The sequence below is a fragment of the Salvelinus namaycush genome, chromosome 41 (genome assembly GCF_016432855.1).
Source record: "Salvelinus namaycush isolate Seneca chromosome 41, SaNama_1.0, whole genome shotgun sequence".
NCBI lineage: Eukaryota > Metazoa > Chordata > Actinopteri > Salmoniformes > Salmonidae > Salvelinus > Salvelinus namaycush.
In genome coordinates, this window is record NC_052347.1 from 1,074,932 (window position 1) to 1,147,020 (window position 72,089).

Here is a 72,089-nt window from a genome sequence, read left to right on the forward strand (position 1 = left end):
CAGCAGTCCAATCCCTGTACCTTTTGCAGAATATTAGTCTGTCCCTGATGTTTTTCCTGGAGAGAAGCGGCTTCTTTGCTGCCCTTCTTGACACCAGGCCATCCTCCAAAAGTCTTCGCCTCACTGTGCGTGCAGATGCACTCACACCTGCCTGCTGCCATTCCTGAGCAAGCTCTGTACTGGTGGTGCCCCGATCCCGCAGCTGAATCAACTTTAGGAGACGGTCCCAGCGCTCGCTGGACTTTCTTGGACGCCCTGAAGCCTTCTTCACAACAATTGAACCACTCTCCTTGCCTGTGAAGCCCTTTTTGTGCAAAGCAATGATGACGGCACGTGTTTCCTTGCAGGTAACCATGGTTGACAGAGGAAGAACAATGATTCCAAGCACCACCCTCCTTTTGAAGCTTCCAGTCTGTTATTCGAACTCAATCAGCATGACAGAGTGATCTCCAGCCTTGTCCTCGTCAACACTCACACCTGTGTTAATGAGAATCACTGACATGATGTCAGCTGGTCCTTTTGTGGCAGGGCTGAAATGCAATGGAAATGTTTTTTGGGGATTCAGTTAATTTGCATGGCATAGAGGGACTTTGCAATTAATTGCAATTCATCTGTTCACTCTTCATAACATTCTGGAGTATATGCAAATTGCCATCATACAAACTGAGGCAGCAGACTTTGTGAAAATTAATATTTGTGTCATTCTCAAAACTTTTTGGCCACGAGTGTATTATGATCATACTGTATATTCCCAGAGTTTGCTAAATGAATTGCACAAAACCAAATGGATTTTACTTTTTAATAGATAATGAAAGGTTTACAATTAGATACGATTCAGACAACAGTAAAAATACATATGAATAATAGGATTCAAAACCTATTTAAGACTACATGCTTCTACAGAAATAGACATGTCTTGATAAGAATAAACAATGACACAGACTACAGAAGATCAGACTAATTACACAAGTCAATATACTGTTCGGAAAATACTTAAGGTTTTTATACAAGAGATCAGGGACTACATCAAACTCAAGCTACAAGAACAGTTTCTTTAAACTCAAAGGAGGAGACAGGCAGGAAGGTCAATAGAACTTGGGCTTTGGGAGTCTCAATACATGCATTTAAAAAGCATTATAGATAGTAGGATACTTGGTGGGTTACACTACGGTTAGAGGTCTCTGAGTCCCTTCTTGCTCGTCGCTTGGCGCACCTCCTCCATGAGGTCCTTGAGATACTGGATCCCATTGGCGATGGAGTCTGCTTTCTCCGCCAGCTTGTGGTTCCTTTGCTCCAGCTTGTCGCACTCCGCGCTCAGGTCCTCCTGCGCAGTCTTCTTCTTCTGGCGGTAGCGCGTGGCCGCCGTCTTGTTCTGCGCCATCTTCTTGAGCTTCTTCTCCTTCGGGGGTCCTCCAGTGGATGTGGTGGTGGGAGATGGCTGGTCTGGATGTTGTGGCCTAGACTTGGGGGTTGTTGGGTACGGGTTTCTCCTGTTTTGGAACCTTGACTGAGTTGTGGCGATGGAGGGCCAGTTGAGCTGACCGGAGGAGCTTAAGCTGCCATCACTGTCAGAGGAGAGGATCTCTGGGATGGTGACGGTGGGGGTTGTCACGCCAACCTCGTGTTTAGGGGCCAGGAGGACAACGATGCGGGTCGGGGAGAGAGACAGCACGATGCTGGGGACCGGCTGGGGAACCTCCAGGTGAAGCAGCTTCTCGCTGACACTCGCCGAGGCATCCACCTCACTACCCAACTTTAAGGTGAAGGTGGGAGATGGAAGAAGAGAGGGGGCTGGGGACTGGGGCTCTGATTTGATCTCCAGCTCCTCCTGGGCATCGGGGACGCAGGGGGGAGGTGAATGGACCTCCTCCTGAGGGTCTTCCTGGGGCTGTGAGACGGTCGGGGGGAGGAGTGGATCAGTGGTGGTGGGGAGGTCCGTGGGAGTAGGGAGAGTTGGGAGGGGCAGTGAGTCCAGCTCCATGGGACACTCAAAGGAAGGAATGAGGTCTTCAGGGGAGCTGGGGGAACCGTCTGGGCTGCAGGAACATATAAGTGAGTCCAGGTCAAACTCACTCAGGTCGACCTTCTTAGCCATCCAGTCCATGCCAGAAAACGCATCTTCTGTGGAGGACAAAGAAAGCGGGTTAATAGCTAAAGTAATATTAAAATACAAATATTCACATTACAAGTGGTGATCATAAATGTCAAAGTGGAAGTCTAAGTTTTTATATTTGTGATAAAAGCATTTCACTGTAAGGTCTACTACACCTGTTGTATTTGGCGCATGTGACAAATAAAATTGGATTTGAAAACCTATGACCTTTTCTATACTGCAAAAAAACAGATCATGGGAATAAAATATAAATTGCTATGGATTTCTACATACTGTCGACCAGTATGAACATACGTGTGGAGGACTTAGGATGTGGTGGTCCTCACCTTTCCCATTATCTGCACCAATGTGATGGGTGTGGCCTAGCACATCAGCAGATAGCCAAGGGAAGGACAGCAAGTATGCCTCAGCCTTCTCTTCCTGGAGGAGCAGCGAAGGCGGAGAGGGAGGGGATAGAAGGAGAATTGGAGAAGATGACGAGAGGGGTGACGCCCCCCCCTCTATCAAGGTAACTTCATCATGGTAGAGCAGCGACCCCATGGGGTCAGCCATGAGAGAGGAAGGCCCCCTGAGTAGGGCCTCCATATCGTCCAGGCCAAACTGTGAGCTCATCATGGTCATAGCTCTGTTGTTGTTGTACAGTCACTAGGATCTGAGACGGTAGGTACTGCAGTAGGAGGTCGAGCGGTTCTTTTATGCTGTCAACTACAGCAGTGCTAAGGGTTTCCACAAGGGACCTGGGAAAGAGATCGGAGAAGACATGGTGAGTTCATGTAATAATGTAAACCGAAGCTCATAATGTAGCCTAAAGAAATGGCCTTTTCTCCTTTATGTTAATTCTATATTTTGTCATGGTCAGTCATGTTATGTTGTGATTGAGTAATGTAATATGTCTGCGCACATTTTTAATTGGGTGGCAAAAAAAGTGTAAGTCTGAACTTATGTTTATATCTGTAATGCGTTTTGTGCACAACACTGCCCCTACTATTTTACAACGCACCTCCTTGCACTGGCACTGAATACCCTCCCTGTCTTTGTCTTGTGACTCGCACACGCGCCAAATGAGGTCAGTCAGTTTCCACAGCAACCATCGTCAGAATGGAAGCAAAGATTTGTATAACTAAACATTGTTCGATCTGTGATGGAAGTGTGTCTAGCGAATGAGATGGCTGCTTCTGCCTCCCTAACAGCCACGCTTGTGTTCACCCTCCCGCCTTAAACACTGATTATATCGCCATTTTGTTCGGAAAAAGAACACGAACCATTTTGTTCCAGGTTGGCATTCCTGGAATAAAATCGTATCACCCATATTATTATTATTATTTTATTTTTTACCAATTTGGTGACAATGTCGCGGGCTGTTATATTAACAGTTCACTGACCATTTTGCCCGAAAGAGATACAATGTAACATTCTCTGATCTGACTTGTGACATCTGCATCCAATGTCATTCCAAGGATTTGTCTGGCGAATGGCAACCTTACGGCAAGATATACTATATGCATTTATAAAAATACTTCGCTACACAACATAAGCAGGCTAATAGCTTCACAAATTGAGGTTAGAGCTCATTGTCGTCATTGACCTGTCACAGATTCACGTTAGCTAGCCACTTGCCTACAAATATATACTTACGTCATTTTGACAAATATGAAGTTGAAGCAGTGCACTGGATTGATGCACTGTTGGATTTGCTGCTGCTAGGACCGCCGCGAACCGTTAAACTGCCATTTCGCCCAAGAAAGCGGTGTCACTTGAATGTTGCTGTGTGCTGGTTGAAAATGACGCATGCTGAGGGCGCAGCGTAATAAACAACTCTCAAAAAGACCAACGAGATATATATACACACTAGATGACTTATAGGAGGCTTTGTGTTGAAGCCACCGTGCTTCCATCTTGCCCCCCCATTGTAAAACACATTTTGGAAGTTATGGAAAAGCATTTAATGTCTACATTCATTTTTGTCACGTTTATACTATTACAGACACCTTACTGCATACTTTGAAATTATATTATGTGAGATAAACATAAAGTGAAAAAATAGTCAGATTCTTTGAGGCTTCTGATGTTACTGTCCCCACTACCGCAACAAATACTTAAATACATGTAATTTTGTCCTTGAAACATTTAAGTGAAATGTATGGAGGACTGCGCCTACTGGGGAGTGCCAATATGTCCGACCAGTGGCTTCAAAGCCTCTAAATGGCCAATACATAGCATTCAAGGGTTTATATACATCGCTGACGCAGACCTAGGATATCCTTCCACAGGTCCTCACTAGCTTCTATAGCCACAGTCATAAACCCCACCCATTTCTACAAATTCTCTTCTTAAAATGTGATATTAACCCTAACCACACTGCTAACATGCCTAACCCCTAAATTTAAATTAAGACCAAAACAAAAAAAATCTGTGGAATCTGACTTTGTGGCTATAGAAGCTAGTGGAAACCGTATCATTCCGCACATTGGGGGTTAACAGGGGCCAGTTTTAGAAATCATCCTGTGATGTCTTATACTATTCACATAATTTATGAGAGCAAACAACTTTTCAATAAATTTAATTGCATGTCCTTTTTAGTATTCAGATAATTCACAAATAGGATATAGATAAAAATGTCTTGTGGATATTCTCAGCAGTACACACTGCGTAGTAAAACATTTCACATTCACACTCGTATATTTTAAATACTTTATTTGAATCCACAAATCACATTACAGTTGAGAGGATTCAAACATTTAAAAGTTCATGGATATATGGAGACTTATGGATACAGAAAGCACCAAGGCTGCCCAAACAGCTGACACAGAGCAGTACCGCTGCTTTGCCTTTGTCCTATTCAGGCCTGCAATCTGAAAGCCACATACTGTCAGCCTATGTACATGGCTGAGTCTCCCAAATATTAGCACTGCAAGTTTGAACCAAGGCTGTTCACCGGGGCTGAAATTGCAGTAACTTGTCAGCAAAGGCTGGCTTCATGTGGGCTTCATTAGGGCAACCCACTTCAAAAATGAGCACCTCCCTCCGGCCTCCCCCCCAAAAAACAATATCTTGTATGTGTCCAAAACATTACCAGACCTTTACTGCATTAACGACGACACACACACACACCTCAAAATCTACTGGCTGCTAGAGAGAGTCTGCCACACTTGGTACAGTTCATTGAGCTCCTCCTGTAGCTCTTGGGTCACACCACAAATCCTGGTTGCAAACTTAGTCTCAGAGCCCTTTTCAGCCTCTGGCCATCCTTGTCGGTATAATACAGGTCCATGTCTCTGGCAAACCCTTTAGGATCATCTCAGACTTCATGCCCAACTGTTGGGACTTATTACACCCAGGATGCACTGCCTCCAGCCCCCTGGCCATCCGCAGGGCCTCAGGATCAGCATGATGGAGCCTGCGGAAATTGTACCGCCTCGCTCAGCCATGCCACTGTGAATGAAACAAAGACACAACTCCAAATCTGCTCTCGCGGCTTTGTACTTCTGCACCACCTCCTCCAGCCTCTTCCGGTCCACAGATTTGATTTTGTTGTTGCCCATGGCCAGTTTACAATTGGCTCATTCATCCCCCTCCTCTCCCCTGTAACTATTCCCCAGGTCGTTGCTGCAAATGAGAACGTGTTCTCAGTCAACTTACCTGGTAAAATAACGGTAAAATAAATAAATAAAATAAATGGCCGCTTTGATGCCTATCCCACTACCCGACGCCACAATGCCCGCCAAATTGCTGTGGCTATGAGGGAGGAACCCATGGTCATGTGCCCACAACGGCCACCGTCCCTCCCATGGCGTCCCTGGTGCCCTCTGCGATAGCCATGGTTTTGTTTTTCTTTTGCACGTTGTCCAGCTTCTCGGCGAGGTCGTTGAGCTCTGTGAAGTGGCCTCGCAGGGTATCATTACGCTTCATTAGCAGGCAGTTGAACAGACAGAAGCCATTTTTCACATAGAGGCACCTCTGGCTGAACTCCCTGGTGGGATAGAAAGACAGATTTAATAAAAGACAGAGGGCTGATTAAATTGTATGCCTGCCTGTATTAGATGTAAGATCAAAGCTCTATCCTTGAAATTGTGTATTAACCACATGTGTACAGGAAGAGGTTAGCCAGGTCTCACCTGGTTTCATCCTCTAGAGTCTAGACTGAGGCCATAAAATGAAGGAGGCATGTTTTCCCAGCCTGAAAGACACATACACAATTACAAACCAAATGTATTATCCCTCAGTAATCTATGGTCATATATTGAATCCTAACAGCTGAGAACAGTATTTTTATTATTATTATTTTTTTACAGAATACTTTTTTACAGAAGACTCTTTCATCCTTAAAAATGAATTAAATACAATGTAATGTAGTGTCAAATAATGCGATACACAGTACCAGTCAACCGTTTGGACACACCTACTCATTTTAAGGTTTTTCTTTATTTTTACTATTTTCTACATTGTAAAATAATAGTGAAGACATTGACATAACACATATGGTGAAGACTATGAAATAACACATACAGAATCGTGTAGTAACAAAAAGCGTTAAATCAAAATATATTTTAGATTCTTCAAAGTAGCCACCCTTTGCCTTGATGACAGCTTTGCACACTCTGGGTATTCTCTCAACCAGCTTCACCTGGAATGTTTTCCCATGAGTCTTTTCCTAGCCACCATGCTTCTACATCTGCGTTGCTTGCCGTTTCTGGTTTTAGGCTGGGTTTCTGTATAGCACTTTGTGACATCTGCGGATGTAAAAATGTCTTCATAAATACATTTGATTGATTGGAGTTCCCACATATGCTGAGCACTTTTTGTCTGCTTTTCCTTCACTCTGCAATCCAACTCATCCCAAACCATCTCATTTGAGTTGAGGTGAGGTGATTGTGCAGGCCAGCTCATCTGATGCAGCACTCCATCACTCTCGTTTTTGCTCAAATAGCCCTTACACACCCTGGAGGTGTGTTCGATCATTGTCCTGTTGAAAAACAAATGATAGTCCCACTAAGTGCAAACCAGATGGGATGTCGTCTCTTTTTATTATCGGTGTCCTTTAGCAATGGTTTCTTTGCAGCAATTCGACCATGAAGGCCTGATTCACGTATTCTCCTCTGAACAGTTGATGTTGTCCGTTACTTGAACTCTGTAAAGCATTTATTTGGGCTGCAATTTCTGAGGGTGGTAACTGTAACGAACTTATCCTCTACAGCAGAGGTGACTCTGGGTCTTCCTTTCCTGTGGCGGTCCTCATGAGAGCCAGTTTCATCATAGCGCTTGATGGTTTTTGCGACTGCACTTGAAGAAACTTTCAAATGACTGACCTTCATGTCTTAAAGTAATGATGGACTGTCGTTTCTCTTCGCTTATTTGAGATGTTCTTGCCATAATATGGACTTTTACCAAATAGGGCCATCTTCTGTATACCATCCGTACCTTGTCACAACACAACTGATTGGCTCAAACGCATTAAGAAAGAAATTCCACAAATTAACTTTTTTCAAGGGACACCTGTTAAGTGAAATGCATTCCAGGTGACTACCTCATGAAGCTGGTTGAGAGAATGCCAAGAGTGTGCAAAGCTGTCATCAAGGCAAAGGGTGGCTACTTCGAAGAATCTAAAATATAATATATTTAGATTTTTTAAACACTTTTTTTGGTTACTACATGATTCCATATGTGTCATTTCATAGTTATGATGTCTTCACTATTATTCTACAATGTAGTAAATAGTAAAAGTAAAGAAAAACCCTGAAATGAGTAGGTGTGTCCTAACTTTTGACTGGTACTGTAGATCTGTGGTAATGTTTAACTCACATCCCACTGTCTTCATCCATCTCATTCGATTTTCAAATTCCTGCTGAAAAACAAAAATAGGTACACACAGGTTTTTAGATCAAATTGAAATGATGCATAATCTAATAATGCAGGTGAACAGCATCAGAAAGGGGAAACCTCATGTGAAGCCTGGTTTTGGCTTAGGCACTGAGAATAGAACGTACTACATACATCAGTACAAAAGAAGGAAACAAAATTCCCCCAATCATTACAATACAAATCCATCAGATCAGACATCACTCTGCTTCCTCATTGAATCCACAGTTCTGATAATGGTTACCAGGTTGGAACTGTGGTGCTGCCTGTGTTTTGTAGACGCTGCTAGATGGGTTGAACTGAAATGATAGAGATTCAAAAACCATTGTTACATTTTTTTTTAAATCGAACACAATGTAGGTATAGACTATATCACTTATTGTCAGGTACGGTGTGGCATGCGAGTGTGTGCATGCATTTGTGTGTGTGTGTCCGTGAATGTGAGAAATTGTGTGTGTGTGTGTGTATCTCACCTGGAATGTGTTCTCATCAGGCAGTACTTCTAGAGAAGGTAATTGGTCCTGAACCTCGCTGATCTCGCTGTAGACTGACGCTGAGTGGAAGATGGTGGTAGGTTGATACGACAGAGATGGTCTATTTACAGGTGGTGGTGGTGGTGGTGGTGGGGTAGGGAGTTGAGGACGAGCATGCAGAGAGCCTCCTTTTGCGTTGGTGGGCTATGTAATGAATTTAGTTTTGTTTTACAGACACTAGCAACTATTGCTGCAACTTCAATATCTGACATAGTATCTGTGATAGAAAAATGACATATTTACCTGATTTGTTGGCTATGACGATTATATACTTCACTAAACAGTAAGACATTTCTGTTCTATTAAATGTCTGTGTGAACTGAGAGCCTAAAAAGCACAGTCAGATTTCACCTGCATTACTACATTTTGGATTTCAAAGTAAATCTCATCTTTGTATAATACACTCAATAAAAACTATTATATTTATCATAGTGATTTCAGAGTAACATTAAAACACAATAATATGCCCCACCAACATTAGACAACAGTAAAACCTCAAATTGTTGAGATAAGTCAGATTAACTGATGACTAAAATAGCAGTGCAGAAGGCACTCTTTTGCTAAGTGCAGAGACTTATTGTAGGTAATGAATGTGAAGGGCAATGCTACATACTTTGTGGTGCAGCAGAAAGATCAGTGCAGATCAGACTTCAAATCCCAGGTGGGGTCATGTTTCAGCTGAACAGCGTACCACTTACTTTAAAACCACCATACCATTACTTTAAAACCACCATACCATTACTTTATTAATAATGGTTTGGGATCATCTGGGACCATCATGTGACGTCCTGACAACTGGTAAAACAAATGTCTTGAGAACATTTCACAAACATCCTAACATGGTCCTCACCCCATTACGGAAAACCACATGAATTTCACCTGATCACGTGTTTAAGCTAAGTTAATGTGACAACATGTAAAGTGTGAGTGGACCAAGTAATTTTAGGTTGCTCGAAAGCGGAAAGGTGGAATAAACGAGTCGGGAGCAGGTTTTCTTACATTGAACAAAGTTCTCTATTTTTCTCTATTTTCTTTCTTCTCAAACAATCCCACACAATCAAGGATCTCACAAGGATAACACACATCTTCTTCTTTACAAGGATAAGGAACACCAGGTGAGTAACTTTGAACTATAACACAAATCACGGGTGTGTCACTGCCTCAACTATCCATTCGTGGAGAGCTCCTTTCGGGGTGGTGGTGCGGATCGGTGGTTGCCATTCCCAAGAGGTAGTTTGTCCTCTTCTTCTCCCTTTCATCAGGTAAATCCTCTCCTTCGGAGAATCAATCACCATTTATTTTTCTCCAGACTGCTGGTTCCCTCCTCTCTCTTGTAGGGGGATAGAAATAGGTGATTAGTACAGTCAGCTGTGCTTAACTGCCTTTGATCACCTTTACTCACCGGGCTGGGCTACTATCCGTGGGACCAGGCTGCCGCCTGCTGGTCCTTCCACAAAAGCAACATGTATTAACATGAAACTAAACACGCGACAACATGTGAAAACATGGTCTCGTGAAATGTTCCTAAAACATGTTTGCAAAATGATTTCACTTGCACATGTGAAGTGTCCCAAAAACACATGTTTTCACATGTGAACAATAACAACAAATCAACAAGACACAAGTACATTTAATAACCATGAGGGGACTTTTTGAGTTTCAGGAAGGAAGGAACATAAATAGAGGTGGTTATATTTCACTGTGAACACTTCCCTGTCTCTGTCACACACATACAGTATCTGTTTCACCTCAGATGAAAGCAATGAAAGCATATCACAATAAATAAATGTTGTACTATATCCTTTGAACGGCACCATGTGTGTATGTATAGTCAGTCGTGAGCTGTGTTTGTGCTTCTGTCAGCACCAGCTGGAGACAGGGGCATGTACGGCTCTCATGGAGCCGTACAAGCACCAGTTGGAGCTGGGGGTCGAACAGGGCAAGGGGACTGACTGTGCTTTCGTTCTATGGAATCCTATACCAATACAAAGAAAGCAAAGATGTCTTATTGACAGAAAGTAAAGTTACACTGATAAAACAGTGAACGTTGATGTCTTTTCTTCTTTGCAATGAATATGAAGTACTCTCTCTCACCTGAGGTTGTAGTAGGTGCATTTCTGGTAGCGTCCTCTCATACTCTGAAGAGGCTGAAGAGGAGCGGGACATCATGGGGGACCGAGGGGGTCTCACAGGCCATGGGAGAGGAGGAGGGGAAGGCTTATTTTTGCTATACCCGTCGAAGGCCTGTGTTAAACCTCAGCGAAGAGTAGTGGGTTGATTTGTTTTATTCAACCTATCTTACTGTATACACTATATACTGGCTCATTCAGTGGTTCTCTTGGTTTACCTTCTCAGTCATTCCAAGTTTAGATCTATCAACATTGTCATAGCCCCCACCTGCAGATGGAGAGGGCCTCAGAAGAGTGCAATAGGTCTTGGGAGGAACTGGAGGGCGGCGAACAGGACGGGGGTTCAAACAGGGGCTCTGATAGGCTGTTAGGGAGCCAGTCTGATTGGAGGTCAGTCAAAACAGTTCATCAATCATTTAGCAACAACAATTGGAACATTAACCGCAAGAGACAGTGAGCCAGACTAGAAAGGGAAGAATGAGAGGGGAAAAGAGGAAGAGGCCCCCGGCCTCTGCACAGCAGTGAGTGTATCTTCTATGCTGGTTCTGACAGGAAAACTGATTAGAAGAACCTAGATGTAATGAAACACGCGAAGAGGGTGTTGTTGACTCACCTGGGTATCCATCACATTGCTGTAGCTTGGGGAGAGGCCTGGGAAGCCTGAGTTCTGTTTCTTGTCCAGGGGCTCTGAGTGGGACATAGACTGGGGAAATGCTGGCTGAGTCTAGATTTGGTACACAGATTGACTTCTTCCTGTTAGACTTAGCTGAGACACAAATCACAAGGTCACGATTATGTGCAGTTAAACGGTATATAGACTGTTGTGGCGTCATAGAGCTTTGGGCCAGTAACGGAAAGGTTGCTGGTTTGAATACCTGAGACGACAAGGGGGAAAAAATATATATATATCTGTCGCAGTGCCCTTGAGCAAGGCACTTAACCCTAATTGTTCCAGGGACGCTGTACAATGGTGACCCTACTCTCTGCGGATGTCTCAGGGGAAGTTGGGATATGCCAAAAATAATAAATACATTCCCATTACACGCTTTTGTGTAACAGGGCAAATATAAGCACCCCCCCCCCCCCCCCCCAAATTAGTAGTATTATTATAATATGAATAATAAGTACTTTACTGTTACAGCCCATTAGGATTAATGAAATTATAATATAGCTATTGTGACCAACCAGAGTTTTGAAACCCAGGTCTCCTGCGTACGACAGTATAAGGTGCATTTCTTCATGTCTTTAAATCATACATTTTTAGTGCTGTCCTGCATTTGATCTCACTTGGCTTCTACTCACCTGGGGCTCTGACATCTGAGGCCGTTAGTCACCAGCAGTCACAAAGTTTGTCCGAAAGGGAGACCGGCTCCTTGACCTGGCAGACCCTCGTGTCTGGCTATTCCATGGGCTTCCATTGTACCTATAATTCTATCAAACGCAATTCAAAAATCTTTAACACTGTCAAAGAAGGATTTGAAAAATTGGCAATTTTCCTTCTGGCATCATCCTTACCGTTGATGCGTTTTCCTCTTGGCTGTCTGAATCCACCTGTAAGGATGGGAGGTCATAGGACCCGATGGCCGTGGACAACTTCACCAAGAATGACTTCCTGGGGGGTATAGGAGGCTAGGGGCAGAATGATGGGGAAACAACTACATCAAATCACTGCAAACTCTCGCTTGTCTTTTTACATGGCAAATCTCCAGTGAGAGCTTTGTTTTGAAATGTTGCACTTCCCCCCTGATATCAAGTCTACTGTGTGAGGAAGATCCAAGACTCAGAAATACAAGATTACATCTAACTATGAGCAATGACAAATACTTTTAATACCATAATGTGCGTTAAGGCTTTAGTTTCACACTGAAAGTGGACACTGTTTTAATGATAACACAACAACCAACCAATGAATAGGATATCCGACCATATCATTTTCACAACATCCCATTTTGGAAATGGTAGGGCGATATACACTACCATTCAAAAGTTTGGGGTCACTTAGAAATGTCCTTGTTTTTGAAAGAAAAACACGTTTTTTTTGTCCATTAAAATACCATCAAATTGATCAGAAATACAGTGTAGACATGGTTAATGTTGTAAATGACTTAGCTGGAATGTCTGATTTTTTTATGGAATATCTACATAGGCGTACTATTATCAGCAACCATCACTCCTGTGTTCCAATGGCAAGTTGTGTTAGCTAATCCAAGTTTATCATTTTAAAAGGCAAAAAAAAACTTTTGCAATTATGTTAGCAAATCAAATCAAACGTATTTATATAGCCCTTCGTACATCAGCTGATATCACAAAGTGCTGTACAGAAACCCAGCCTAAAACCCCAAACAGCAAGCAATGCAGGTGTAGAAGCACGGTGGCTAGGAAAAACTCCTTAGAAAGGCCAAAACCTAGGAAGAAACCTAGAGAGGAACCAGGCTATGAGCGGTGGCCAGTCCTCTTCTGGCTGTGCCGGGTGGAGATTATAACAGAACATGGCCAAGATGTTCAAATGTTCATAAATGACCAGCATGGTCAAATAATAATAATCACAGTAGTTGTCGAGGGTGCAGCAAGTCAGCACCTCAGGAGTAAATGTCAGTTGGCTTTTCATAGCCGATCATTAAGAGTATCTCTACCGCTCCTGCGGTCTCTAGAGAGTTGAAAACAGCAGGTCTGGGATAGGTAGCACGTCCAGTGAACAGGTCAGGGTTCCATAGCCGCAGGCAGAACAGTTGAAATTGGAGCAGCAGCACGGCCAGGTGGACTGGGGACAGCAAGGAGTCATCATGTCAGGTCGTCCTGAGGCATGGTCCTAGGGCTCAGGTCCTCCGAGAGAGAGAAAGAAAGAGAGAAAGAGAGAATTAGAGAGAGCATACTTAAATTCACACAGGACACCGGATAAGACAGAAGTACTCCAGATATAACAAACTGACCCTAGCCCCCCGACACATAAACTAATGCAGCATAAATACTGGAGGCTGAGACAGGAGGGGTCAGGAGACACTGTGGCCCCATCCGATGATATCCCCGGACAGAGCCAAGTGTTTGTAGACTTTAAGAAACAAAGATGAAGGGACAGTTTCATCAGTACGTGCTTAAAGAAAGTCATATCACAAAGATCACAGATGACAGTGCCCACCAAATCTATGACAATGGAGAATGAATTGTAAGCACCAAAGTGTGTTTGTCAAAATAATATCTGAAAATGTCAGTTGTTGTACATAAATTGCTATTGCAAATAGAAGTATTATGATATATGCAGTTGAGGAATATTCCAAGTACCAACACTACATGTAGAACGGACATAAGACATTCCCACATACAGTATTTTTTTATTTCACCTTTATTCAACCAGGTAAGAAAGTTGAGAACAAGTTCTCATTTACAACTGCGACCTGGCCAAGATAAAGCAAAACAGTGTGACACAAACAACAAGGCAGAGTTACACAGGGAATAAACAAACGTACAGTCAATAACACAATAGAAAAGTCTATATACAGTGTGTGCAAATGAAGTAAGATTAGGGAGGTAAAGGCAATAAATAGGCCGTAGTGGCAAAATAAATACAATTACGCAAATAAACACTGGAGTGATAGGTGTGCAGAAGATGCAAGATGCAAGTAGAGATACTGGGGTGCAAAGGAGCAAAATGAAAATATATATAATAAATAAATATAATAAAATAACAATATGGGGATGAGGTATTTGGATGGGCTATTTACAGATGGGCTATGTACAGGTGCAATGATCTGTAAGCTGCTCTGATAGCTGATACTTAAAGGTAGTGGGGGAGATATGAGTCTCCAGCATCAGTGATTTTTCAAGTCGTTCCAGTCATTGGCAGCAGAGAACTGGAAGGAAAGGCAGCCAAACGAGGAATTGGCTTTTGGGGTGACCAGTGAAATATACCTGCTGGAGCGCGTGCTATGGGTGGGTGCTGCTATAGTGACCAGTGAGCTGAGATAAGACGGGGCTTTACCTAGCAAGGACTTATAGATGACCTGGAGCCAGTGGGTTTGGCGACGAATATGAAGCGAGTGCCAGCCAACGAGAACATACAGGTCGCAGTGGTCACAGTGGTGGGTAGTATATGGGGCTTTGGTGACGCATCCAATTTGCTGACTAGAGTATTGTAGGCTATTTTGTCAAGGATCGGTAGAATAGTCAGTTTTACGAGGGTATGTTTGGATGCATGAGTGAAGGATGCTTTGCTGCAAAATAGGAAGCCAATTCTAGATTACATTTTGGATTGGAGATGCTTAATATGAGTCTGGAAGGATTACAGTCTAGCCAGACACCTAGGTATTTGTAGTTGTCCACATATTCTAAGTCAGAACGTCCAGAGTAGTGATGCTAGGCGGGCGGGCAGGTGCGGGCAGCGATCGGTTGAAGAGCATGTGTTTAGTTTTACTTGCATTTAAGAGCAGTTGGAGGCCACGGAAGGAGAGTTGTATGGTTAGTTAACAGTGTCCAAAGAAGGACCAGAAGTATACAGAATGGTGTTGTCTGCGTAAAAGTGGATCAGAGAATCACCAGCAGCAAGAGCGACATCATTGATGTATACAGAGAAAAGAGTCGACCCGAGAATTGAACCCTGTAGCACCCCCATAGACTGCCAGAGGTCCAGACATCAAGCCCTCCGATTTGCCACACTGAACTCTATCAGAGAATTAGTTGGTGAACCAGGCGAGGCAGTCATTTGAGAAACCAAGGCTGTTGAGTCTGCCGATAAGTTCCTAACCCTGAAAAGTTGCATATCGCGAGGGCTATTAGATGCTAATGCAGTACGCCACAGGATGTTTTTGTGCTGGTCAAGGGCAGTCAGGTCTGGAGTGAACCAAGGGCTATATCTTTTCCTGGTTCTACATTTTTTGAATGGGGCATGCTTATTTAAGATGGTGATGAAAGCACTTTTAAAGAGTAACCAGTCATCCTCTACTGATGGAATGAGGTCAATTTCTTTCCAGGATACACGGGCCAGGTTGATTAGAAAGGCCTACTCGCTGAAGTGTTTTTGTGAGTGTTTGACTGTGATGAGGGGTGGTTGTTTGACCGCGGACCCATTACGGACGCAGGCAATGAGGCAGTGATCACTGAGATCCTGGTTGAAGACAGCAGAGGTGTATTTAGAGGACAGGTTGGTCAGGATGATATCTATGAGGGTGCCCGAGTTTACGGATTTGGGGTTGTACCTGGTAAATTTCATAATTTGGGTGAGGTTGAGGGCATCTAGCTTAGATTGTAGGACGGCCGGAGTGATAAGCATATCCCAGTTTAGGTCACCTAACAGTACAAACTCTGAAGATAAATGGGGGGCAATTAATTCACATATGGTGTCCAGGGCGCAGCTGGGGGCTGAGGGGGGTCTGTAACAAGCGGCAACAGTGAGAGACTTATTTCTGAAAAGGTGGGTTTTTAAAAGTAGAAGCTCAAACTGTTTGGGCACAGACCTGGATAGCATGACAGAACCCTGCAGTAGATTGCAACTCCACCCCCTTCGGCAGTTCTGTCTTGGGGGAAAATGTATACACATTCATAGAGGAATTTTCCAGCTATGATTTTACCACTCATAATCCAGAATGGATATGACAATGTGGCCAGCACAGGACGTAATACAACAATCTACTTTTTGATATTTTTGACTTCTTATCTGGTAAACTGCTACTATGTGTCAAGAAGAGAGCCCCAAATAGGGGTTAGTGTACTCCAGTAAAAAACTATTGCCATGTATCCCCGTTCATAGGAGCATGAAAGACTCGTCTCTGGTAGAATTGAGTTGGCACTTTATTGGCCCAAACACCCACAGACTTACAAGGTTGAGGTTACTCATGGATAGTAATTAGTCATTTTTTTTTGCATTGATGCATTGTGTCTTCTAACTGTCCAAGAATAGGATCCAAAGTGGTAGGAAATATTTGTTCCCATAAATACAAAGGAGGATATCTCTCCTCATACCTCTGGCACTTTAGTCAGACTGCCAGACTGTGCACCACAGAGGCAATCAGGAGAGAATACATACAGGTCAACGGTGCCAATTGAATGTCAAGGGGTGTGTCTGCCTTTTGGATGACTCACTCTTTACAGAGAACCCCTGTGGTTCAAGTCAAGAGCTACCCTTCCCATTTCAATCTGCTCTGCGCATGTCTGAAAGTGACAGAGCCAGCAGCCAAGAGAGTTTTTCACAGTATGTCATAAAAAATTATTACACTTATGAATGTAGGTAAAATGCTAATATGTATTAGATCCAGTACAATGGAATAACTAAGACCTGAATTTGAATCCTGCGTGTTCCGATTCCTCCTTCTCTTTCTGTCCAGCAGGGTCAACTAAAAACACTTGGGCCTGATGGCTCATGCAGATACTGGGGAAGCAATATAGAAATGTATTGATCCCTTAAATGATTTTACTATAAAATGACCCATATCACAACCCTCATACCTCTTCACAAAAATGTACCTAAATCAATTTTGGAAAAAGGATTTTACTCACAAAAGATGTAGGAATGTATTTTTCCAGTTAGAAATAGTAGGCCATGCATCAAATAACTATTTTCATCAGAAAAAACGAACCCTCAAATGCACTATTGCATTTTGTAAGTTGTCTGCAGGTGGCTTGTTGTGAATGTACTCAAATATCAAGTCATTATCAGGTTATGGAAAGTGCGTTCTAATACTCAACGTAGAAGGATTTGTCTTAATGTACAGTATATGAAAGTGATGCTATGAAAAGGAGTCTTTCACCTTATCAAGCTCACTCTGACTGACAAATCACTGCCTATTATTATGAATAAAAAGAACACATGAAACATTGTGTTTTTCATGAGGCCTACCTGTGTGCCTTCTTTTAAGCACCTCTGTTTGAACACCTCTCCTGTCCTTGATCATTACCACATACAGCCATTTGTGGATCTTTTCAGTGTCCATGTGAAAGATAGTTATTGCGAGGCTGGAACATTTGTTAACTTAACATTTTTTTTTAGCACCCATGTGAAATGAAGGCCTGCAAAGCTTACAGATTTAAGTCTAATAGCATGATAAGAAAGTAGACAAACATCAGAGTGTGCGATATGAAGGTATAGCCAGTCGACATTCTGAACCTTGTTTGAGGTTAGTAGGTCACATGACCAAGGAGCTATTGACATTTTAAATTGAGAAGAATTCATGTAAAATCTTGTGAGATGAAAATGGACAAACTAAAGAGTGTGCAATATAGAAGGGTAGTCAGTGGACATTCTGAACCTTGTTTGAAGTCATTAGGTCACATGACCAAGGAGCTATTGAAATTTTACATTTAGAAAAGTTCATGTAAGATCTTGTGAGATGAAAATGGACAAACTAAAGGGTGTGCAATATAGAAGGGTAGTCAGTGAACATTCGGAACCTTGTTTGAGTCCAGTTGGTCAAATGACCAAAGAGCTTTGAAATTCAAAAATGTAAATAACTAATTTAAAATAGTGTGAGATGTAAATAGACTAAAAATAAATGTGTGCAATGTGTGTCTATGCCATCAGGTTAGCTAGAACCAGTTTTGAAAGTTTTAGGAGTAATGGTTAAATAGCTATTGAAATTTGAAAAATGTGATTTGTCACTATGTTGACGGTCCCTAACTGCTGTTGGTGGACGTAAGGAAGACTACAGACGAATATCCGTCGAATATCCAACCTGAAACTGTCTTTACTTCGTCCAGGTTGCGGTTGTAAATGAGAAGTGATTCTCAACTGGCCTACCTGGTTAAATAAATATTAAACCTGCAGCTGAGCAACTCATCCACGACTTTATTTCATCCCGACGGGACTATTGTAATGTCCTTTTTGTTGGCGCATCTGCCAAGTGCCTAAACTGGCTACAATATGGCCAAAACTTTGCTCCACGTGTCCTCACCCACACTATTAGGGCTGAAGAATCTCTGTCCTCCTTTAAGGCACAGCTCAAGACCTTGCTAATTCTGTTCTCATGTTCTCCGGATCTGGCGACACCTATAGCTTTGATCGTTGTCTGTGTTGTTTTGGATTGTTTTTATTCATTTTTTTTTGTTTAATTTATTATTTACAAATTATTACAAATTGACAAATTATTATAATGTTAGTGGGAAAATGGACATCTTCAAATCAAAACCCAACCTTCATGTTGTGACAAACGGATGTTCGAAACTCCGTTTTAGACAAGACTTAATTTATGACCAAAATTATTATATTTTACACTTTGTAGTAAATTTTGACACTATAATAACTTTTTACGACTCCTGTCGATGTCTGATAGGCTGTTTTAAAAATGATGCGTTGCTTTTTAATGGCAGTCGGTCTTTAAGAGGGGTTCTTGCAGATGCAGCAACGCCCCGAATTGCGGGCCGCAATCAGACCCCTCACCATGTATCACCATCGTGATCCTGAGACAACGACTTGTCAAGTGCGCAGTATGGTGTCTGATTTAAAATGTTCGGTGCTATCCGGGATCCCACCAAGCTTTTATAATTTGAATCAACTGTGCAATATAAATAAAACAAATAAACGTCCACTCCGGACGTCCAAAGGATCCCCGATTGCACTGACCAATTTAAAAGGATGTACACTTTACTAGCCAATTAAGACCGTCTAAATTATGTGCTCTCTCCAATCAGGGTTGGGCCGAGTGAAGAAAACCGAGTGTGTACGGAAATCACCGAAAGACATACGGATATAACTGGGTTTAGTGCGTAGATTTGATAGTGCTCGGTCTTCTGTGGACAGGCGGTTTGGACGTCGAAGATTCTTGCCTAAAGTGAAAGAACTTACCATCCAGTTGGTTTATCAAAGACAGAATATGACGTGTCTTAAAATATTGTATATAACCATCGCGCTGTTGATAGCGCACAGCTCGGCTATTATAAGGTAAAATATTTATCTTCTGTTTGGGAAACTTTTGAATAACTCAAGGAATTACTCTCACGCCATCCTGTGAGAATAAGCTATATCTGGGGTAGTTTAATTTCCTGACATTATGCAATTATTATTACATGCATGTTTGTTTAGGCACATGTAGTTCAGATTTTGGTGCACACGTAGAACGTTTACATAACGCTGGCATGTCCATGACATCTAGTTTGTATTGAGTTTAACATAGATTGTACATTTTTTTTAAAAGAACCAAGCTGCTCGTAAATGAACGGGGTCAGCAGTAGAACACTTGTATAAAACAGGAAGTAGCGCGCACGAGTTTTGAATTATTCGTTAAACAAATTACGACAAACTGTCTCTATTTTCCTTATCATACATATTTGCCCTTAGAATTCCCCTCCACAAGACGCGCAGTATGCGCCGCCTGATGAGTGACAATGGGATGAGTTTTGAACAACTCCAGGACATGGCCAAGACCGTTGGTGGTGCAGGAACTAACGTACCAATAAACACTCCGAGCCCGAAAGTGCCAGTTGAGAGACTCACCAACTTCATGGATGTAAGTGGATATTGTCACTAGGCCTGGGTTAACTCGAGCTTGTTCTAGGCTGACTGAAGCAATAATAAGTAAAGCCAGGGTTCTCCAGGAGTTGGGCGTGCAGGCTTTTGGTCTAACCCTTCATGACATGCCCAGTCTTCTAATCAAGGCCCAGATTGATGATCATGTAGTGTGTATATATATTTGTTTGAATAAAAGCTTGCACATTCAGAATCTCTCTCCCTAGGAGTGAGAAGAGAACTGTAGTATAGACTTAGGCATGTGTATTTATCATAAGAATGTTTGTTTCAAATCTCTACAGGCTCAGTACTATGGGGTGATCAGCATAGGCACACCACCCCAGGATTTTACTGTGCTGTTTGACACTGGCTCCTCCAACCTGTGGGTACCCTCCATTCACTGCTCCTTCCTGGATGTCGCATGCTGTGAGTCAGTCTATTATTGCATTCACTGCACTTCACCATAGCCGCAGGAAGTAGGGGTCCTGGGGGAAAAATGCAACAATTAAGGATGTTACTGAGTTACAGTTCATATAAGGAAATCAGTACATTTAAATAAACAAATTAGGCCCTAATCTATGGCTTTCACATCACTGGGAATACAGATATGCATCTGTTGGTCACAGGTAGGGGTGTGGATCAGAAAACCAGTCAGTATTTGGTGTTACCACAATTTGCATCATGCAGCATCTCCTTCAAATCGAGTTGACCAGGCTGTTTGTGGCCTGTGACATGTTGTCCCACTCCTCTTCAATGGCTGTGTGAAGATGTTGGTGGGAATTGGAACACACTTTTGTACATGTCGATCCAGAGCATCCCAAACATGCTCAATGTACTATGCAGGCCATGGAAGAACTGGGAAATGTTCAGCTTCCAGGAATTGTGTACAGATCCTTTCGACATGGGGCCGTGCATTATGCTGAAACATGGTGGCGGATGAATGCATGGCAATGGACCTCAGGATCTCGTCACGCTATCGCTGTGCATTCAAACTGCCATCGATAAAATGCAATTGTGTTCGTTGTCTGTCGCTTATGCCTGCCCAGACCATAACTTCCCCGCCACCATGGGGCACTCTGTTCACAATGTTGACATCAGCAAACCGCTCACCCACACAATGCCATACACGCTCACCATACAATACAATACAATGCCATACACGCTATCTCATATATATCATATATATATATATCTATATCATACACGCTATCTGCCATCTGCCCGCTACAGTTGGAACCGGGATTAATCTGTGAAGAGCACACTTCTCCAGCGTGCCAGTGAACATTTGCCCACTGAAGTCGGTTACGATGCCGAACTGCAGTCAGGTCAAGGCCCTGGTGAGGACGGTGAGCATGCAGATGAGCTTCCCTGAGTTGGTTTCTGACAATTTGCTGGAATTCTTTGTGCAAACCCATCGTTTCATCAGAAAATCCCGGTGGCTGGTCTCAGATGGCCCTGCAGGTGAAGAAGCTGGATGTGGAGGTCCTGGGCTGGTGTGGTTACACTGGGTATGCGGTTGTGAAGCCGGTTGGACTGACTGCCAAATTTTCTAAAAGAATGTTGAAGGTGGCTTATGGTAGAAAATTAAGATTAATTCCTGCAGCCAGCATGCCAATTGTATGCTCCCTCAACTTGACACAACTGCACATTTGAGTGGCATTTTATTGTCCCCAGCACAAGGTGCACATATGTAATGATCATGCTGTTTAATCAGCTTTAAATGCCACACCTGTCAGGTGGATGGATTATCTTGGCAAAGGAGAAATGTTCACTAACAGGGATTTAAACAAATTGGTGCCCAAAATCTGAGTTAAATTAGTTTTTTGAGCATATGGGATATTTTTATTTCAGCTCATGAAACATGGGACCAACACTACATTTTGCGTTTATATTTTTGTTCATTATGTATGCATGTATGTGCACGCGAACCATCGCATTTAACCATGGCAAGGTGACTGGGAATATGGCAGAAAATATACAGTGTAGTTATTCACTCCGCAAGGCAATCAAACAAGGTAAACGTCAGTATAGAGATAAAGTGGAGTTGTATGTGGCAGGGACTACAAAAGGAAAACCAGCCACATTGCAGAAACCGACGTCTTGCTTCCGGACAGGCTAAACACATTCTTCGCACGCTTTGAGGATAACACAGTGCCACCGACGCGGCTCGCTACCAAGGACTACCGAGGGCTCTCCTTCTCCGTGGCTGACATGAGTAAAACACGTCGGTCAAAACAATCCTGAAGCGTGGATTCCGATTAGTCAGACCAGCATTGAATAGTTCGAAGCACGAGTACTTCCTGTTTGAGTTTCTGCCTATAGGACGGGAGGAGCAAGATGGAGTCGTGGTCAGATTTGCAGAAAAGAGGGCGGGTGAGGGCCTTGTAAGAATTCCGTGAAGTTTGAATAGCAATGGTCGAGAGTCTTAGCAGCGCGAGTAGTACAGTCGATATGTTGATAGAACTTCGGCAGCCTAGTCCTCAGATTTACTTGGTTAAAATCCCCAGCTACAATAAATGCACCTTCAGGATATGTGGTTTGCATAAAGTTGATGGCTGTTGAGGAGATGGGATGTAAACAGTCGTGGCAACGACGGAGGATAATTAGGAGATATTATAGTCAGCATTTAATTGAGGTACTCTATTTAATTGAGGTCGGGTGAACAAAAGGACTTGAGTTCCTGTATGTTCCTGGAATTACACCAGGAGTCGTTAATCATGAAACAACTCTCTGCCCTTCTGCTTCCCGGAGAGAGCTTTTATTCCTGTCTGCGCGACGTAGTGAGAATCCTGCTGGCTTTACCGACTCTGACTGAGTATCCCGAGAGAGACATGTTTTAGTGAAACAAAGTTTGTTACAGGCCCTGATGTCTCTGGAAAGAAATCCTTGCTCTAAACTCATCAACTTTGTTATCCAAAGACTGAACATTAGCGAGTAATATACTTGGAAGCGGTGGGTGGTGTGTGCGCCTCTTAAGTTGAACCAGCAGGTCGCCTCGAGTACCTCTCCTCCGCCGGCGATGTTTTGGGTCGGCCTCTGGGGAGAGTGAACAAAGATCTAATCCAGGGAAGTCGTATTCCTGTTTGTAATGCTGGTAGTTCTGGTGAGTTACCGCTGCTCTAATATCCAATAGTTCTTCCCGGCTGTATGTAATGACAAAACACTTCCTGAGCTAATAATGTAAAAAAAATAGTACATAAATAAAAAATACTGCAAAGTTTGCTAAGAGCTAGCTGCTATGCTGCCGTCTCCGTCAGCGCCATTTTATCAGATTAACTGTTTTGTACAGATAATTATCGGACTCATGTTACAAATGCTTGTGAACACGGAAATACAAATACATTTAGTTGAGTTTTTTTTTACACTAGTGCACTGGGCCTTCACTAGTCCTGTATTAGTGGACAATATAGATGTCTACAGCGCAGTTTTTTTCTTTTTTGCATCCTGTCAATGCAGCTTCCCCACCCCCAAACTACTTCCTGTGGCTATGCACTTCACTCATAACATTATGGCTTTACTACCTGCTGAGTCTATCATATAATCATGAGATTGGGGCAAAAGCTAAAGTTGCAAATACCTTGTTTGCTCAGCCATGCTTTGGCATTGGAAGTCATATTCATCTTGTTAAGGCATCATGAAGGACCTGTTTGTTTTTTTATGCAAATGAATGCCATTTATCCAACCTGAGAAATTGTGTGAACTTTATCTACACCTCTGCTTAGGGCTCCACCATCGTTATAACTCCAAGAAGTCGAGCACGTACGTTCAGAATGGGACCAAGTTCTCCATCCAGTATGGCAGAGGCAGCTTGTCTGGGTTCATCAGTGGGGACACTGTCTCTGTAAGTGGACTGTTCTGTGTTGTCCATTGTTCATTTGCATTCCTCTCATTTAAGTGGGCAAATCCACAGCATTTTTGTGTAATTTTACCACTGTCGATTTTAAGCGACTGAATGTGGAGCATAGTCTGAATAACATTCCTTACTGTGTATTGTCTGTAAACCTCACTGTTTTAGTGTTCAAGAACAGTCTGCTTTGTACATCACACTTCCTGTTCTTCATTCCATCCCTCTCAGTTGGCTGGCATGCAGGTCACTGGTCAACAGTTTGGTGAGGCCGTAAAGCAACCTGGCATCACGTTTGCAGTGGCACGCTTTGACGGGGTGCTGGGCATGGGCTACCCTACCATATCTGTCAACAAAATAACCCCTGTGTTTGACACCGCCATGGCTGCCAAGCTGTTGCCTCAGAACATATTTTCCTTCTATATTAGCAGGTTGGTTGGTTTTAGGGATTTTACCTTTTTGAATACATTCTTACTGAGGGCCCTAGGTCAACGTGTGGTTTGTTGACTTGTGATTTGTTTAAAAACTTATGTCCTGTTCACTGTTGGTGGAGGTCACCTGAAAGGAGTTTCTTGTATTTGAACTGGGATATTTTTTCTTTTTTTAAACATTTGCTGTCATATTTCCTCAAACAAGGAAGTGAAATAGTTAACCTAATTTCAGTTTGTGACAACAAGCACGTTTAGTGTGAATCATTGTACCATCTAAACCGCTAAACCGCTGTCCAACAATTTTTTCCATTTTACCAAAAATATTGTATTTTCAGCTGTTTGGTGTACAAAACTGAAAGTAAGATGCAACAACTTAATGGAAGCATAGAAATAGTGCACATAGAACATATCTACTGCTTAGACTTGCTTGCAATGAGAATGACAGATCTATAACTCACATTTACATGTGAATTTGGTTGGGTCACCCAAAAAGTTACATATTGCACCTTTAAAATGGCTTCCTTATTGTGGGTGAAGTCTATGAACACCACAGGGTAATTCATTTTCATAACTTGTACAACCTTACATTCTTGTTGTCACTAGCTTCAATGGGGTTGAGGCAATACATTTTATCATCTGATATTAGATTGATGATCAAGACCCTCGTCCAGTGCACTAGTAGATTTATCCAATGAACTAATACCTTGTAACCCCTTCGATATCCTGTTCCTTAGAGATCCATTGGCTGCTGTAGGAGGAGAGCTGATGCTGGGAGGCACGGACCCACTGTACTACACTGGAGACCTGCACTATGTCAATGTCACACGCAAGGCTTATTGGCAGATCGAGATGAGCAAGTAAGCAACTTGGTTCTCATCTACACAGAGGCTCTATTATAATATCCATTCAAGAGGAGAACTGCCCCCTCATTGAAGTCATGAAGTTCAAGGCTGACTGGGTACTACATGCGGTTTCCAGGAAGCAGGGTCCCCATTATAGTGAATGGAAAAATAGCAATCATGTAAATAAAATATAAATAATCAAAGACAATCATGGTAACAATTGCTTCTATTACACCAGATGCATGTCCTTGAACCGTTTTATAAAACCGCACAGAGGTTATAAGGATAATTTAGTCTTGAGTGATCACAGCTAATTGGTGCTCTGCAGTGTGGAAGTGGGCAACCAGCTGACGCTGTGCAAGGCCGGTTGCCAGGCGATTGTTGACACAGGAACGTCCCTCATCATCGGGCCTGTAGAGGAGGTCAGGGCGCTGCACAAGGCCATCGGAGCCTTGCCTCTACTGATGGGAGAGGTAGGTAGAGGAGTCTGTAGACTAAATGTCTACCTGTTGTTCCGTCAGTTCCAACCTCTGTTTTAGTTCTCCTGAATGGTCAACAAAAGATTTCAATCATGCTTGGTAAGGCTCTATTTTCTTGTAACCTCAGTTGTTTGTGTATTGTACTGGCAGAAGTTACGTGTTTTGTGAAGTACATGCGATTACTTGTAACTTACTTTCACTTCCTCTCAGTATTGGATTGACTGTAAGAAGGTTCCATCTCTCCCCGTCATCGCATTCAACCTGGGAGGGAAGATGTTCAACTTGACTGGAGATGACTATATCCTGAAGGTGAATTCCACCTTCTGACCAGTGTTCACTGTGGCCTGCCTGCCGGAGAAAAGTCTGTGAAATTTGACATCAATCAGCATGAATTAAACGGTTAATCACAGTTCGCGTGCATAGAGAGGTGTTTTTATTACGTCTAGAAAATGTATTAGAATCTATTTCATTCTGTGGACATACCTGTAGATAGGTTGAAGTGACAAATCATTCAAAGCTTCTCCCCTATGTGCTGCAGGAGTCCCAGATGGGTCTTAAAATCTGTCTGTCCGGCTTCATGGCAATGGACATCCCTCCTCCGGCTGGACCGCTGTGGATCCTGGGAGATGTGTTCATTGGACGCTACTACAGCGTGTTTGACAGGGACGCAGACCGCATGGGGTTCGCCCCCGTGAAGTAGAAGGGAGAAAAAACAGCCCCTAGCCACTTGTGGAGATTTGAAAGGATTTGAGTATAAGCAATATAGTGGGCTTATGAAACCAAGGTGGAGCTAGTACCTATCAAGTCCCCACAGATCATGTTGAATGAGGAAAAGCACACCACCAAAATGAACAAACTCCAAAGGGGCACCTTTGCGTTGTTCCTTGTCTGTTTTGCTTCTTGTGGGCCCTTTTTTTTTGAGGGGGGGGGGGTAAAATGTTCTTTTAAGACCAATAGGTGTTCATGTGAGTTCGGTGAATGATTAATAAATAGTTGCAGAACGAGACTGATACGAGCTGCTGTAGGCAGTTCAGCTTGGTGTTTTGTATGAAGACAAAGTGATGCAACATTGCAGCAAAGATACACTATCTCCTGTCTGACAAGGTAACCACTTTGTTTTTGGAAAGCAGATTACTGAATGCATGTCTTTACTCAAAATACATGTCCTTTGTAGATGAAGCAGAAGACGGCATGCATATCATTGTTGATTTAACAAAACTGATGTCCAGGGTCCAGTAATACTATCAAGGGTTGTGAAACAATGTCATGTGTACACTTACTCTGTCGACCCCCAAGACCACAATGCTTCTGTTATAGCCTAAAAATTCATGCATGACAGCATCAGGTGATTCTAACCGATTGAAATAAGTGCATTTATTAAATACAAATCAAGCCTTTTCCAGAATGAACTGTATCTTTATTTGTTTTGCTTATGGCTGTATGCTTCGGCAGACAACCTTAGAGTTTAAGTGCCCTTAAAGAAGCGTGTTAAGTACTTGGAAGGAAATTGACCCAACCAAATGTCACAACCCCACCCTTTTCCATATTACAGGTGTAGGGATTAAAATTTATGATTTTAAGCACTGGTCAACTGAGTTAGTAGGCCAGATTTACTAGCCGGTTTCAAAATCTTTGCCATGCCATTTTTGACTAGACAAAATTTTACTTGCCAATTAGTTGAACATTTACTACTAGCTTGGTCTGAAAAGTGCTAGCTTAATTTCCATCTTTGCCTGCAGCCAGCTAGCTACCTGCTGCTGTATCCTACACAAAGATTATTTTCCCTACAAGTCTCATGATTTGAAATAAATTACTAAATATAAATTCCACAGAAAAACCACATCTGCTGCAACATTTATCAGAGTACAAAGTGCTGTGTACCATTCAGTTCCAGACCTAAAATTAAATAAACCGTCAAATAAAAACATACATCGTCGCTAGGCTGAAATCCACAAGGTAGATGTAGTTGTCTACTTTGGGCTTCATAAGATGTAACAAACCTGCATGGCAAAATGACCCCAACAGCACAGAAATGATAGTTGAAGTCAGGTCTGCAAACAAAGACAAATCTGCACACACACATCCTCTATTTCTAGAAAGTCCCTTGAATTCAGTACATCCAGAATGAAGCACTTCAGAACACTACTGTGGTGGTAGCATTGCAAAACACTTTTTTTTGGTTACAAATGTACAATAAGTAGTAAAATACTAAACTCCACATGTCAAAGATTTTCTTGTATAATGCACTACTGTACCAAAGCACACCCTCCACTCCTAGCAGAAGACTACCTGTGTGAGACAATATTGTGGTAATTAGGAAGATAGAAAAAAAAATCAATCACAGAGGAGCAAAGTGATAATTTAGGAATAATGATGCATATTTGCATAACAATCTATAAGGCTTGTGATTGAACACTGGACATCTTAGCATGGGATGGTTATAGCTGCCACCTGACCCGGTTTAAATCCCTGTCTGCTGGACATGAACTCGGTCAACACCAGATTAACCCTGGCTGTCTTTCAATGTGGGTTTACCAGAGCCCTTAACAAATGCACACAGTGAGCACCAAGATAAATACCTTGTGTCTAAGTGTAAAGTTAATGGAACTATCATAATAAGGGAAATGTCTCTCCCAACTGAACACGCCTTTGTTCCAATATCCACACGAACATACCACTAAGAATGAAGCAATGTATAGGGTTGGGCATGCATTCCAAATAAGTGGTATGATGAAGTGGATATTGGAATATAGCCCACGTGTCCTCAGCCAAGGTAGCTCTTTGAGAAATGAGCCACATATACAGTGCCTTCAGAAAGTATTCATAACCCTAGACTTTTTCCACAAATGAAAAGTTGAAATGTCTTGAGTCAATAAGTATTCAACTCCTTAGTTATGGAAAGCCTAAATAAATTCACGAGTAAAATGTGCTTAACAAGTCACATAAGTTGCATGGACTCTATGCAGAATAGTGTTTAACATTTTGAACGACTACCTCATCTCTGTAATCCACACACAATTATCTGCAAGGTCCCTCAGTCAAGATGTGAACTTCAAACACAGATTCAACCCCAAAGACCAGGGAGGTTTTCCAATGCCTCGCAAAGAAAGGCATCTATTGGTAGATGGGTAAAAAAAAAAGCAGACATTGAATATCCCTTTTGAGCATGGTGAAGTTATTAATTATACTTTGGATGGTTTATCAATGGTGTATTTAAAACAGTCAGAGTTTAAAGGCTGCGATAGGAGAAAACTGAGGATGGATCAACAACATTGTAGTTACTCCACAATACTAACCTAAATGACAGAGTGAAAAGAAAGCTTGTACAGAATAAAATATTCCAGAACATGCATCCTGTTTGCAATAAACACTGAATAAAAACTGCAAGAACTTTGGCAAATAAATCAACTTTATGTCCTGAATACAAAGTGTTATATTTGGGGCAAATCAAACATCACATCGCAGAGTACCACTCTTCATATATTCAAGCATGGCGGTGGCTGCATCATGTTATGGGTCTGCTTGTCATCGGCAAGGCCTAGGGAGTTTTTTTTAATAAAAAAAATAAACAGAGCTAAGCAAAGGCAAAATCCTAGAGGAAAACCTGTTTCAGTCTGCTTTCCTGTGACACTGGGAGACAAATTCACCATTCAACAGAACAATAACCTAAAAAACAAGGCCAAAGACGACATAGATTGTTCCTGAGTGGCCTAGTTACAGTTGACTTAAAAATCATTTTGAAGATCTATCGCAAGACTTGAAAATGGCTGTCTAGCAATAATTAACAACCAACTTGACAGAGCTTGAAGAATAAAAAACTAAAAGTGCAGATAAATGTTCAATCCTGGTGTGCAAAGCGCTTAGACTTACCTAGAAAAGACACTGGACTGTAATCGCTGCCAACGGATTCTAACATGTATTGACTAAGGGGTGTGAATATTTACGTAAATTATATATTTCTGTATTTCATTTTCAATACATTTGCAAAAACATTCTAAAACATGTTTTCACTTTGTCATTTGAGGTATTGTCTGTAGATGGGTGAGAAAAATATATATGTAATACATTTTGAATTGAGGCTGTAACACAACAAAATGTGGAAGAAGTCAAGAGGTATGATTGCTTTCTGAAGACACTGTATCATGACTGAGCAAGAGTTACCTTATACCAGTAGGGGCCACTGAAGCAAGTTCAGACCCGAAAGCCAAACACTATGTGCAACTGTAAACAATTTTTCCCCCCCACAGCGACCGACAGAGGTGCTTCTGCTTTTGATAAATTTGCTCTCAGCTTAACATCCCAACTATCACAAAGTTTAATTTGCAAATGCACACCAACCATTTTGTGTTATGAGTAAGAGAAAGTCATGGCAGAATTTTCACACAAGGTATGCAACAACCAGTTTTACCTAACAAAGACCTATGAATGAACATATAGGTCAAGCATTTCATCAGTACAAAGATGGTGTATAACAATAACTCAATGTATGATTAACTTTCTACATTGGTATTCTTACTCATGCAAACGGCAAACCTACCTAACGTGAAAGTATATATTCTTATTTCTCAACCTTCTTTCATTCAACAACTTTGTGGGAGGAGTCCTAGAAAACACACAAATCATCCGCAACTTAAATCCCGTGAAGATAGAAACCTCTGTGATTTATACAATAGGCCTTATAGTGGGTGCTTCCACCAGTGGAGGCCGCAGAGGGGAGGACGGCTCAATAATGGCTAGAATGCAGTGAATGGAATCAAAACACATGAATGTGTTTGATACCCTTCACTCCATTCCGGCCATTATTGAGCCGTCCTCCCCTCAGCAGCCTCCACTGGTTTCCAACCTTGCAAAGTTTGCTACAATTTCAGAAATAACTGCAAGTTGAACTGAATTGAACCAAAACACTCACTTCAAGAACTATACAAAAAAAAAAGTGGGGCAACAAACATCTTTTTTTTAATCCAAGAATGTCAAGATTTCAGTCGTTACACAATCATTTATTTGCTTTAGGGCCAGCTCACATGGTCAATATTACATTCTATCCATTTACACAGTGGTAGCGTAGGCTAAGTGTAACCTGGTCCCATACTGTATGGAGTGTAAGCAACTCTTCTAGCCTTGCCATGCCAATGTCATACATGATGAGAAGAGTTGGCTACAGCACAAATTGTACGATACCATTCTACAGTACTATAAGTGCCCTGCAGTAGAATAACAACCCCTGCCATGTCCCACTCACTGGTCTTGTTTTCTCGTGGACCACAACAGTGCTTAAGACAATTTACCTTGTGGCAGTACTGACGGTGTCACCAAAACTATCTGTCCATCTGAACTGGCATCTCATGTCAGAGTGTAATAAGCACCCTGCCTCCAAGTCTCAGCTAAATAGTAAGCTATATACACTAACGGTCAAAAGTCTTATAACACCTACTCATTCAAGGGATTTTCTTTATTTTTGCTATTTTCTACATTGTAGAATATTAGTGAAGACATCAAAACTTTGAAATAACACATATGGAATCATGTAGTAACCAAAAAAAGTTACACCAAATCAAAATATATTTGATATATTTCAGATTCTTCAAATAGCCACCATTTGCCTTGATGACAGCTTTGCACACTCTTGGTTAAAAGTTAATTTGTGGAATTTCTTTCTTAAATTTGAGCCAATCAGTTGTGTTGTGACAAGGTAGAGGTGGTATACAGAAGATAGCCCTACTTGGTAAAAGACCAAGCACATATTATGGCAAGAATAGCTCAAATAAGCAAAGAGAAATTACAGTCCATCATTACTTTAAGACATGAAGGTCAGTCAATAAGGAAAATTCCAAGAACTTTTAAAGTTTCTTCAAGTGCAGTCGCAAAAACCATCAAGCGCTATGCTGAAACTGGCTTTCATGAGGACCGCCAGAGGAATGTAAGACCCAGTGTTAACTCTGCTGAAGAGGACAAGTTCATTAGAGTTACCAGCCTCAGAAATTGCAGCCCAAATAAATGCTTCAGAGTTCAATTAACATCAACTGTTCAGAGGAGACTGTGTGAATCAGGCCTTCATGGTCAAATTGCTGCAAAGAAACCACTACTAAAGGACACCAATAATAAGAAGAGACTGGCTTGGGCCAAGAAACATGAGCAATGGACATAAGACCGGTGGAAATTTGTCCTTTGGTCTGGAGTCCAAATTGGAGATTTTTGGTTCCAACCGCCGTGTCTTTGTGAGACGGGGGGTGGGTGAACGGATGATATCTGCATGTGTATTTCCCACCGTAAAGCATGGAGGTGTTATGGTGTGGGGGTGCTTTGCTGTTGACAATGTCTGTGATTTATTTAGAAATCAAGGCACACTTAACCAGTGTGGCTACGACAGCATTCTGCAGCGATACACCATCCCATCTGGTTTGGGCTTAGTGGGACTATCATTTGTTTTTCAACAGAACAATGACCTAACACACCTCCAGGGTGTGTAAAGGCTATTTTACCAAGGAGAGTGATGGAGTGCTGCATCAGATGACCTGGCCTCCACAATCACCTCAACCCAACTGAGATGGTTTGGGATGAGTCAGACCGCAGAGTGAAGGAAAAGCAGCCAACAAGTGCTCAGCATATGTGGGAACTCCAAGACTGTTGGAAAAGCATTCCAGGTGAAGCTGGTTGAGAGAATGCCAAGCGTGTGCAAAGCTGTCATCAAGGCAAAGCGTAGCTATTTGAAGTATTTCAAATACAAAATGCATTTTGATTTGTTTCACAATCTTTTGGTTACTACATGATTCCATATGTGTTATTTCATAGTTTTGAGGTCTTCACTAATATTCTAAAATGTAGAAAATAATAAAAAAAGAAAAGAAAAACCCTTGAATGAGTAGGTGTTCTAAAACTTTTGACCAGTAGTGTATGTAGAGACCAATAATGCTAGAGCCGATTATTGAGGCTTGTTCATTTGACAGAGATTTTTCATGCCCCTGTTCAGACATGATATTAACTAGCATTAGACTAATGTTACCCATCATAATCTCACCATTTGAAAGACCTGCAATCTGAGGATGGCGCTAACAAAATGTATTTCAAATAGACCCCAATTTCCATTCCCACAAATTATAATTTAATAAATATAATTTAATAAATATATTTTTCCGACACCATTCATTCCAAATTGGTTACATAATATTATGGTAACATAATATTAGCCAATGAAGCAATCCCCAATTCAACAAACACTGAGCCCTAACCCAAGGGGTATACTATGAAGCAGGTTCAACTTTGATAAACCAGAAATAATTGTAGATTTTTTTGTTTCATTAAGAAAGCTTAACTTAGACCAAGCCCATTTGAAGATTATCTTTCAACATTTTTTAATATTTTTTTTTTAGGATATCTAGGCAAGTTAGCTGGCTAACTCCTTGATCATGCTTTGTAGTATACCCCTCTGAACAGTACCATTTATAAAATGGCTTACGTGCACCATTATGAAGAGACTGGTTTCATCATCTGAGGTTTAACTGGTATTTGGATGATCCTGTATTTGAATTTAGCAGATATGGCTTGCATGTCAAAAATATGTTAAACCCCCAAACTAAAGTGGTTGATTTTGCATTTCTACTTGATCACAAACATAATTACGCAAATAAAAAAAGTACAAGAGAAACATATTGATTGACGAAACAGCGACTCCATAGACGTAATGTTGAATCGATCACACAGCAACGTGGTCATAGGGGACATGGTCCAGGTCTGAAACACATATGAATTACATATTATATCCTTTTCTGCAGTATGGAATCTATGGAACCTTAGTTTGAATTATATACCATCTGTCCTAAACCCTAGAACCCATGACCAGACTCAGTCAGAATGAGGAGTCCTTAGGAGTCCCTCTGGGTCAGAGAGGGAACAGTAGAGGGTATATCCTAGCTCATCCACCTCCACTGGCGTCAGCTCACAGAACAGGTTGACCTTGGGGATCAGGGCACAGGGGAGCCTCCCGGCCTCTAGGTGTCCCACGAGCGAGCGGAGCAACTGCAGAAAGCGGTCAGCCAGCGCCTCCTGGGTCCAGTCGCCCTCCTTCTCACTCAGCAGCAGTATGGCGCTGGTGAGCTGACTGGCCGACAGGCGCGCCAGGGCGGGGTTCAGCTTGCACACAGCTTTAGTCACCTTGAGGCAGGCGCAGCGGCAGCCCCGGTCCTCCTGGTCCAGCGCCCGCAGGCGCACAGTCTCCGCCACGCGGAAGCTCTGCCGCCAAAGGTTTTCGTGGCGCTCGGCGGCCAGCCTGTGTGGTTTGGCGATCAGCGAGGCGCCATCGTCCATCACCAGCAGAGGCAGGAAGTCCACATAAAGATGGCGGTCCGTCTTGTACTGGACCTCCAGGGTGAGCGTCTCCGAGGGAACCACCGGCCGGATCACGTAGTCCAGAACGCTGCCGATGGCCGGCCAGTTGATGGAGCCCGCCACCAGCTTCTCAAACACCTCCAGGACAGACTTGGGGGAGAGGTAGCCTCCTACCATGCAGCGGTCCCAATAGCTGCTGCCTCGGGGGAAGTATTCTAGGTTCTCCCTGCGAATCAGCCAGAAGCCGGGAACATTCATAATGGTGTCCTCACCGGGGACTGACGACCACAGGTTCTTCTCCAGGGTCAGAGGGACCATGAGCTGAGCGTGATCCGCTGTCACCACCTGAGAAAGAGTGGGAGAGAAAGAGTCAGAGAAAGCAAATAGTGTTATTCTTGTAAACCACAACATTTCAAACCCAGAGAAAAGCACGGAGATAAAAAGCATTGTTTGTGGTCACAACACTCCTAAGCCTGGGAAGTGATATCTTTATCCTTAATCCCCTTCCCCCGGGGGGATATTACAATTGTTCTACTACTACCCTCTAATTACCTGCAGGTCATCGTAGAGGCTGCCGCTGAGGTACATCTCTCGAAGGGGCATGTCGGGCAGCTTGCCGCGCAGGAAGATTCTGAGCTCAACGCAGATTTCCAGAGCGGCCCGGCAGGCTGTGTCCTGCTCCTCAGCGGGGATGGCCACTCTCTCCTAGTAGAACTCCCACAGTTTCTCCTGTAGGAGAGGCGCATCCTGGCCCGGAGGAGGTCGGAATCCACTGCAGCGCTACGTCCCCGCCCCGTCGCCCTCCGCATGCAGTCTGAGGGGGATACAGCCACGACAGGCAGATGTTAGGAATGTGCAGGTATGGGTAAAATAATAATAAAAAAATCGGCATATACAGTGTATATAAGCCCATGTGGGCTGGACATTCTGATAATGCCAGACACTTTAGTAATGAAATAAATAAATCAAATATGTTGAAAGGGCATGGGAGGTAAATAAGAACGAAAGTAAGAAGGATATTGGGTGACGACAGGAAATCAAACCCAACTAATAAGAAAAAGTACCACGAGAGAGGCTGCTTTACCATTGGGATTACAAACGATCCTCTCCTACAGAGAGTAACCTACTACTAAAGCCGGGAATACGCTACACCATTTCTTTAGTTGAGATCAGACCGTATTGAGAATCCTCACGACCAAGTGGAGAATCTTGTAGTGCTGACCCCTCCTGGTTTGTGCCACATTGTTTAGCGTGAGCACCAATATGTTGGGAAGACAAAGAAACGACACAAAAGATAGTCGTTAAATGTGAGAGGCTGAGCAATGTTAGGATTTTGAAAGTTGTGTAAGTTGTGTAGTGTACACCCGGCATAAGAGAACCATCCAAAATACCACAGACTTTATTTGAGGTATTTTTTTTTACCTTATAAAAAAAATATCTAATGGAGCACAATAAAAACTAACCATCTGAGTATATTTAGTGGGGCTTCTACTAACAAAACTATAGGGTCGTTCCATTCGATTTCAATAGCTTTGACCGCACCCCTTTTAATTTGAACAAAACTTTCCATACATGTTTGCCCATGGTAGAAGTGGTCAGAAAGGGAATTTTTGGACCTGAATGGCAAAACATTCAGGAGAGAGGTGCCCAAAATGTGATTCATTTTGCATACCCCACCATACCATGGGACATCCACTGTATGTCTTTATCTCTTGAAAAGATAAATGGCTCAGTTTGATATCATTTAAAAGCTTACAAACAGGATTGTCAAACTATTTGGTAATTTCTTTAAAACAAAGGAAATAAAAATTGCCTTTTTTTTTTTTATATATACCTTTAACGTCAATTATCTAAAAATGTGTGAACTCCGATTTTTTGCATATGTTGTAGCTTATATCCTATTTTACATCTGAGGTTTATGTTGAGACCGCCATCGGTTGAGACACAGCATGCACTTGAATACAGAGTGGGTGTAATGTTTTGGCTGATGAATGCACTAAAATGGGAATGACATTGACATTTCAACTTTCCAATTGAACCACAAAGATGATTGGAGGTGTATGAATATGTCGAAGATAAATACACGACGCAGAGGACGAGAGGTCAAAAGTACTGAAAGTCAATAGAGTACTAACGGTCAATAGGAAATTATCAATGGAAATAGTTGGTTTTCAGTTCAACATCTGTTAGGAATGTCAGTCCTGAAACTATAGCTACGTGTGGCAAGTAAATCTGAGTTTACATGTCTTTAGATCAATTAAATATTCTTTAATGCAATTTTTTCTTTCAGTGCATCGCGCCGACAGAAGGAAAGAGCTCTCTGGTAAGAAGGGCGGGGTGTATGTTTCATGATTAACGACTCATGGTGTAATTGTAACATACAAGAACTGAAGTCCTTTTGTTCACCTAACCTAGAATTCCTCACAATCAAATGCCGACCGTATTATCTCCCAAGGGAACTCTCCTCGGTTATCGTCACAGCCGTGCATATCCCCCCGCAAGCGGATACCAAGACGTTCATCAAGGAACTTCACGCAAATTGGAAACCATGTATCCCGTGGTTGCATTTATTGTAGCTGGGGATTTTAACAAAGCTAATCAGAGAACAAGGCTACCTAAATTCTATCAGCATATCGATTGCAGTACACGAACAAGTAACACACTCGACAACTGCTACTCTGCGATGCATACAAGGCCCTCCCCCACCCTCATTTTGGCAAATCTGACCATGACTCCATCTTGTTGATCCCCTCCTATAGGCAAAAAACTAAAACAGGAAGCGCCCATGCTTACGTCTATCCAACACTGGTCTGACCAATCGGATTCCACGCTTCAAGATTGCTTCGATCACGTGGACTGGGATATGTTCCGGGTAGCCTCAGACAATAACATTGGCGTATACGCTAACTCGGTGAGCAAGTTTATAAGGAAGTGTATAGGAGATGTTGTTCCCACTGTGACTATAAAAACCTTCCCTAACCAGAAACCGTGGATTGATGGCAGCATTCTCGCAAAACTGAAAGCGCGAACCATTGCATTTAATCATGGCAAGGCAACTGGAAATATGACCGAATACAAACAGTGTAGTTATTCCCTCCGTAAGGCAATCAAACAAGCAAAGCGTCAGTATAGAGACAAAGTGGAGTCGCAATTCAATGGCACAAACACAAGACGTATGTGGCAGGGCCTAAAGATAATCAATGACTACAAAAAGAAAACCATCCCCGTTGCAGACGCCGATGTCTTGCTCCCAGACAAATTAAAACAACTTCTTTGCACGCTTTGAGGACAATACAGTGCCACCAACGCAGCCCACTACCAAAGACTGTGGGCTCTCCTTCTCTGTGGCCGACATGAGTAAAACATTTTAACAAGTTAACGCTCGCCAGACGGCATCCCTAGTCGCGTCCTCAAAGTATGCGCAAACCAGCTGGCTGGTGTGTTTACGGACATATTCAATCCAGCCCTACCCCAGTCTGCTGTCCCTCATGCTTCAAGATGGCCACCATTGTTCCTGTTCGCAAGAAAGCTAAGGTAACTGAAATGACTATCGCCCCATAGCACTCACTTCTGTCATCATGAAGTGCTTTGAGAGGCTAGTCAAGGATCATATCACCTCCTGTTACCCAAGACCCACTCAAATTTGCTTACCACCCCAATAGGTCCACAGACGATGCAATCGCCATTACACTGCCCTATCCCATCTGGACAAGAGGAATACCTTTGTAAGAATGCTGTTAATTGAATACAGCTCAGCATTCAACACCACAGTACCCTCCAAACTCATCATTAAATTGGAAGTGGAACGTTTTAAGTTCCTCGGTGTACATATAACCGACAAACAAATGGTCCATGCACACAGACAGTGTGGTGAAGAAGGCAACAACGCCTCTTCAACCTCAGGAGGCTGAAAAAAATGTGGCTTGTCACCAAAAACCCTCACTAACTTTTACAGGTGCACAATTGAGAGCATCCCGTCTGGCTGTATCACCGTCTGGTATGGCAACTGCACCGCCCACAACTGCAGGGCTCGCCAGAGGGTGGTGCAGTCTGCACAACGCATCACCGGGGGCAAACTACTTGCCCTCCAGGACATCTACAACACCCAATGTCACAGGAAGGCAAAAAAAATAAAGGAAAATAACCACCCGAGCCACTACCTGTTCATCCTGCTTCCATCCAGAAGACGAGGTCAGTACAGGTGCATCAAAGCTGGGACAGAGAGATTGAAAAACAGCTTCTATCTCAAGGCCATCAGATGGATAAACAGCCACCACTAGCACAGAGGCGCCTACCTACAGACTTGATACCATTGGCCACTTTAATAAATGGAACACTAATCACTTTAATAATGTTTACAGATCTTGCATTATCATCTCATATGTATATACTGTATCCTTCACTATCTATTGCATCTTAGCTGCTCTGTCACAGCTCATCTATATATTTTATACTTATATATTCTCATCCCATTCCTTTACTAGATTGTGTGTGTTAGATTTTGTTGTGGAATTGTTAGATATTAACTTTAACTGTTAGATACTGCTGCACTGTCGGGTCTAGAATCATAAGCATTTCGCTACACTCGCAATAACATCTGCTAACCATGTGTGTGTGACCAATAAAATTTTATTGGGCAAATTTAGCTAGATAACCATTGTGAATATTGATGAGATAAGAGATGAAACTGGTCATTTGCTGCTGTAGATTCAGTGGTCGTTGTACCGATTAGTGGCACTACTAGCTAGCAACAAGTCATCAAGTTAATTTGCAAACTAGCTAACATTAGCTATGTTACGCCTGTCTAGTCTGCATGCAGCCTAGCCGATTAAACTCAACTTGAAATCGTGAGTTGAATTTAGTCAGCTATGCAGCAGTGTCAGACCAGAGCAACACATGAAATACACCAAAGATACAGAGTTAGCTAACCCCTTAAATCGGACATTAGCTAGCTATATAGTTTACGATAGCACTAGCCCAAACGAACACACGTTAACAATTTAGCGAGCAAACGTTAGTTGCTTTTGCCCCGTTGTCCGTATAGACAGTACGATAAGTGAGCTAACAATTAGCTTGATAACGTTACTAGAATAGCAAAACCAGTAGCATGAGCATTGTTCCCTTTAATTGGCTAATAGTATAAATAAAAAAAATCACGTTAGTACTACAGTAAAAAGCTAACTAACCTTAACTGCTTTAAAAATATATACTTTTAGCTACTAGCCAATCAAAGGGAACAAAGCTGAACGACGCTGACCTTACACACTGAGGAACTGATACTCACAATCAATTAAATAAAAATATAGGATATTGACAGAACAACATTTTACATTGTCAAGATAGAACGCTGAACTTACGTTTGAGAAACTATTTCAAAGGTTTATCCTTAAAAGTACAACAGACAAAGTTCCCCCCACGCCGGGGTCAGCATGACAAACAGGAAGATATTGGCTACCTATTTTTGCACTGGAGTTACTACATCCGGTTTGAAGTATTTTTATGGTTGAGAAATGTGAGATTACAGCACTCAATCTTATTTAGCCTACAAACCTACACATTTCTATGATGGAATAAAGCATTTTTATAAAGAAGTCGTATAAGAAACATATGTGAATAAGATCATAAGCCAAAGTAATAACAGGACTATATGAGTAGAGTAGACCAGAGTAGGCTGGAGGAGAGTGGAGTATTACTTTATTGATCCCAACTTGGGAAATTGTTTTATCACCTCTAGCATTATCACTGATTACAAGGACACGACTAGGATAAATGTAACACATATAATAAAACAAACTCATATTAATATGTATTGGTCAGTTTGTGAGCAGCTAAGATACGGCACACTCCCTCTGGCACCAGAGATGGGTAGATTCAACAGAGTCCCGAAGAAGAAAAATGTGCGTATAATGTGATCTTGGGTTAATAGAAAGTGAAGCCCATTTTGTGTTTAATTGCCCTCTGTATGATGACTTGAGACATGTTCTATTTTGTAAAATTGTTGGTGCTCACTCATGAAGTGTTCAACGACAGGATTAAGTTCTTTCTCAGAAATTGCACAATTTATTTTCCTGGGGTAGAGAAGGAGAAGTGTATTGTTTGTGTAGAGAGACAATGTGAAAACTGTACTTTGTTATGATGGCTAATTATGCATTTAAATGTTAAATGCATTCCATTTGTTTAATGTAACATTTTGTTTTAAATTACCCTTAGTGAAAGTGAGGCTCAATAATCTGCGTTGTCAGCAATCTTATCCAAAGGCTTACAATTAATTATATTCTTTCAAAAAATCATAATCTTAAACAAACAGAAACCAATGCCCCACGTTTTGGCTAGGTGCCTTTGTGAAGAGCACAACTCCAAATAGAAAGACTGACAAAAGGAGGCATGTTGAATACTATATGTCTAAAGTAAAAAAAGGTTTAAAAAAATGGCTAGAATTGTATTTGATTTACAATAAAAATGTACAGCACAGTCCTGTCTAAGGTGTGTCTGTCTAAGGCTGGTGAGGCCTTCTTCGGTCAGGGAGTCTCGGGCAACTGAGGTCAGAGGTCAGGGGGGTTTCGGGCAGCTGAGTTCAGGGGGCTTCAGGTAGGTGTGGTCAGTGAGATTTAGTAAAGCACCAGTTTTGAAAGTGAAACTACATTGGCCAGACCCATATGTTAAGAACAGTTCCCACTAAAGGGGGAAAGGGAAACAAGGCATGGGTTTTACTATGTACACAATAAGAAAAAACATGCATCAGAGTATAAATATAGGTTTGAAACCTCAGGAGGCTCATCAAACATATTTGACACTTTGACTGGAGGTATGGACATTTTTTGGCAATTTGCTAAAATAGGGATTTTTATTTAACTATACAAGTCAGTTAAGAACAAATTCTGACTTACAATGACAGCCTACCCCGTCCAAACCCTAACGACGCTGGGCCAATTGTGTGCCGCCCAATGGTACTCCCAATCACGGTCGGTTGTGACACAGCCTGGAATCAAACCAGGGTCTGTAGTGATGCCTCTAGCATTGAGATACAGAGCCTTAGACCGCTGCGCCACTCGGGAGCCCTCGGGATAAGATAAGTAAAATATTCACTGAGCTATTCCAATATTTCAGAACTGGACACTATTGATCATAATCAAGAATACCAAGGAAAACCTTTAAAAAGAGTTCCAACGTTTGTTGAACATTGACATTGGCCATTCCATTAGGGAGAGTATTTGCAGTGAGAGGCTGCCTCAGATTCACCCAGTGTCTATTGAGAGACAGGAAATGTAATTGCTTAATTGGAATCACTAGGTACATATTATAGCCAACCCTTGTTTGTGTGGTACAACAAAACTTGCTGTTCACTGACTATCGCTGCATCATACGGAGCGTGCATATCTTGAAGTGTATTCGGTATTGAGGTAAACTAGTTTCTACTTTTATAAATGACATTTTATGAGCTTATACACGTACAAACAACGTCTGTAGGAATAACACAACTTAATCTATTTATGTGTAGGCTAATTACAGAGTGTAATGTAAGAGCCATGTATCTGTGAATGCTTGTGTTGTTGATCATAGTGGTCTCTCGGAGGGGCATGTCGGGCAGATTGCAGTGCAGGAAGATCCTCAGCTCAGCGCAGATTTCCAGGGCGGCCCGGCGGGCTGTGTCCTGCTCCTCAGCGGGGATGGCCACTCGCTCCTGATAGAACTCCCACAGTTTCTCCTGTAAGGAGAGGCGCATCCTGACCCAGAGGAGGTCGGTCTCCCCTGCAGCGCTACGTCCCCGCCCCGTCGCCCTCCGTATGCAATCTGAGGGGGATACAGCCTGAGGGGGATACAGCCACGACAGGCAGATGTTAGGAATGTGCAGGTATGGGTAAAATAATAATACAATCGGCATATACAGTGTATATAAGTCCATGTTGGCTGGACATTCTGATAATGCAAGACATTTGATATATTTATTTCATTATTCAAGTATGTTGAAAGGGCATGGGAGGTAAATAAGAACGAATGTAAAGTGGATATTAGGTGACGACAGGAAATCAAACCCAACTAATGGGAACAAGTACCACGAGAGAGGCTGCTTTACCATTGGGTTTACAAACGATGGTTTGATTTCCCAGCCTGGTGCAGGTCTACAATTTAGTTTCTGGTGTCCTTTGACAGCTCTTTGGTCTTGGCCATAGTGGAGTTTGGAGTGTGACTGTTTGAGGTTGTGGACAGGTGTCTTTTATACTGATAACAAGTTCAAACAGGTGCCATTAATACAGGTAACGAGTGGAGGACAGAGGAGCCTCTTAAAGAAGTTAAAGTTAAAGTTAAAGTTAAAGAAGTTACAGGTCTGTGAGAGCCAGAAATCTTGCTTGTTTGTAGGTGACCAAATACTCATTTTCCACCATAATTTGCAAATAAATTCATAAAAAATCCTACAATGTGATTTTCTGGATTTTCTTTTCTAATTTTGTTTGTCATAGTTATGATGAAAATTACAGGCCTCTCTCATCTTTTTAAGTGGGAAAACTTGCACAATTGGTGGCTGACTAAATACCTTTTTGCCCCACTGTATGTCGCTATTGTCAAGGGTAATTTTATTGGTTAGGTCTCTAACCTTCTTACTGATTGTAGCTGGACTGACTGTTGCTGGTATTGGTACTCAAAAGGACCAGTTATCCTACCGATTTATTCTGAAATATTATACTACCGGAACACATGATTGGAGCATTTTACTAGTTGTATTGTATTTGAACCTACACATGGCAAGGAATGATTATTGTTGCCATTTGTTTTGGAGGTGGACAAGTCCACTGGACTTCCTTTACGACCAGTGTGGTACACCTCAGTACTATCTTAGAGGCTCAGCAATGTTAGGATTTTGAAAGTTGTGTAAGTTGTGTAGTGTACACCCGGCATAAGAGAACCATCCAAAATACCACAGACTTTGAGGTATTTTTTTTTACATGATAAAAAAAAAAATCTAATGGAGCTCAATAGAAACTAACCATCTGAGTATATTTAGTGGGGCTTCTACTAACAAAACTATAGGGTCATTCCATTCGATTTCAATAGCTTTGACCGCACCCCTTTTAATTTGAACAAAACTTTCCATACATGTTTGCCCATGGTAGAAGTGGTCAGAAAGGGAATTTTTGGACCTGAATGGCAAAACATTCAGGAGAGAGGTGCCCAAAATGTGATTCATGAGAGAGGGGAGAGTATACCATGCCATGAGCCAGAGTATACCATACCATGGGACATCCACTGTATGGCTTTATCTCTTGAAAAGATAAATGGCTCAGTTTGATATCATTTAAAAGCTTACAAACAGGATTGGCAAACTATTTGGTCATTTCTTTAAAACAAAAAAGGAAAAAAAATTGCCCTTTTTTTAATATTATTTTTTTATACCTTTAACGTCAATTATCTAAAAATGTGTGAACTCAGATTTTCGCATATGTTGTAGCTTATATCCTATTTTACATCTGAGGTTTATGTTGAGACCGCCATCGGTTGAGACACAGCATGCACTTGAATACAGAGTGGGTGTAATGTTTTGGCTGATGAATGTACTAAAATGGGAATGACATTGACATTTCACCTTTCCAATTGAACCACAAAGATGATTGGAGGTGTATGAATATGTCGAAGATAAATACACGACGCAGAGGACGAGAGGTCAAAAGTACTGAAAGTCAATAGAGTCAATAGGTCAATAGGGAATTATCAATGGAAATAGTTGGTTTTCAGTTCAACATCTGTTAGGAATGTCAGTCCTGAAACTATAGCTACGTGTGGAATGTTCTCATTGGTCCAACCTGAGATTGGATACTTGTTATTTGGCCATTGGAGAAGTAAATTGTTTGTGTAGAGAGACAAGGTGAAAACTGTACTTTGTTATGATTGCTAATTATGCATTTCAATGTTAAATGCATTCCATTTGTTTAATGTAACATTTTGTTTTGTGTTTGGTGCACACATACGTGACACTTGAAATCGTGTCTTATATGCCTATACGGGCTGGGCACCATGTTGCTGGTGGTTTCAAGTTGTATTTGTCACATGCCCAAGTACACTGAAATGCTTAACTTGCCCTTGCCCTACCCAACAGTGCAGTATTCAATATCAAATAATATAATAACAAAATATAAACATTTTGTTTTTATCGTTATCATAAATATTCTTACATTCTTATTGTTGTGTAATTGAAGAAACAGCTACTTAGGAATTACACATAACTAATCAAAGTTGTTTCTGAGATCGGGGAACCAAACGCCATTAAGTGGTGAAATCTCACAACTTGCAGCTCGCAAACAATCACATACTGTTTGTCTCCATTAAGAATGTCTGAGTACTTTGTCTGCTAAATTACCCTTTGTGAAAATGAGGCTCAATAATCTGCGTTGTCAGCAATCTTATCCAAAGGCTTACAACTAATTATATTCTTTCAAAAAATCATAATCTTAAACAAACAGAAACAGAAGCCAATGCCCCACGTTTTGGCTAGGTGCCTTTGTGAAGAGCACAACTCCAAATAGAAAGACTGACAAAAGGAGGCATGTTGAATACTATATGTCTAAAGTAAAAAAAGGTTTAAAAAAATGGCTAAGAATTGTATTTGATTTACAATAAAAATGTACAGCACAGTTCTGTCTAAGGTGTGTCTGTCTAAGGCTGGTGAGGCCTTCTTCGGTCAGGGAGTCTCGGGCAACTGAGGTCAGAGGTCAGGGGGGTTTCGGGCAGCTGAGTTCAGGGGGCTTCGGGTAGGTGTGGTCAGTGAGATTTGGTAAAGCACCAGTTTTGAAAGTGAAACTACATTGGCCAGACCCATATGTTAAGAACAGTTCCCACTAAGGGGGAAAGGGAAACAAGGCATGGGTTTTACTATGTACACAATAAGAAAAAACATGCATCAGAGTATAAATATAGGTTTGAAACCTCAGGAGGCTCATCACACATATTTGACACTTTGACTGGAGGTATGGACATTTTTTGGCAATTTGCTAAAATAGGGATTTTTATTTAACTATGCAAGTCAGTTAAGAACAAATTCTGACTTACAATGACAGCCTACCCCGTCCAAACCCTAACGACGCTGGGCCAATTGTGTGCCGCCCAATGGTACTCCCAATCACGGTCGGTTGTGACACAGCCTGGAATCAAACCAGGGTCTGTAGTGATGCCTCTAGCATTGAGATACAGAGCCTTAGACCGCTGCGCCACTCGGGAGCCCTCGGGATAAGATAAGTAAAATATTCACTGAGCTATTCCAATATTTCAGAACTGGACACTATTGATCATAATCAAGAATACCAAGGAAAACCTTTAAAAAGAGTTCCAACGTTTGTTGAACATTGACATTGGCCATTCCATTAGGGAGAGTATTTGCAGTGAGAGGCTGCCTCAGATTCACCCAGTGTCTATTGAGAGACAGGAAATGTAATTGCTTAATTGGAATCACTAGGTACATATTATAGCCAACCCTTGTTTGTGTGGTACAACAAAACTTGCTGTTCACTGACTATCGCTGCATCATACGGAGCGTGCATATCTTGAAGTGTATTCGGTATTGAGGTAAACTAGTTTCTACTTTTATAAATGACATTTTATGAGCTTATACACGTACAAACAACGTCTGTAGGAATAACACAACTTAATCTATTTATGTGTAGGCTAATTACAGAGTGTAATGTAAGAGCCATGTATCTGTGAATGCTTGTGTTGTTGATCATAGTGGTCTCTCGGAGGGGCATGTCGGGCAGATTGCAGTGCAGGAAGATCCTCAGCTCAGCGCAGATTTCCAGGGCGGCCCGGCGGGCTGTGTCCTGCTCCTCAGCGGGGATGGCCACTCGCTCCTGATAGAACTCCCACAGTTTCTCCTGTAAGGAGAGGCGCATCCTGACCCAGAGGAGGTCGGTCTCCCCTGCAGCGCTACGTCCCCGCCCCGTCGCCCTCCGTATGCAATCTGAGGGGGATACAGCCTGAGGGGGATACAGCCACGACAGGCAGATGTTAGGAATGTGCAGGTATGGGTAAAATAATAATACAATCGGCATATACAGTGTATATAAGTCCATGTTGGCTGGACATTCTGATAATGCAAGACATTTGATATATTTATTTCATTATTCAAGTATGTTGAAAGGGCATGGGAGGTAAATAAGAACGAATGTAAAGTGGATATTAGGTGACGACAGGAAATCAAACCCAACTAATGGGAACAAGTACCACGAGAGAGGCTGCTTTACCATTGGGTTTACAAACGATGGTTTGATTTCCCAGCCTGGTGCAGGTCTACAATTTAGTTTCTGGTGTCCTTTGACAGCTCTTTGGTCTTGGCCATAGTGGAGTTTGGAGTGTGACTGTTTGAGGTTGTGGACAGGTGTCTTTTATACTGATAACAAGTTCAAACAGGTGCCATTAATACAGGTAACGAGTGGAGGACAGAGGAGCCTCTTAAAGAAGTTAAAGTTAAAGTTAAAGTTAAAGAAGTTACAGGTCTGTGAGAGCCAGAAATCTTGCTTGTTTGTAGGTGACCAAATACTCATTTTCCACCATAATTTGCAAATAAATTCATAAAAAATCCTACAATGTGATTTTCTGGATTTTCTTTTCTAATTTTGTTTGTCATAGTTATGATGAAAATTACAGGCCTCTCTCATCTTTTTAAGTGGGAAAACTTGCACAATTGGTGGCTGACTAAATACCTTTTTGCCCCACTGTATGTCGCTATTGTCAAGGGTAATTTTATTGGTTAGGTCTCTAACCTTCTTACTGATTGTAGCTGGACTGACTGTTGCTGGTATTGGTACTCAAAAGGACCAGTTATCCTACCGATTTATTCTGAAATATTATACTACCGGAACACATGATTGGAGCATTTTACTAGTTGTATTGTATTTGAACCTACACATGGCAAGGAATGATTATTGTTGCCATTTGTTTTGGAGGTGGACAAGTCCACTGGACTTCCTTTACGACCAGTGTGGTACACCTCAGTACTATCTTAGAGGCTCAGCAATGTTAGGATTTTGAAAGTTGTGTAAGTTGTGTAGTGTACACCCGGCATAAGAGAACCATCCAAAATACCACAGACTTTGAGGTATTTTTTTTTACATGATAAAAAAAAAAATCTAATGGAGCTCAATAGAAACTAACCATCTGAGTATATTTAGTGGGGCTTCTACTAACAAAACTATAGGGTCATTCCATTCGATTTCAATAGCTTTGACCGCACCCCTTTTAATTTGAACAAAACTTTCCATACATGTTTGCCCATGGTAGAAGTGGTCAGAAAGGGAATTTTTGGACCTGAATGGCAAAACATTCAGGAGAGAGGTGCCCAAAATGTGATTCATGAGAGAGGGGAGAGTATACCATGCCATGAGCCAGAGTATACCATACCATGGGACATCCACTGTATGGCTTTATCTCTTGAAAAGATAAATGGCTCAGTTTGATATCATTTAAAAGCTTACAAACAGGATTGGCAAACTATTTGGTCATTTCTTTAAAACAAAAAAGGAAAAAAAATTGCCCTTTTTTTAATATTATTTTTTTATACCTTTAACGTCAATTATCTAAAAATGTGTGAACTCAGATTTTCGCATATGTTGTAGCTTATATCCTATTTTACATCTGAGGTTTATGTTGAGACCGCCATCGGTTGAGACACAGCATGCACTTGAATACAGAGTGGGTGTAATGTTTTGGCTGATGAATGTACTAAAATGGGAATGACATTGACATTTCACCTTTCCAATTGAACCACAAAGATGATTGGAGGTGTATGAATATGTCGAAGATAAATACACGACGCAGAGGACGAGAGGTCAAAAGTACTGAAAGTCAATAGAGTCAATAGGTCAATAGGGAATTATCAATGGAAATAGTTGGTTTTCAGTTCAACATCTGTTAGGAATGTCAGTCCTGAAACTATAGCTACGTGTGGAATGTTCTCATTGGTCCAACCTGAGATTGGATACTTGTTATTTGGCCATTGGAGAAGTAAATTGTTTGTGTAGAGAGACAAGGTGAAAACTGTACTTTGTTATGATTGCTAATTATGCATTTCAATGTTAAATGCATTCCATTTGTTTAATGTAACATTTTGTTTTGTGTTTGGTGCACACATACGTGACACTTGAAATCGTGTCTTATATGCCTATACGGGCTGGGCACCATGTTGCTGGTGGTTTCAAGTTGTATTTGTCACATGCCCAAGTACACTGAAATGCTTAACTTGCCCTTGCCCTACCCAACAGTGCAGTATTCAATATCAAATAATATAATAACAAAATATAAACATTTTGTTTTTATCGTTATCATAAATATTCTTACATTCTTATTGTTGTGTAATTGAAGAAACAGCTACTTAGGAATTACACATAACTAATCAAAGTTGTTTCTGAGATCGGGGAACCAAACGCCATTAAGTGGTGAAATCTCACAACTTGCAGCTCGCAAACAATCACATACTGTTTGTCTCCATTAAGAATGTCTGAGTACTTTGTCTGCTAAATTACCCTTTGTGAAAATGAGGCTCAATAATCTGCGTTGTCAGCAATCTTATCCAAAGGCTTACAACTAATTATATTCTTTCAAAAAATCATAATCTTAAACAAACAGAAACAGAAGCCAATGCCCCACGTTTTGGCTAGGTGCCTTTGTGAAGAGCACAACTCCAAATAGAAAGACTGACAAAAGGAGGCATGTTGAATACTATATGTCTAAAGTAAAAAAAGGTTTAAAAAAATGGCTAAGAATTGTATTTGATTTACAATAAAAATGTACAGCACAGTTCTGTCTAAGGTGTGTCTGTCTAAGGCTGGTGAGGCCTTCTTCGGTCAGGGAGTCTCGGGCAACTGAGGTCAGAGGTCAGGGGGGTTTCGGGCAGCTGAGTTCAGGGGGCTTCGGGTAGGTGTGGTCAGTGAGATTTGGTAAAGCACCAGTTTTGAAAGTGAAACTACATTGGCCAGACCCATATGTTAAGAACAGTTCCCACTAAGGGGGAAAGGGAAACAAGGCATGGGTTTTACTATGTACACAATAAGAAAAAACATGCATCAGAGTATAAATATAGGTTTGAAACCTCAGGAGGCTCATCACACATATTTGACACTTTGACTGGAGGTATGGACATTTTTTGGCAATTTGCTAAAATAGGGATTTTTATTTAACTATGCAAGTCAGTTAAGAACAAATTCTGACTTACAATGACAGCCTACCCCGTCCAAACCCTAACGACGCTGGGCCAATTGTGTGCCGCCCAATGGTACTCCCAATCACGGTCGGTTGTGACACAGCCTGGAATCAAACCAGGGTCTGTAGTGATGCCTCTAGCATTGAGATACAGAGCCTTAGACCGCTGCGCCACTCGGGAGCCCTCGGGATAAGATAAGTAAAATATTCACTGAGCTATTCCAATATTTCAGAACTGGACACTATTGATCATAATCAAGAATACCAAGGAAAACCTTTAAAAAGAGTTCCAACGTTTGTTGAACATTGACATTGGCCATTCCATTAGGGAGAGTATTTGCAGTGAGAGGCTGCCTCAGATTCACCCAGTGTCTATTGAGAGACAGGAAATGTAATTGCTTAATTGGAATCACTAGGTACATATTATAGCCAACCCTTGTTTGTGTGGTACAACAAAACTTGCTGTTCACTGACTATCGCTGCATCATACGGAGCGTGCATATCTTGAAGTGTATTCGGTATTGAGGTAAACTAGTTTCTACTTTTATAAATGACATTTTATGAGCTTATACACGTACAAACAACGTCTGATCCAAAATACCACAGACTTTATTTGAGGTATTTTTTTTACCTTATAAAAAAAATATCTAATGGAGCACAATAAAATCTAACCATCTGAGTATATTTAGTGGGGCTTCTACTAACAAAACTATAGGGTCGTTTCATTCGATTTCAATAACTTTGACCGCACCCCTTTTAATTTGAACAAAACTTTCCATACATGTTTGCCCATGGTAGAAGTGGTCAGAAAGGGAATTTTTGGACCTGAATGGCAAAACATTCAGGAGAGAGGTGCCCAAAATGTGATTCATGAGAGAGGGGAGAGTATACCATGCCATGAGCCAGAGTATACCATACCATGGGACATCCACTGTATGGCTTTATCTCTTGAAAAGATAAATGGCTCAGTTTGATATCATTTAAAAGCTTACAAACAGGATTGGCAAACTATTTGGTCATTTCTTTAAAACAAAAAAGGAAAAAAAATTGCCCTTTTTTTAATATTTTTTTTTTATACCTTTAACGTCAATTATCTAAAAATGTGTGAACTCAGATTTTCGCATATGTTGTAGCTTATATCCTATTTTACATCTGAGGTTTATGTTGAGACCGCCATCGGTTGAGACACAGCATGCACTTGAATACAGAGTGGGTGTAATGTTTTGGCTGATGAATGTACTAAAATGGGAATGACATTGACATTTCACCTTTCCAATTGAACCACAAAGATGATTGGAGGTGTATGAATATGTCGAAGATAAATACACGACGCAGAGGACGAGAGGTCAAAAGTACTGAAAGTCAATAGAGTCAATAGGGAATTATCAATGGAAATAGTTGGTTTTCAGTTCAACATCTGTTAGGAATGTCAGTCCTGAAACTATAGCTACGTGTGGAATGTTCTCATTGGTCCAACCTGAGATTGGATACTTGTTATTTGGCCATTGGAGAAGTAAATTGTTTGTGTAGAGAGACAAGGTGAAAACTGTACTTTGTTATGATTGCTAATTATGCATTTCAATGTTAAATGCATTCCATTTGTTTAATGTAACATTTTGTTTTGTGTTTGGTGCACACATACGTGACACTTGAAATCGTGTCTTATATGCCTATACGGGCTGGGCACCATGTTGCTGGTGGTTTCAAGTTGTATTTGTCACATGCCCAAGTACACTGAAATGCTTAACTTGCCCTTGCCCTACCCAACAGTGCAGTATTCAATATCAAATAATATAATAACAAAATATAAACATTTTGTTTTTATCGTTATCATAAATATTCTTACATTCTTATTGTTGTGTAATTGAAGAAACAGCTACTTAGGAATTACACATAACTAATCAAAGTTGTTTCTGAGATCGGGGAACCAAACGCCATTAAGTGGTGAAATCTCACAACTTGCAGCTCGCAAACAATCACATACTGTTTGTCTCCATTAAGAATGTCTGAGTACTTTGTCTGCTAAATTACCCTTCGTGAAAATGAGGCTCAATAATCTGCGTTGTCAGCAATCTTATCCAAAGGCTTACAACTAATTATATTCTTTCAAAAAAATCATAATCTTAAACAAACAGAAACAGAAGCCAATGCCCCACGTTTTGGCTAGGTGCCTTTGTGAAGAGCACAACTCCAAATAGAAAGACTGACAAAAGGAGGCATGTTGAATACTATATGTCTAAAGTAAAAAAAGGTTTAAAAAAATGGCTAAGAATTGTATTTGATTTACAATAAAAATGTACAGCACAGTTCTGTCTAAGGTGTGTCTGTCTAAGGCTGGTGAGGCCTTCTTCGGTCAGGGAGTCTCAGGCAACTGAGGTCAGAGGTCAGGGGGGTTTCGGGCAGCTGAGTTCAGGGGGCTTCGGGTAGGTGTGGTCAGTGAGATTTGGTAAAGCACCAGTTTTGAAAGTGAAACTACATTGGCCAGACCCATATGTTAAGAACAGTTCCCACTAAGGGGGAAAGGGAAACAAGGCATGGGTTTTACTATGTACACAATAAGAAAAAACATGCATCAGAGTATAAATATAGGTTTGAAACCTCAGGAGGCTCATCACACATATTTGACACTTTGACTGGAGGTATGGACATTTTTTGGCAATTTGCTAAAATAGGGATTTTTATTTAACTATGCAAGTCAGTTAAGAACAAATTCTGACTTACAATGACAGCCTACCCCGTCCAAACCCTAACGACGCTGGGCCAATTGTGTGCCGCCCAATGGTACTCCCAATCACGGTCGGTTGTGACACAGCCTGGAATCAAACCAGGGTCTGTAGTGATGCCTCTAGCATTGAGATACAGAGCCTTAGACCGCTGCGCCACTCGGGAGCCCTCGGGATAAGATAAGTAAAATATTCACTGAGCTATTCCAATATTTCAGAACTGGACACTATTGATCATAATCAAGAATACCAAGGAAAACCTTTAAAAAGAGTTCCAACGTTTGTTGAACATTGACATTGGCCATTCCATTAGGGAGAGTATTTGCAGTGAGAGGCTGCCTCAGATTCACCCAGTGTCTATTGAGAGACAGGAAATGTAATTGCTTAATTGGAATCACTAGGTACATATTATAGCCAACCCTTGTTTGTGTGGTACAACAAAACTTGCTGTTCACTGACTATCGCTGCATCATACGGAGCGTGCATATCTTGAAGTGTATTCGGTATTGAGGTAAACTAGTTTCTACTTTTATAAATGACATTTTATGAGCTTATACACGTACAAACAACGTCTGATCCAAAATACCACAGACTTTATTTGAGGTATTTTTTTTACCTTATAAAAAAAATATCTAATGGAGCACAATAAAATCTAACCATCTGAGTATATTTAGTGGGGCTTCTACTAACAAAACTATAGGGTCGTTTCATTCGATTTCAATAACTTTGACCGCACCCCTTTTAATTTGAACAAAACTTTCCATACATGTTTGCCCATGGTAGAAGTGGTCAGAAAGGGAATTTTTGGACCTGAATGGCAAAACATTCAGGAGAGAGGTGCCCAAAATGTGATTCATGAGAGAGGGGAGAGTATACCATGCCATGAGCCAGAGTATACCATACCATGGGACATCCACTGTATGGCTTTATCTCTTGAAAAGATAAATGGCTCAGTTTGATATCATTTAAAAGCTTACAAACAGGATTGGCAAACTATTTGGTCATTTCTTTAAAACAAAAAAGGAAAAAAAATTGCCCTTTTTTTAATATTATTTTTTTATACCTTTAACGTCAATTATCTAAAAATGTGTGAACTCAGATTTTCGCATATGTTGTAGCTTAGATCCTATTTTACATCCGAGGTTTATGTTGAGACCGCCATCGGTTGAGACACAGCATGCACTTGAATACAGAGTGGGTGTAATGTTTTGGCTGATGAATGCACTAAAATGGGATTGACATTGACATTTCAACATTTCAAGATGATTGGAGGTGTATGAATATGTCGAAGATAAATACACGACGCAGAGGACGAGAGGTCAAAAGTACTGAAAGTCAATAGAGTACTAACGGTCAATAGGGAATTATCAATTGAAATAGTTGGGTTTCAGTTCAACATCTGTTAGGAATGTCAGTCCTGAAACTATAGCTACGTGTGGCATGTTCTCATTGGTCCAACCTGAGATTGGATACTTGTTATTTGGCAATTGGCCCAGTTTTATCGCAAGGAATTCTAATTGGTCAACCACAGGCTAGGGCTGGGTTATAAAAAACGACATCTTGTCCCTTTGTTCTCTGGAGAGAATCATTGGGGAGAATCACTGAGGACAGGGGAGCGTGAACATCTACCATCTACCTTCCTGCATGATTCGTCCTCTTTGAATAAGAATAAACCTATTTTCCTCCCCCTGATTTGCTTTGGGGTCTGTGTTATTGAAGAGTAACATCAACTGCTAACAGAGGTCCACACAGAAAATATTGACTTGAATGGGAATATCAGTTGTTTTAAAATTACTATGTCAATCTTCCATAAGAAACCTTTTGAAATCATATAAATATAGATAATAGAATAGACATTCCATTTAAATTGACATTCGACGGTGGGTGGACCGGCGGCCATTTGACCTAAACTTGCCATACATATTTGCCCATGGTTGAAGTGATCAGAAAATTACCTTTTGGACCTGCATACTAAAACATGCAGGAGATAGCGTCAACATATGCAAAAATGAAAATAAATCTGAGTTTACATGTTTTTAGATCAATTAAATATTTTTTTATGCAATTTATAACAGTTTGGCAACCCTGTTTTCAAGATTTTAAATTATATCAAACTTAACCGTTAATCTTTTCAAGTGATGAATACATGGGCGTCTCATGGTATGGTGGGGTATGCAAAAATGGGTCAACTTCGAGCACCTCTATCTCCTGCATGTTTTAGTATTCAGGTCCAAAAAGTAATTTTCTGATCACTTCAACCATGGGCAAATATGTATGGAAAGTTTAGTTCAAATCAAAAGAGGTGCGGTCAAAAACTGATTGAAATCAAATGGAACGACCCTCTAGCTTCCTACAACAAGCACTGAGAGTCAGTAGCATCACCCACAATAGAGGAAGTACAGCCATCCTGCCATCAGCCAACCTGTCGTCAATAGACACAGCCAAGGATTAGAAAACACTGCACAGAGATGAGGTCAAACCATCTGAAACACACTACTAACCCACTGTGACCACCTGCTACTACATCAATCCCAAGTTTTACCATTCAGGCCTCACTCTGAACACAGATAGGCAATGTGTACGAGTGTGAGCAAGTGTGAGTGTAACAGGCGTCCCTGTGCTGCTTAGCAGTATAGATTCCTCGCTCACCAATCATTACCGGTACTTGATCTCACATCCTCTGCCTTGTCAACACACATAACCATCCTTCTTGACAATGTACTAACCAGTGGCACCACTGAAAAAGTACCAATTTGGTAGCGCCATTAGCAACGTTTCACACTGTGGGGTGAGCTAACGACACAATTGTAACTGTTATATGAGCAATGTTGATAGTTTAATGCGGAATAACATTATTGTGTGTGACACCCTAAATACATTAGCGTACCTTACCTGATTCAAAGGAGTTGGAGGAGGTGGGTAGAGTCTGCAGTGACCTGCTCACTGTTGACTTCATGTCATGGCTATGTACCCGTTGTGACGAGCACATCCAGCTGGGCTCCTCCCAGCTCCTTTTCCCTGATGGTTCCATCTTAGTTGGGCTGGTCGGAGCACTTATGGCACGGTCATACATCTGAAAGGAGATTGAATTGAAAAGCTTTATTGTCCATTAGAATGTTTCATGAAATGGACATGTCTTCCACTCGTGGTTAAAAACAGTAAAATTACTTATGTAGAGATCAGATGCCAAATAGTGAGAGGTGATCACATTTAGCCTACAACTGAACTGGCACAAGGGACAAATAACGTACATAATAACATTTACAAGAAAATAATTGCTTAAAGAATGTCCCACTTACTCTTTTGACTGCTAGTGTTGCAATGCCAAGCATGGCAGCTCCTCCGACCCCATGCACTGATGCGATGGACTGAAAATCTCGTTGGCTGTACGGACTCCGACAGCAAGTCCCCAGCTAGCCATGTCTCCGTGAAACAGAGTATGTTACAATCCCTGATATCCCTTTGGAAAACAACTTTTGCTCTAATTTCATTTACTTTGTTAACTAGGGACTGGACATTAGCGAGTAATATACTCTGAAGCAAGCCTCACTAGAAGACCTCTCTGGCACCTTCTCCTCCGACGGCATGGTTTTGGGTTGGCCTCTGGAATCAGTTCAAATGCCCTGGGAGGTGCAGACAAAGGATCCGCTTTGGGAAAGTCGTATTCCTAGTCGTAGTGCTGGTTGTGCTGGTAAGTCTGATATCCAATAGTTTTTCCCGGCTGTATGTAGTAACACTTAAGGTTTTCTGGGCTATCTTGCCACCAAGTAGTTGAAGTTACTGTTCAGGATTAGTATAGCCTAACTTGGTCCATGTTGTCCCTCTGCTTCACCAGTGGCAGATGCCTAGGCGACAGTGTTCGAAAATCAAACCGAATACTACCCTTGCATAATGATCCATGGCACTAAGCTTCCAGTGATGATCCATGGCAAGAAGCCTCCAGTGATGATCCATGGCCCGAAGCCTCTAGTGAGGAGTCATGGAACGAAGGCCTCCAGTCCAGAGCCTCCAGCGACGTTCTCCAGTCCGGAGCCTCCAGAGACGGTCTCCAGTCCGGAGTCTCCAGCGACGGCCTCCAGTCCGGAGCCTCCAGCGACGGCCTCCAGTCCGGAGCCTCCAGCGACGGCCTCCAGTCCGGAGCCTCCAGCGACGGTCTTCAGTCCGGAGCCTCCAGCGAGGGTGCCCAGTTCGGGGCCCGCAACGAGAGTGCCCAGTCCGGGGCCCGCAACGAGGGTGCCCAGTCCGGGGCCCGCAACGAGGGTGCCCAGTCTGGGTTCCGCTACGAGGGTCCCCAGTCTGGGTTCCGCTACTAGGGTTCCGCTACGCCCTGGCCATAGAGAGGCTTTTATTCTCTATTTTGGTTAGGCCAGGGTGTGACTAGGGTGGGCATTCTAGTTTCTTTATTTCTATGTTTTCTATTTCTTTGTGTTTGGCCGGGTGTGGTTCTCAATCAGAGGCAGCTGTCTATCATTGTCTCTGATTGGGGATCATATATAAGTTGTCATTTTCCTTTTGGGTTTTGTGGGATCTTGTTTTCTGTTTCGTGTTTTCTGCCTGACAGAACTGTGTGCTTTTGTTTTCACGTTTGTTATTTTGTTTGAGTGTTTTTGAAATAAAGGAATCATGAACACTTCCCACGCTGCGCCTTGGTCCACTCTTCATACCACCAACGAGAGCCGTTACAATAATAACAGATTGAGAACCATACTTAGGTAGCCAATTTTTCTAACTTGTCTTTGTGGAAAGTTGACTTTGTGTAGGGCACATCGCCTTTAACTTCAACGGTTTGTTTTGGTAGTGTTTATTGTTTTGTTCGGCGTCATTTTTAATAAAAAAAGGAAAATGTACGCTGACCACGCTGCACCTTGGTCTACTTCTTACAATGGCCGTGACACCTAACCAGAAACCGTGGATTGATGGCAGCATTCTCGCAAAACTGAAAGCGCGTACCACCGCATTTAATCATGGCAAGGCGACTGGAAATATGACCGAATACAAACAGTGTAGTTATTCCCTCCGTAAGGTCATCAAACAAGCAAAGCGTCAGTATAGAGACAAAGTGGAGTCGCAATTCAACGGCACAAACACGAGACGTATGTGGCAGGGTCTAAAGATAATCACTGACTACAAAAAGAAAACCATCCCCATCGCAGACGTCAACGTCTTGCTCCCAGACAAATTAAAACAACTTCTTTGCGATACACTGCCGATTTTGCAGGTTTTCCTACTTACAAAGCATGTAGAGGTCTGTAATTTTTTATCATAGGTACACTTCAACTGTGAGAGACGGAATCTAAAACAAAAATCCAGAAAATCACATTTAATGATTTTTAAGTAATTCATTTGCATTTTATTGCATGACATAAGTATTTGATCACCTACCAACCAGTAAGAATTCCGGATCTCACAGACCTGTTAGTTTTGGGATATTATCGAACAAAACAACGATTTATTGTGGAACTAGGATTCCTGGCATTGCATTCTGATGAAAGATCATCAAAGGTAAGGGAATATTTATGATGTAATTTCGTATTTCTGTTGACTCCAACATGGCGGAGAAATGTTGTGTATTTCTGAGCGCCGTCTCAGATTATTGCATGGTATGCTTTTTCCGTAAGGTTTAAAAAAAATCTGACACAGCGGTTGCATTAACATACAGTGGGGAGAACTAGTATTTGATACACTGCCGATTTTGCAGGTTTTCCTACTTACAAAGCATGTAGAGGTCTGTAATTTTTAGCATAGGTTCACTTCAACTGTGAGAGACGGAATCTAAAACAAAAATCCAGAAAATCTCATTGTATGATTTTTAAGTAATTAATTTGAGGTATATAAGGCGAGGTGCATTGTATGATATTCAGAGCTCTCTGAATAAAGCACTTACCTTTTGCAGACTTCTGGGACTTTGTCAAATTATTCTATTAGCTGGGGCCTTACAGCCTCCGGGGAACTGGTCAAAGTATATAGTGAGTTTTGAGTTAACTTCTTATGGCTGCAAGGGGCAGTATTGAGTAGCCAGATAAAAGATGCCCATTTCAAACGGCCTCGTACTCAATTCTTGCTCGTACAATATGCATATTATTATTACTATTGGATAGAAAACCCTCTCTAGTTTCTAAAACCGTTTGAATTATTTCTCTGAGTGAAACAGAACTCGTTCTGCAGCACATTTCCTGACCAGGAAGTGGAATGTCTGAAATCGATGCTCTGTTCAACTTCCTGCCTATACATGGGCATGATACGTAAGAGTCTACGTACACTTCATAGACCTTCCTCTGGATGTCAAGAGGCTGTGAGAGAAGAAATTTCGTGTTTATCTTCATCTGAATTGGAATACAAGCTCTTTGTATGACGTGTCCCTCATTTCCGGTACTCTTGGCAGCGCCAGTTGGACAGTGGGATTGCCTTCTGTTTAGCTGCCGTTATGGACGACAACTATCTCCGGCTCGGATTTTATTTGATACATGTGACCATATCATCGTAAAGTATGTTTTTTCAATATAGTTTAATCAGATTATTTAAAATTTTTCGGGAGTTTTGCCGTGTTCCGTTCTCAAACTTTGTTGACGTTGGAGAGATCCGTGCCACCTGGCAAGTGCCCATGCTAAATGAAGAGGGAAATTTGCCGTTCCAGATCTAAACAACGACTGTTCTGGACAAAGGACACCTTGTCCAACATTCTGACGGAAGATCACCAAAAGTAAGAAACATTTTATGATGCTATTTCTAATATCTGTCATGCATGTGAACTGGTCGTCGGCGTCCAAGTGTTTCTGGCTATTGTGGCTACGCTAATATAACGCTACATTTTGTTTTCGCTGTAAAACATTTAATAAATCGGAAATATTGTCTGGAATCACAAGATGCCTGTCTTTCAATTGCTGTACACTATGTATTTTTCAGAAATGTTTTATGATGAGTAATTAGGTATTTGACGTTGGTGTCTGTAAATATTATGGCTGCTTTCGGTGCAATTTGTGATTGTAGCTGAAATGTAAACTATGATTTATACCTGAAATATGCAAATTTTTCTAACAAAACATATGCTATACAATAAATATGTTATCAGACTGTCATCTGATAAAGTTGTTTCTTGGTTAGTGGCTATTTATATCTTTATTTGGTCGAATTTGTGATAGCTACTGATGGAGTAAAAAACTGTTGGAGTAAAAAAAGTGGTGTCTTTTGCTAACGTGGTTAGCTAATAGATTTACATATTTTGTCTTCCCTGTAAAACATTTTAAAAATCGGACATGTTGGCTGGATTCACAAGATGTGTACCTTTCATATGCTGTATTGGACTTGTTAATGTGTGAAAGTTAAATATTTAAAAAAAATATATTTTGAATTTCGCACCCTGCACTTTGAGCTGGCTGTTGTCATAAGTGTACCGACGTCGGGCTTGCACGCCAAACAGGTTAATATCATTGGAACTAGAAATTTTCGTGACAACTTGGTCCTTCGAGCCGGATCTCAATACTTGCCTCTGTCGTCCCAAGGAACTGCTGAAAACAATGCACGGGCGGATCACGGATCCGTAAGACAAAGACCTGACCTCTAAGATTGAGGGTCTGCTTCAGGCCAGTGGTGAACTGATACACGACAGAGGCGGTGACAAGATCCAACCTACATTGAATTGTCAGCTGCAAGATAAGGTCAGTAATCTTTATTCATTAGTTTGAGGTTAAATTCTAAATTTACTAAAAATTTTAATGTGAGGGAGGATTTTAGCTGTAAAACTAACAGTAAGTAAGATTTGTATCGGGTATACCGTCCATATAATCGAATGGAGAGAAAGTTTAAGACAAAAGTATGTATGTTAGTGTTGGCGGCACTGGGTCACAGATCTAAGTAAGAAATTTCGAAGTAAGTAAGTTTGGGTCCGTAATGACCCAAGGTATCTATGGCCATCACCAATGTAAACTATCTAACTGTAAGACCTAAAAGTAAAACTGGTTGATATACAGTAGCCGGAAAATGTAATATAGAAGGCGAAATAAAGTAAAGTAAGTTACATTAGTCTAGGACTAACGGGAGTAAGTGAGATTAAGTATGATAACAGTAGAGCACACACATAGATTGTGAGATTTAAGTATAATTGTCACGCCCTGATCTTAGAGTTCCTTATTATTTTCTATGTTTGGTTAGGTCAGGGTGTGACTCGGGTGGGAAAGTCTATGTTTTATATTTCTTTGTTTTTGGCCCTGTGCGGTTCCCAATCAGAGGCAGCTGTCTATCGTTGTCTCTGATTGGGGATCATATATAAGTTGTCATTTTCCTTTTGGGTTTTGTGGGATCTTGTTTTCTGTTTCGTGTTTTCTGCCTGACAGAACTGTGCGCTTTTGTTTTCACGTTTGATATTTTGTTTGAGTGTTTTTGAAATAAAGGAATCATGAACACTTACCACGCTGCGCCTTGGTCCACTCTTCATACCACCAACGAGAGCCGATACAAAAATAACAGATTATAGAAACACACACATAGATTTTGAGAATTGGAGCCAATATTGAGACCTAAACGATAACTGGTCAATCATATATTAGGCGGAAAACGTAATATAGAAGGCGAAATATAATAATAAAAATAAGAAAGTAGGTCAGGGACATAATTTGTATGAGTATAGATCGCCTGTCTAAATAAATTTGAGGGGATAGTCGAGATCTACCGGAAGCGCGCAGAATATGTCTGATTATTCCAAACAGGAGGAAGGAGGTTACACCCGTAGAAAGTGAGAATACATATTAGAAAATAAATATAGTAATTGAGTAAGCATAACAGTAATTGAATAAACATGGGTGGTAAATCCTCAAAGGAGGTCCCGGAATTAACCGGGGACGAGAGGTATATGGAGTCTGAGGTTAAGAGGAATGTGTATTATGGTCCGAAATGGAGAAAGAAATACGGGTTTATGGGGCGTCTAGATGTGGACAAGCTGGAGGTTATAATAAAACAGATGCATGAAACCTGTGGTAATAACACCCAGAGACAACAAGCAGAAGGTTTGGATACAGCCAGGGTGTGGCTGTCAGAGGCACGGAAAAGAGGTAGAAGGTAATAATAAAAGGGCAAGTGAAAAGAAGGAAGAGCTAAGTAGGATTAGAGCGAGAGAGCAAAGTATTCAGGAAGAAACAATGAAAGATAGATTGTGAACAAGGGAAAGAGAGACAGAGAAAGATATGAACACAAACAGAGAGAGCAAGCCATAGCCAGGGAGAGGAAAGAAGAGCCAGAACCAAGAGAGTCTAACCTTAAAAAGCGATCAGCACCGTATAATAAGCCAGGGCTGAGGGAGGTCAATCAGATGGGGAAGAGGATCAGTGTCCTCTCATAGAGCTTCCTAATCCTAGAGCAGGCGAAGCTGACCAATCGGATACCTTACAAGTGTATCGACCCTGGACTCAGAGAGATGTAGCAAGAGCAGTTGAGGGAATAGTACATCCAAAAACAGGAATAGAAGGGTTTAGGAGAGATATGGAGGGACTGACCGAGAGTTTTAAACTAAATACAGGAGAATTGGAAAGGCTGTCCGACAGATAGTGGGGAAAGACTGGGCAGCAGTGAGGGGAGCCTGGGTTCCATGGCAAGGAGGAGAACCGGTTTTACCATGGACAGGAGATGGGGATTATGCAGACAAATTGACACAGCTCTGTAATAATCTTAGGGACTATTACCATAGACATGTGGACTTTTCAAAGATACATGAGTGTAAACAAGGGGATGGGGAAACTGTTAGCCAGTATTTAGAGAGATTGAGAGACGTGTTCAATGCTAACAGTGGACCGGTAGATCCTAGACAGGGAGACGACGGACCTTACCACCAACAGTTATAAATAGCCTTCTTGAGTGGTATGAAGCCAGAAATTTGCCAGATCATAAAAAAGACTCTGATAGGGTGGGGAACAGCCACATTGGCCAAAGTAAAGAGGTATGCTATACACCATGAGCATAATGGCAAGGAAAAGAAAAGTACAAAAGAACAGACAGGAGCAGAATATTTGATTGCCACTCTTGGGGAAATTACAGGAAAGAACAGGAAAGATTTAAAAAAAAAAAGGGGGTAACAGTGAGAGTAGAAAGTGGATAGAACCCAAGGACAGAAAGTGCTACAACTGCAATAAAACAGGCCACATGGCAGAGGATAGTAAGGCCCCACCAAGGACCAGTAGACAGAGACAGTTTAGGGATAGACAGAAGAGGGAACGTAGGCGAATGAGAGAGCGAGAGGAGTCCGAGAATGAGGAAGAACAGGCATGACTAGATGAGGTGAATGACAGTGAGGATTCAGAGGAAACAGACTGAGGTGTTGAATTGGCAACCATTGACCTAGCATTACAACAGGAACAGAAACCATACTTGACACTGACTGTTATGGGAAAGAAAAGACACGTAAGAAAAAACAGAGATCAAGAGAGCAAGATAGAGAGAACAAGAGAGAGTGCGAGAGCAGAGAGTGAGTGAGATAGAGGCATACAACTACCAAATTGAAAAGGCCTGGAAATGTTTTGTTTGTTTTAACTTAGGGTTTGCAAATACCCACACACAACAAATAGTGTATAACTATTTGTTGGTGTTTTTAAAATACTTTGTTTGGTTTTGGGTGTTCTATTTCCTTTGGGTTTGGTGAGATTTCCATTTGTCTTAGTGCCACGATATCTTAAATGGGCACGCACACACATGGAATTTTACAAGTTTTATTTTCTAAGTTTTAATTAAACACATGAATTATTTTGATAAAGGAATGTTCTGGGAACCTGGGATACAACATGTAGAAAATGTTTGACGGTTTTTCTTTAATTTGTCTAATATAGTAAGAAATACTTCTTTGAAGGATTTGTATGACCTATGACCTCTATCATGACTTACCTTGGTGGTTTGATCAGCCTCATTGGAAAGCCATTTGGATAATGAATTTAAGGTCATTTGTAATACTGATTTTAAGGTAATTTTTGTAATTGATAATTATGATGGAGTTTAAAGTTCTTAGACATATTTGTAAATTGAACCAATGAGAAGAAAGAAAGGGCATAGCCTTTGACTAAAGGTAGGCTTCCTTAAGTCTCTTTTTTTATGACCATAAGAGTACAATCATTTTTCTTTGTGGAGTTTTTCAGAGTAGTGATTTTAATTTGATTATGTTATTTGAAATTTAGTTTTATCCTTTGACCAGTAGTAGTTTTTTTTTTAATATACATTACTCTCATGGAGAGTTATGTGTTAAAAATGGGGGAGGATACGGTCCTTTGAGGTTTGGATTTTATTTTTGGGCCAAAGGTGGGTTCATAAAATATTTTTATGAAACTCCCACTACTTTTGCTTAAGTAATGTTTACTAGCTAAGTTTTATTTTCCCTTAGGCAATTAGCTGTTGTTGTATGTAGATTATATTTTTGTGAGAAATTTAACACAACAAGGCTGTAAATTTGATATAATAGTATTATTATATTTTCTTTGTTGAATAAGATTATAAAGTTAGCTAGAATTTTTCATGCATGTTAACATTAGAAGCCTCCTCCCTAAGTTTGTTTAATTCACTGCTTTAGCACACTCTGCCAACCCGGGTGTTTTAGCCGTGTCTGAATCCTGGCTTAGGAAGACCACCAGAAATGCTGACATTTTCATCCCTAACTACAATATTTTCAGACAAGATAGAACGGCCAAAGGGGGCGATGTTGCAATCTACTGCAAAGATAGCCTGCAGAGTTCTGTCCTACTATCCAGGTCTGTTGCCAAACAATTTGAACTTCTACTTTTAAAAATCCACCTGTAACGGTTGTTCTCCTCCTCGTCTGAGGAGGAGCATGGATTGGACCAAAACGCAGCTGGTGATGAATACATGTTGATTTATTAAACAAGACGAACACGAAGCACACTTGAATAACTACAAAACAACAGAACGACGTAGACAGACCTGAACATGAGAACTTATAGAACACAAAGAACGCACGAACAGGAACCGACTAAAACAAACGAAACAGTCCCGTGTGGTAACAACACTGACACGGAAGACATAATGATTTATTTAAAGAAAGACGAACACGAAAAAACTCAAACTTTTCTCAATAGGGGGGCGCCATTTCGACTTTGTAAAAGTTGGTTCCCAAATTAAACTGCCTCGTACTCAATTCTTGCTCGTACAATATGCATATTATTATTACTATTGGATAGAAAACACTCTCTAGTTTCTAAAACCGTTTGAATTATATCTGTGAGTAAAACAGAACTCATTTTGCAGCAAACTTCCTGTCAGGAAGTGAGAAATCTGATATCGGGCACTCTGTTCCAGGGTCAGTTTATTAATTTGCATGTAATCTATGGGTCGACATGCACTGCATACGCCTTCCCCTAGATGTCAGTAAGCAGTGAGAATTGGAATGGGGTGTCTAGGTAGATCTGAGGCCGTACAAAAGCTCTTGGAACCGGGTGTGCAGTCTTTTCAACGTTCGTCATGGCGCAAGACAGACCTTAGGATTGCATTCTGAAAAGCTCTCGTTATAGGCGTTAGATATATCCGGCTCTGATTTTATTCGATATAGGTGTTAACATCATAATGTAGTTATTTTAAACCGAGTTATATCAGTTTATATCAGTATATTGCGATTTTCGGTATTTTATTTGTGCTGCGTTATGGTGAGTTGGACACGTCTTCGCCACATGGCTAATGTTTGCTGCTAATTCCAAAGTTGAAGACGCCAATTGTAACGGCTGTCCTCCTCCTCTTCAGACGAAGAGGAGGAGTATGGATTGGACCAAAGCGCAGCGTGATAATTGGACATAATGAAGTTTATTAAAGTAGAAACGAAAACCGAAAACACTTCAACAAACTACAAAATAACAAAACGAAGTAGACAGACCTGAACATGGAACTTACATAAATAACCGAAGAACTCACGAACAGGAACAGACTACATCAAACGAACAAACCGAAACAGTCCCGTGTGGTGCAACATACACAGACACAGAAGACAATCACCCACAAACAAACAATGTGAACAGCCTACCTTTATATGGTTCTCAATCAGAGGAAACTTCAAACACCTGTCCCTGATTGAGAACCATATAAGGCTAATTACACCTGACCTAAACATAGAAACAGAAAACATAGAATGCCCACCCCAATTCACGCCCTGACCAACTAAACACATACAAAAATAACAGAAAACAGGTCAGGAACGTGACAACAATCTACAACCGAGCAACGATTATTCTGGACAAAGGACAACTTGCACAAGATTCTGATGGAAGCTCATCAAATAGTAAGAACTATTTATGATGTTAATTCGTATTTCTGTTGAAAAATGTTAAACTATTATTCCGCCATTAATTTCGGTGCGGTCTCGCTTTAACGCACGCTGTATGTCGTAGTAACGTTAATTTTAAAAATCTAACACAGCGGTTGCATTAAGAACTAATGTATCTTTCATTTGCTGTCCAACCTGTATTTTTTAGTCAAGTTTATGATTAGATTAGGTGCCTCTCCCAAGATTTCTCCCGACATTTTGTTTGCAGTTTGGCTACTATTCTCATTGTATAACCACGATTTGTGCCGCTAAATATGCACATTTTCGAACAAACATATATGTATTGTGTAATATGATGTTATAGGACTGTCATCTGATGAAGTTTTGAGAAGGTTAGTGAAAAATTTTATATCTTTTGCTGGTTTATTCGCTATCGCTAACGTGCATGAATCAATGCTGCTGTGTGGTTGGCTATTGTAGTAAGCTAATATAATGCTATATTGTGTTTTCGCTGTAAAACACTTAAAAAATCTGAAATATTGGCTGGATTCACAAGATGTTTGTCTTTCATTTGCTGTACGCTGTGTATTTTTCATAAATGTTTTATGATGAGTATTTAGGTAATTCACGTTGGTCTCTGTAGTTATTCTAGCTGCTTTGGTGAGATATTGTGATGGTGGCTGCAATGTTAAACTATGATTTATACCTGAAATATGCACATTTTTCGAACAAAACATATGCTATACAATAAATATGTTATCAGACTGTCATCTGATGAAGTTGTTTCTTGGTTAGTGACTATTTATATCTTTATTTGGTCGAATTTGTGATAGCTACCTATGCAGTAAAAAAATGGTGGAGAAAAAAAAGTTGGGTCTTTTGCTATCGTGGTTAGCTAATAGAAATACATATTGTGTCTTCCCTGTAAAACATTTTAAAAATCAGAAATGATGGCTGGATTCACAAGATGTGTATCTTTCATCTGGTGTCTTGGACTTGTGATTTCATGATATTTAGATGCTAGTATTTACTTGTGGCGCTATGCTAGTCAGCTTTTTTACTGATGAGGGTGCTCCCGGATCCGGGATGAGTACCAAGTAAAAGTTAACAAACTACAAAACAATAAACAACGTAAACAGACCTGAACATGAGAACTTATAGAACACAAAGAATGCACGAACAGGAACCGACTAAAACAAACGAAACAGTCCCGTGTGGTAACAACACTGACACGGAAGACAATCACCCACAAACAAACGGTGTGAACAGCCTACCTTTATATGGTTCTCAATCAGAGGAAACGTCAAACACCTGTCCCTGATTGAGAACCATATAAGGCTAATTACCAATGAACCTAAACATAGAAACACATAACATAGACTGCCCACCCAGCTCACGTCCTGACCAACTAAACAAAGCTAAACAAAGGAAAATAAGGTCAGGAACGTGACACCACCTCTCTAAAAACAAGTCTCTCACCGTTGCCGCCTGCTTATAGACCACCCTCTGCCCCCAGCTGTGCTCTGGACACCATATGTGAACTGATTGCCCCCCATCTATCTTCAGAGCTCGTGCTGCTAGGCGACCTAAACTGGAACATGCTTAACAACCCAGCCATCCTACAATCTAAGCTTGATGCCCTCAATCTCACACAAATTATAAATGAACCTACCAGGTACCACCCCAAAGCCATAAACGCGGGCACCCTCATAGATATCATCCTAACCAACTTGCCCTCTAAATACACCTCTGCTGTTTTCAACCAAGATCTCAGCGATCACTGCCTCATTGCCTGCATCCGTAATGGGTCAGCGGTCAAACGACCTCCACTCATCACTGTCAAACGCTCCCTGAAACACTTCAGCGAGCAGGCATTTCTAATCGACCTGGCCGGGGTATCCTGGAAGGATATTGATCTCATCCCGTCAGTAGAGGATGCCTGGTTATTTAAAAAAAATGCCTTCCTCACCATCTTAAATAAGCATGCCCCATTCAAGAAATGTAGAACCAGGAACAGATACAGCCCTTGGTTCTCTCCAGACCTGACTGCCCTTAACCAACACAAAAACATCCTATGGCGTTCTGCATTAACATCGAACAGCCCCCGTGATATGCAACTTTTCAGGGAAGCTAGAAACCAATATACACAGGCAGTTAGAAAGTCAAGGCTAGCTTTTTCAAGCAGAAATTTGCTTCCTGCAACACAAGCCCCAAAAATTTCTGGGACACTGTAAAGTCCATGGAGAATAAGAACATCTCCTCCCAGCTGCCCACTGCAGATAAGATAGGAAACACTGTCACCACCGACAAATCCACTATAATTGAGAATTTCAATAAGCATTTTTCTACGGCTGGCCATGCTTTCCACCTGGCTACCACTACCCCGGTCAACAGCACTGCACCCCACCCAGCTACTCGCCCAAGCCTTCCCCATTTCTCCTTCTCCCAAATCCAGTCAGCTGATGTTCTGAAAGAGCTGCAAAATCTGGACCCCTACAAATCAGCCGGGCTAGATAATCTGGACCCTTTCTTTCTAAAATTATCTGCTGAAATTGTTGCCACCCCTATTACTAGCCTGTTCAACCTCTCTTTCGTGTCGTCTGAGATTCCCAAAGATTGGAAAGCAGCTGCGGTCATCCCCCTCTTCAAAGGGAGGGACACTCTTGACCCAAACTGCTACAGACCTATATCTATCCTACCCTGCCTTTCTAAGGTCTTCGAAAGCCAAGTCAACAAACAGATTACCGACCATTTCGAATCCCCACCATACCTTCTCCGCTATGCAATCTGGTTTCAGAGCTGGTCATGGGTGCACCTCAGCCACGCTCAAGGTCCTAAACGATATCTTAACCGCCATCGACAAGAAACAATACTGTGCAGCCGTATTCATTGACCTGGCCAAGGCTTTCGACTCTGTCAATCACCACATCCTCATCGGCAGACTCGACAGCCTTGGTTTCTCAAATGATTGCCTTGCCTGGTTCACCAACTACTTCTCTGATAGAATTCAGCGTGTCAAATCGGAGGGTCTGTTGTCCGGGCCTCTGGCAGTCTCTATGGGGGTGCCATAGGGTTCAATTCTTGGACCGACTCTCTTCTCTGTATACATCAATGATGTCACTCTTGCTAGTGGTGAGTCTCTGATCCACCTCTATGCAGACGACACCATTCTGTATACTTCTGGCCCTTCTTTGGACACTGTGTTAACAATCCTCCAGGCGAGCTTCAATGCCATACAACTCTCCTTCCGTGGCCTCCAATTCCTCTTAAATACAAGTAAAACTAAATGCATGCTCTTCAACCGATCGCTGCCTGCACCTGCCCGCCTGTCCAACATCACTACTCTGGACGGCTCTGACTTAGAATATGTGGACAACTACAAATACCTAGGTGTCTGGTTAGACTGTAAACTCTCCTTCCAGACTCACATCAAACATCTCCAATCCAAAGTTAAATCTAGAATTGGCTTCCAATTCCGCAACAAAGCATCCTTCACTCATGCTGCCAAACATACCTGTGTAAAACTGACCATCCTACCAATCCTCGACTTCGGTGATGTCATTTACAAAATAGCCTCCAATACCCTACTCAATAAATTGGATGCAGTCTATCACAGTGCCATCCGTTTTGTCACCAAAGCCCCATATACTACCCACCACTGCGACCTGTACACTCTCGTTGGCTGGCCCTCGCTTCAGACTCGTCGCCAAACCCACTGGCTCCAGGTCATCTACAAGACCCTGCTAGGTAAAGTCCCCCCTTATCTCAGCTCGCTGGTCACCATAGCAGCACCCACCTGTAGCACGCGCTCCAGCAGGTATATCTCTCTGGTCACCCCCAAAACCAATTCTTCCTTTGGCCGCCTCTCCTTCCAGTTCTCTGCTGCCAATGACTGGAACGAACTACAAAAATCTCTGAAACTGGAAACACTTATCTCCCTCACTAGCTTTATTAAGCACCAGCTGTCAGAGCAGCTCATAGATTACTGCACCTGTACATAGCCCATCTATAATTTAGCCCAAACAACTACCTCTTTCCCTACTGTATTTATTTATTTATTTATTTTGCTCCTTTGCACCCCATTATTTCTATCTCTACTTTGCACATTCTTCCACTGCAAATCAACCATTCCAGTGTTTTACTTGCTATATTGTATTTACTTCGCCACCATGGCCTTTTTTTGCCTTTACCTCCCTTATCTCACCTCACTTGCTCACATTGTATATAGACTTATTTTTCTACTGTATGTAATGTTTGTTTTACTCCATGTGTAACTCTGTGTTGTATGTGTCGAACTGCTTTGCTTTATCTTGGCCAGGTCGCAATTGTAAATGAGAACGTGTTCTCAACTTGCCTACCTGGTTAAATAAATGTGAAATAAATAAAATAATACGTTTTGACTATGGTAGACTTATGTTAAGTATTTAGGACATATTCTAAGCCAACAGGGCAGGGAAATAGATAGAGAAAGAAAAACAGTGATTTTATAAGCGTTAAAATTAATTATGAAAGGAAATATGTTGCAGTTCTTAGGGATGGTAAATTACTGTAGATAATGGATCCCACACTATGCAACATATATTAAAGTATTGATGGGACTGATTTAGGATTAACCCATGTTATTGTTAGATAAAATACTGTGGACTTCCGAAGGAGAGATTTCATTAGTACAGAAAACACATGTTATGTTTAGCATTCGTTTTGGCTTTATTTAATTATTATTAGATTTTTATTGAAATAGTAGAAAGTTGACAGGGATATATGGCATCTGTGGTGATCCAGGATCATTGAGAGTATCGAGATAAACTTAATTAACTATGTAATAATCTTAGAGATTACTACCATAGACATGTTGATTTTTCTAACAACCCATGAGTGCAAACAGGGAGACGGGGAGACAGTTAGTCAATATTTGGAAACAGAAACCATAATTAAAACTAGAGAAAACTGGTTTTACTGTGATAGATTTGGTTAATGCATTTTTATTTTAGTATAAGTAGTATATCCTGATAGCCAAGGTTGGTTTGGCTTTACCTTTTAAGGGAGGGAATGGATATATACTAGGGTATTATATGATTTTTTTAGTACGAGTAATTAGGAGTAGTTTAGGAAGTTTGACCCTCCAAGAGGGTGCCAAATTTTGATATATGTAGATGATATATTGGTGTCGAATCCCTCCCAGGAGGGCTGTAAAGCTGATACACTGGCCCTGTTAGTGTTTTTAGCAGAACAAGGTCATAAAGTTAGTAAGAGGAAGTTGCAACTCTGGCAGGAAGAGGTTATCTATTTAGTATAGATAATATTTAGTTATATTTAGTATAACTCAGGAAGGGAGAACACTTAACTCTACCAGAAAAACAGCCATTTTAGAAGTACCTAAACCACTCGATAAGAAACAGATGATGAGTTTTCTTGGAATGATTAACTATTGTCGTGCGTGGATACCCCACTTTGTATTGCATACCGGAAAGCTCAGTGAGTTGATATATGGTAAAGCTATGGCAGCCAGAGATAAGATATAATGGATTAGGGAAGCAGAAGAACAGTTTATGAGTAATAAGAAGCTGTTAATATCTACTACAGTCTTAGCGTTCCCCAGATATGATAGGCCCTTTATACAAACAGTGGATTGTAGGGAAGGGTTCATGACGTTAGTACTAACTCAAAAACACGGGGGAAAATATAAGCCTATTGCTTACTACTCCTCCCGTTTAGATGAAGTAGCTCAAGTTATGCTACTATGTTTACAGTCTGTGGTGGCAGCAGCCCAGGCAGTTGAGGACTCGGCATCGGTTGTGCTTTAATATGATTTCACTTTAAAAGTTCCACATGCCGTATCCATACTGTTGTTAGAACAATAAATGGCTTACATGTCACCAGCTAGACATTTGTCTTGTATGATAATTCTTTTGAACATGCCTAATTTGACAATAGAAAGTTGTACTACTCTGAACCCCTCCACATTAGTTTCTATTGCAACAGACAGCAGCCCACATGATTGCGTAACAGAAACCGAGAAAGTTGCCTTACTACGACCCGATTTAACTGACCTTGCTTTATCTGATGGGGAACTTACTATGTTTGTAGATGGATTCTCAAGAAAGAACCTTGATGGCACTAATGCAACAGGATATGCTGTAGTTACAGAAATATAAGTTTTAGAAGCGAAACGGGCAGGCCTCAAGCCACAGCCGCTGACATAGGAATTCTTAAAAGAGGAAGCAAACATAGACAAAACCATATTGAAGATTGTCAGTCTAGTGCACCAGTAAAGGATTTCGAAATGGGAGAAGTGCGGGGGGGGTACTGTCACGCCCTGACCTTAGAGTTCCTTATTATTTTCTATGTTTGGTTAGGTCATGGTGGGGGTGACTCGGGTGGGAAAGTCTATGTTTTCTATTTCTTTGTTTTTGGCCGTGTGTGGTTCCCATTCAGAGTGTCTATCGTTGTCTCTGATTGGGGATCATATATAAGTTGTCATTTTCCTTTTGGGTTTTGTGGGATCTTGTTTTCTGTTTCGTGTTGTCTGCCTAACAGAACTGCGCGCTTTCGTTTTCACGTTTGTTATTTTGTTTGAGTGTTTTTGAAATAAAGGAATCAGGAACACTTACCACGCTGTGCTTTGGTTCACTCTTCAAACCACCAACGAGAGCCGTTACAATAATAACAGATTATAGAAACACACACATAGATTGTGAGAATTGGAGCTAATATTGAGACCTAAACGATAACTGGTCAATCATAGACAAAACCATATTGAAAGATTGTCAGTCTAGAGCACCAGTAAAAGAGATTTCGAAATGGGAGAAGTTAGGAGCAATTTATAAGAACGGTGTTTGGTATCATGATAAGTTACCCATACTGCCTAAGTCATTGTTTAGATATGCAGCAATACATGGGCTGTCACGCCCTGGCCGTACAGAGGGTTTTATTCTCTATCTTTGTTAGGTCAGGGTGTGACTAGGGTGAATTC

General features: G+C 41.3%; 3 protein-coding genes across 4 annotated transcripts; 1 reads left to right on the top strand and 2 right to left on the bottom strand.

Moving 5' to 3' along the window:
• Nucleotides 1–785: 785 nt before the first annotated feature.
• Nucleotides 786–3,916, bottom strand: LOC120034366 (cyclic AMP-dependent transcription factor ATF-4-like). 2 transcript variants are annotated; one of them, XM_038980893.1, is made up of 3 exons: nt 3,749–3,916; nt 2,440–2,850; nt 786–2,118 (listed from the first exon to the last, which is right to left on the bottom strand). In XM_038980893.1, exons 2-3 carry the CDS (start codon nt 2,732–2,734, stop codon nt 1,172–1,174), a joined length of 1,242 nt encoding a protein of 413 aa, XP_038836821.1. In that variant the 5' UTR covers nt 2,735–2,850; nt 3,749–3,916; the 3' UTR covers nt 786–1,171. The 2 variants fall into 2 exon arrangements, with proteins under 2 accessions (XP_038836821.1, XP_038836820.1); XM_038980892.1 differs by having other exon boundaries at nt 786–2,121; nt 3,749–3,915.
• A 15,374-nt stretch (nt 3,917–19,290) lies between these two features.
• Nucleotides 19,291–27,059, top strand: LOC120034184 (cathepsin D-like). Its single transcript, XM_038980651.1, has 9 exons — nt 19,291–19,494; nt 19,891–20,059; nt 20,361–20,484; nt 23,781–23,899; nt 24,134–24,333; nt 25,068–25,190; nt 25,504–25,648; nt 25,865–25,963; nt 26,193–27,059. Exons 1-9 carry the CDS (start codon nt 19,427–19,429, stop codon nt 26,352–26,354), a joined length of 1,209 nt encoding a protein of 402 aa, XP_038836579.1. The 5' UTR covers nt 19,291–19,426; the 3' UTR covers nt 26,355–27,059.
• Nucleotides 27,060–32,461: 5,402 nt separating this feature from the next.
• On the bottom strand, nt 32,462–39,407 carry LOC120034434 (mitochondrial dynamics protein MID51-like). Its single transcript, XM_038980994.1, has 3 exons — nt 39,334–39,407; nt 34,529–34,790; nt 32,462–34,321 (listed from the first exon to the last, which is right to left on the bottom strand). The coding sequence occupies exons 2-3, from the start codon at nt 34,577–34,579 to the stop codon at nt 33,494–33,496; spliced, it is 879 nt and encodes a 292-aa protein (XP_038836922.1). The 5' UTR covers nt 34,580–34,790; nt 39,334–39,407; the 3' UTR covers nt 32,462–33,493.
• Nucleotides 39,408–72,089: the final 32,682 nt, after the last annotated feature.

What these genes read in the sequence shown, in the direction of transcription:
- LOC120034366 (XM_038980892.1), bottom strand. Translation starts at nt 2,734, where the DNA reads ATGACCATGATGAGCTCACAGTTTGGCCTGGACGATATGGAGGCCCTA. An exon ending in TGGTGCAGATAATGGGAAAG is followed by an intron (nt 2,122 to 2,439) that starts GTGAGGACCACC and finishes TGTCCTCCACAG; the next exon opens with AAGATGCGTTTTCTGGCATG.
- LOC120034184 (XM_038980651.1), top strand. Translation starts at nt 19,427, where the DNA reads ATGACGTGTCTTAAAATATTGTATATAACCATCGCGCTGTTGATAGCG. An exon ending in TCAGTGGGGACACTGTCTCT is followed by an intron (nt 23,900 to 24,133) that starts GTAAGTGGACTG and finishes CATCCCTCTCAG; the next exon opens with TTGGCTGGCATGCAGGTCAC. An exon ending in TTTTCCTTCTATATTAGCAG is followed by an intron (nt 24,334 to 25,067) that starts GTTGGTTGGTTT and finishes CCTGTTCCTTAG; the next exon opens with AGATCCATTGGCTGCTGTAG.
- LOC120034434 (XM_038980994.1), bottom strand. Translation starts at nt 34,579, where the DNA reads ATGCCCCTTCGAGAGATGTACCTCAGCGGCAGCCTCTACGATGACCTG. An exon ending in GCCTCTACGATGACCTGCAG is followed by an intron (nt 34,322 to 34,528) that starts GTAATTAGAGGG and finishes ACTCTTTCTCAG; the next exon opens with GTGGTGACAGCGGATCACGC.